The 72,089-nt window shown below is 42.1% G+C and overlaps 1 protein-coding gene across 1 annotated transcript; it reads right to left on the bottom strand.

Moving 5' to 3' along the window:
• Window positions 1-36,429: 36,429 nt before the first annotated feature.
• Window positions 36,430-61,680, bottom strand: LOC117508802 (zinc finger protein 37 homolog). The gene is made up of 5 exons (XM_034168633.1): window positions 61,540-61,680; window positions 57,781-57,976; window positions 37,776-38,023; window positions 37,001-37,589; window positions 36,430-36,748 (listed from the first exon to the last, which is right to left on the bottom strand). The coding sequence occupies exons 1-5, from the start codon at window positions 61,657-61,659 to the stop codon at window positions 36,555-36,557; spliced, it is 1,347 nt and encodes a 448-aa protein (XP_034024524.1). The 5' UTR covers window positions 61,660-61,680; the 3' UTR covers window positions 36,430-36,554.
• Between the last annotated feature and the right edge of the window lie 10,409 nt (window positions 61,681-72,089).

Below are 72,089 nucleotides of genomic sequence, written 5' to 3'. Positions count from 1 at the left end.
GAAAGCTCTGATACCCGTAGACTTTTTATTCACCCTAGGGACACAAAGTAGTCCTGCACCCTGAGAATGCAAAACCTGGGCCAGTAGGTAGGGTTTAATTAGGTCAGCTAGGTAGGGGGGTGCCAGTCCGTGAACAATTTTATAGGCTTGTGCAAAACCTTAAATGGTAAATGGACTGCATTTATATAGCGCTTTTCTATCTGAATCAGACGCTCAAAGCGCTTTACAATTATGCCTCAAATTCACCCCGATGTCAGGGTGCTGCCATACAAGGCGCTCACTACACACCGGGAGCAATAGGGGATTAAAGGCCTTGCCCAAGGGCCCTTAGTGATTTTCCAGTCAGGTGGAGATTTGAACCCATGATCTTCTGGACTGAAGCCCAACACCTTAGCCACTAGACCATCACCTCCCCTTAAAATCTGATCTTATAGGGACAGGATGCCAAAATGGGTGTAATGTTGTCAGACTTTCTGCTTCGTGTCAAAAGTCTGGCAGCAACATTTTGAACCAGTTGGAGACCCCTAATGGGCCTTTTCACGTCGGAAGCTTCACGCAACGCATACCAATGCTTTAACGCGTCCAACGCATGACGTCAGACGCTTTGCTTTGGAAACGGCAAGGGGGCGGCGATTGCTCCGTCACACTCTGGCTGTTTCCACAACCTGAAAAAAGTTCAGCGATCGCCATCTTGAATTTGCGTCGCCTGAACCACAAGAAAGCTTTAAAAAACAGCAGTAGAGCGATTCTCCCATCACCCTGCTGGGAGAAGCTTTTTTCAGATACTTTTCGGAGTGACGCCGACTGAGGGAGGACTGACGACTTGGTGGGATATCGATCGAACCGCGACACCGGGCCGACCCGCACGGAGAAGTCGGCCTTCGGGCATCATTCCTGGACAGACCGAGGCAGGCAGCTCGGGGGATGGAGCAAACCCACTCAGTCTGAAATCTCCCACTTTTTGGATATATGCAAAGTCCCAGTTTGCCCAACGGAGTTTAGTTCTGCAGCTTTATCGAGGTGAGAATAATATTAAAATAAAACGTGACGTTTGCACTGCTGTGAATGTTTAATGATCGGCTAACGTTAGCTTAGCCTTTTAGCACAGCCTTTTAGCACATCTGAGTGAACACTTTAATTTGTAAATGAATCACTTTTTTATTTTTACCGAATAAAGCTACAGCTTTTTTTCAGAGACCACAAAGCTCAACTTTAAATAACTTTTTTTTTCCTGGCATTTTTTTTCCTTCATTTTTTCCCCCATTCCCCCCCCCCCCCCCTTTTTTATATATATATATATATATATATATATATATATATATATATATATAAGCTGTTTAGTGTTTCTTTATATCTAAAGAAATATTTTTATTTGTTTGGTTGCAGACAACCAAACTTGATGAGCTGAACACTATGAAGTCCAGTCGAAAGTAAACATCTCTGCTCTTCAGCAACACCACCAGAGTTCAAAGCTGCAGAAGAGACCTTCATCTGGTCCCGAGAATCCAGCATAACATCACCTGCTTCTAAATAAAAGGCTCTTTCAACAGCAACTATGTTATTATTTTTTAAAAATCTGTTTCATTTTATATTTTAACAATAAATGAACTGATCATTAAAAATCTCCATGAATCAAAGTCAAGACATTTGCACAAGTAGCTCTCCACTTATTGTGCTCAAATTCATATTTTAGAAATGACTGTCCTGATAACAACATTAAAGGCAATTACATATTGTGATGAAATTACAAGTTGAAATGACTATATAAAAAAAATTCATCGTGAGGTTTATGTCACAGAAATCCTACTTTACAGTCACACTGCAGTCATTGTTAAATTATTTCCTGTTGCATTTATAATAAACATTTGTATTTATTTAGTGTCTGTTTTTCTGGTTGAAATGCGATATAAATAATCTACCAGACTTAAAAAATGTACAAATTTCCATGTTATTTTATTTGTCTAAAAATAAATGTCTGATATTCCTTATGGTAAACAAGAAGTTATCTAATCTGAAATAACAGGTGGTTTTAATTTACAGATGATAGGTTTCCAAAGAACCATTTATTGATTTATTTAGCTATTTTAATTACAAGTGTTGTAAACTTTTTTTTTTTAACAGTAATCAGAAATTTTGAGGTAACAACAAAAAAACATTTCCAAGGATTTTTCTTCAGAAAGCTGCTCTATAAATGAGCAGTCCTGTCACGTTTCTGTTTTGTAGAGATCAATGGTTTCTGCGCCAATCTGTTTTGTAAAGATCAGTGGTTTCTGCGAAGATCTATTTTGTAGAGATCAGTGGTTTCTGCGCCGATCTGTTTTGTAGAGATCAATGGTTTCTGGACCGATCCATTTTGTACAGCTCAGTGGTTTCTGTCACTAGTCTTCCGTGTTTTAGCCCAACGCGTCGTTCCTGTTGGACAGCACGAAGGTAGGTCACAGCTCAGAGCGTCAAAAGTTCGATTGGGTTGAACTTTGACCGCGTCAGCCTGCCAACAAGCGGCAATGTGCGCTCCTGTCAGAAGTGTTGGTTTAGCTCGGCTTTTGACGCAACGCTTCTGATGCCTCTAAAAAGCAACGCGTCTCATTGAAAATAATGTTTTTTTTTTACCGATTTTTGATGCTTCTGATGCTTTTAATGTGAAAGGCCCTTAATGGTGGACTGTGGTAAATCAGAAAGTAGAACATTGCAGTAGTCCAATCTAGAAGAGACAAATGCATGAATCAGGGTCTCAGCATCAGCCATAGACAGGATGGGACAATCTTCGCCACATTTCACAGGTGGAAGAAAGCAGTACTCCTAATATCTCTAATGTGCAGGTCAAAGGACAACATAGGATCAAAAATTACCCCAAAGTTCCTCACTTTGTCAGTGTGATGTATGACACGCGTTCCTAGGGTAAACATTAGTTAGTCAAATTGATGTCCATGTCTTAGTGGAACAAGAACCATCATTTCAGTCTTATCACAGTTTAAAAGTAGGACGTTTCCGGCTTCTCACTGATGCAAGGCATTCTTCTAAGGATTTTATGTGGATGAGATTACCAGCAGTTATTGGCATGTACAATTGAGTATCATCAGCATAGCAGTGAAAGGTAATCCCAAAATGCCGCGATATGTGCCCAAGGAGTGCTATATAAAGGCAGAAAAGCAGGGGGGCTAAGACAGACCCCTGTGGAACCCCAAATTTCATGTAACTAAGGTTAGATGTAGTGTTGTACAAAATGACTGGTCAGGTATGACTTCAACCATGCAAGGGCACTCCCAGTAATCCCAAAATGATTCTCCAGCCTATTGAGTAGACTGTGATGATCCATGGTATCAAATGGAGCACTGAGATCTAACAGCACCAAAACTGTAGTGGTGTCTGAATCCATTGCGAGCAGAAGGTCATTTATCACTTTCGTGAGAGCCGTCTCTGAGGAATGATATTTTCTAAAAGCAGACTGCAGTAGCTCAAAAAGATTATTCTCAGTAAGGTGGTCCACGAGCTGCTGTGAAACCACTTTTTCCAGAATTTTTGAGCAAAATGATAGATTTGATATCAGCCTATAGTTTTTCAATACGCTTGGGTCAAGATTAGATTTCTTAAGCAGTGGTTTAATCACTGCAGATTTGAAGCATTTAGGAACACATCCAGAAGTTAATGAGAGATTAATAATTTCCAGCACAATCGGACCAAGAGTGGGCCTCAGATCCTTAAACAGTTTTGTTGGTATAGGATCAAATAAGGAGGTTGTGCTTTTTGTAGACATTACGAGTTTCGTTAGCATGTGTAGTGAGATACTATCAAATTCTGTAAATCTAGGTAACTCCTCAATGATGGCACCCACCTCAATAACCAACCCACCCACCCAACTGTAGTGGCTGGGTTAAGGTATGCTGGGATATGTTTAACCAGGTCATTCATCAGGTCCTCCTGTGTAGGTCTGGGCTTTCTCAGAATCGTCCTTTCCTCATGAGGCGAGATCTTGCATGGAGCCCCAGACTGAAGAAGATTGACAGTCATCTTGTGTTTCTTCCATTTTCTAATAATTACACCAACAGTTGTCTTCTCACAAAACTGCTTGCCTGTTGTCCTGTAGCCTATCCCAGCCTTGTACAGGTTCACAATTTTGTCCCTGGTGTCCTTAGACAACTCTTTGTTCTTGGATATGGTGGATAGGTTGGAGTGTGATTGATTGAGTGTGTGTACATGTGTCTTTTACACAGGTAACGGGTTCAAACAGGTGCAATTAATAAAACTAACAGGTCTGTGAGAGCCAGAATTCTTGCTGGCTGGTAGGTGATCAAATACTTATTTCATGCAATAAAATGCAAATTAATTATTTAAAAATCATACAATGTGATTTTCTGTTTTCATGATTTTCCTTTATAAATCATTGGGTGTCTGGATCAGAAATTTAAATATATCATAGATCAGATGAACACACTGATATTTGAGAAGTGAAGTGAATGTTCTCGTATTTACAGAAAGTGTGCAATTATTTAAACAAACTTAGGCAGGTGCATAAACCTGTCATTGTATTGATTTGAATATATTTAGCACTAATTATTGGAACACAAAATTGGTTTAGTAAGCTCATTGACCCATGACCTGCTTACACAGGTGAATCCAATCCTGAGAAAGGGTATTTAAGCTGACCATTTGCAAATGTTTCTCCTCTTTGCATCTCTTCTAATGAGTGGCAACATGGGAGCCTCTAAACAACTCTCAAATGACCTGAAAACAAAGACTGTTTAACATCATGGTTTAGGGGAAGGATACAATTTCATTTAATTAGCTTATAATGCGCCAAATCACAGCAAAAGCCGTCTCAAGGCGCACACATAAAACAAGTCAACATAAAATTGAATAATTAAAAATGAATAAAAAATTCAAATACATGAATAAAAACAGAAGTAAAAGAATAAAACAAATAAAAAAAAACTATCCATAAGAAAGAGAGTAAAAATAGGTTTTGAATCTTGACTTAAAAATGTCCACAGACTCAGACTGCCTCACGGTCGCAGGACTGTTCCACAGGGTGGGTGCACGATACGAAAAGACTGTGATATGTTCAGACCTTCTGCTACGTGTCAGAAGTCTGGCGACAACGTTCTGAACCAGCTGAAGACCCCTAATGCTGGACTGTGGTAACCCTGAAAATATAACATTACAATAATCTAGTCTAGAAGAAACAAAAGCATGAATCAGGGTCTCAGCATCAGCCATGGACAGGATGGGGCGGATCCTCGATATATTTCTCAGAGGGAAAAAAGCAGTCCTAGTAACATCCCTGATGTGGAGGTCAAAAGGCAACGTGGGATCAAAAATTACCCCAAGGTTCCTCATTTTGTCCGTATGATGTATGACACAGGAACCCAGGCCAGCTGGTCAAACTGATGCCGATGTCTCGCTGGACCAAGAACCATCATTTCAGTCTTATCAAAGTTTAAAAGTAGGAAGTTACTAGACATCCAACTTCTCATTGATAGAAGACAGTCCTCAAGGGATTTTATGGGAGTGAGATTTCCCGCAGTTATCGGCATGTGCAAAAGAGTATCATCAGCATAACAATGAAAGGCAATCCCAAAACTCCGCAGTATACGCACAAGGGGTGCCACATACAGGGAGAAAAGCAAGGGGCCTAAAACAGATCCCTGTGGAACCCCAAATCTCATGTCAGCAAGGTCAGAGGTAGTGCCATTATACAAGACACATTGAGAACGACTGGACAGATATGACGTCAACCAGGCAAGGGCACTTCCAGTAATCCCCCAAAAATTCTCCAACCTATTGAGCAAAATATGATGATCCACGGTATCAAACGCAGCATTGAGATCTAACAACACCAAAACCGTAGTGGTGTCTGAGTCCATTCCTCGCAGAAGATCATTCACAACTTTAGTGAGCGCTGTCTCTGTGGAGTGATATTTCCTAAAAGCAGACTGCAGCAAAACCACCTTTTCTAAAATTTTGGAACAGAATGATAGATTTGGTATCGGCCTGTAATTTTTCAATACACTAGGGTCAAGATTAGATTTCTTAAGCAATGGCTTAATCACGGCTGATTTGAAACATTTCGGAACAGATCCAGAGGTTAATGACAGATTAATAATTTCCAGCACAGTCAGCCCAAGAGTGGGCCACAGGTCCTTAAACAATTTTGTTGGTATGGGATCAAATAAACAGGTTGTGCTTTTTGTAGATGCCACAAGTTTCGTCAGCACGCCCAATGAAATACTATTAAATTCTGTCAATCTAGGTAACACCTCAATGGTAGCGCCCACCTCCATAGCAGGTTTTAATGGCTGGGCCGAGGCTTGCTAAGATATGCTCAGCCTAATATCTTCTATTTTTTTCTCAAAATAATCCAAGAAATCCTGTGCTGAAAAGGGAGAACAACTAACAGGTGGCTGCCCGTGAATAAGAAATGCGACCATGTCAAACAAAAACTTTGAGTTATGTTTGTTTTACTGATCAAATCAGAGTAATAGGTCCGCTTCGTGGCCAGTAGTGCATGCTTATAATCTAAAATAGCATCCTGCCACACAAAGCGGAACACCTCTAATTTGGAATAACGCCATTTCCGTTCCAAACCTCTATTATGATGAGATGAGAGAGGCAAAATGTCAATATTTGTGACAGCAAACCCACGTGCAAGAACCAGATCCAGAGTATTTCCACTAATCTGTGTCAGGTCCTGAATGCATTGCTGGAATCCTAAAGCATCCACAATTTGCATAAATGATTTGCTAGGGGAACAGAGGACTTATTTATGTGAATGTTAAAGTCACCAATAATCAAAATGTTATCTGCAGTAGTTGACAAACTAGAGATGAATGCACCAAATTCATCTAAGAAGTCAGAATATGGGCCAGGGGGCCTATAAACAATGCCAAAATAACATAGCTGAGCTCCAGTTTTATGACCCTGACAGTACTTAGCATCATGGGCATAACGGAGCGTCAGATGCTCAAACGAATTATATTTGTGACCCCCAACAGCTAATAAAGAAAACCTAGATTTGTAAATAAAAGCCACACCCCCGCCTTGCTTCACACCACGAGACACGTGACTAAATGTGTATGCTGGTGGGCAGGCCTCATTCAAAGGAAGGAGAGTTGTGGGTTTGAGCCAGGTTTCACACAAGCCAATCATATCTAAATGATGATCCATGATTAAATCATTAATCAACAATGATTTCGAGGACAGTGATCCGATGTTCAGGAGACCCAGGGTAAGGACCTCAGTGGGGATGACAGTCTCACCGTTCGGAACCCGGCGAAGCAAGCCCAAGTTCCGAGAGCGCCACTGGCGCACATCAATCCGGCCAAGACATGGACGGCCGGGCCGACAGTCCTCAGAGCCGGCCAGCGGCACCACATAGGCTCTAACTGGATCCACAAGGTGCCAGGGCAGCACAGATCCTGCCAGAATTCTGTGCACAGCTCGTCCGGAAGCCAAACAGCAGACCAAACAGAGCTTCAGCTTCAACAGACGTCCACTTCGTCTCCCGCGGCGACGACTGTGCTTTCGGCCGAAAGGCAGCACAGGAGCACAGCACAGAAAAGCCGGCACCTCTGATAAAGATGGGGGCGGAAAGTTCTGTCCACTCGCCGATAACCACACCGCACCACAAACCGGGGGCTGGAGATCCAGCAGAGTTTGGCGATCATACACCCGCACTGCTTCTCCAAGTCTGCAGTCATCACCCAGTCTTGGGCTGTGTAGAGCAAACCAGCAGAGCAGCACTTTGCTATTTTGTTTGGTGTCTTCCCCTCTTTCACAGAGTGGATGGCCTTGTCTGTAGCACGAAGGTGTTTACTATCTTTGTTCCCCTTGCTGATTACCTCAGCAATGGACTTGAGGACCTGGCCATTTCTCCAATGACATCACCCATCAGCTAGTGCCTGACAACAGCTGCTCAGGATGTGTTCCAGTGTCCCTGCCTTAGAACACAGGGGGCATGCTGGTATTTCCAGTTTACCCCATGTGAACAGGATGGATTGTAAGAACATCATTTTGTTTTCCTGGCATGAGTCAGATTTAGTCTCTGGGCTGATGTGATATTGTTTGTATTTGTAAAATCATTTTTAAATGTTTCTAATGAGACGCCACAGTGGATATTAAGACTCACATTTTCAAGTCCTGATCAGAGACTGAAGGATAAATGTTAACACTGCTACACATTTTGGTAAGAGAAATGGATGCAGGGCTAGAAATTGACCACAGTTTTGAGAAGTTACTGGCCTGATGAAAACTCTTCTGGCCTAGATGTACATGCGCGAAGCCAACTACAGCTGCCGAAATTTTAAAGTTTTTGGTGCAATTTTGTGCATTGAGGCTGAAATTAACGACGAACACTAAGACTGCATAAAATTGCCTTCAGTTTACAACTTTTTAAACATTTTAGTTTTTGTTAGAACATGTTTATGTTTGAACTTACTTTGTACATAACATTTTCTTACTTATTTACATGTTATTCATTGTTGAACATGTCAATAACACTTGTGCAGAATAACATTAAAAGTATTAAATTACTATTTAACCAGTTATTTTTGTTTAACATTTTCCATTTTTTTTAAAGTTGGAACTGACCTTGCATGCACTTACCAATTTTATTTTATGTTTTGCTTGCCATTTAAGTGTTCTTTGTAATTAATATTTAGTATTATAGACTTAAGCTTTGCCTGTAACTTACCATCTTGGTTTTTGGCTAAAATCTATAGTAAAAATTCACATTTCATTTGTCAAAAATGTATGGATTAAGTAGTGCACTGTCACATAGATAACTTGCTCAAAACTAGCTTTGAACACACACAGGCCAGTCCCAAGTCTGGATGAAAATGTGATGATGGTAACTGATATTAATATCACTATATTTAAGTTTTAGTACTTTATTTCCCATATGTTGGATTGAAGACAGAGATCACAGATCATATATTCATTTATTATGAATATAATATTGGCCTCTCTTCATTGGCTTCCTGTTAATTCTAGAATAGAATTTAAAATTCTTCTTCTTACTTATAAGGTTTTGAATAATCAGGTCCCATCTTATCTTAGGGACCTCGTAGTACCATATCACCCCAATAGAGCGCTTCGCTCTCAGACTGCAGGCTTACTTGTAGTTCCTAGGGTTTGTAAGAGTAGAATGGGAGGCAGAGCCTTCAGCTTTCAGGCTCCTCTCCTGTGGAACCAGCTCCCAATTCAGATCAGGGAGACAGACACCCTCTCTACTTTTAAGATTAGGCTTAAAACTTTCCTTTTTGCTAAAGCTTATAGTTAGGGCTGGATCAGGTGACCCTGAACCATCCCTTAGTTATGCTGCTATAGACGTAGACTGCTGGGGGGTTCCCATGATGCACTGTTTCTTTCTCTTTTTGCTCTGTATGCACCACTCTGCATTTAATCATTAGTGATTGATCTCTGCTCCCCTCCACAGCATGTCTTTTTCCTGGTTCTCTCCCTCAGCCCCAACCAGTCCCAGCAGAAGACTGCCCCTCCCTGAGCCTGGTTCTGCTGGAGGTTTCTTCTTGTTAAAAGGGAGTTTTTCCTTCCCACTGTAGCCAAGTGCTTGCTCACAGGGGGTCGTTTTGACCATTGGGGTTTTACATAATTATTGTATGGCCTTGCCTTACAATATAAAGCGCCTTGGGGCAACTGTTTGTTGTGATTTGGCGCTATATAAAAAAAATTGATTGATTGATTGATTTAGTCGTATATATAAAATATTACAAATTATATTTCAAACTGAACTGACGTCACTTTTTTTTACCTGTGAGTAAAAACATGTAATGTGTTTCTTATTACCAGCATTACCGCCACCTACTGTTGGGTATCACGCATTAATCAATTCTCACTCACTAATCTTCAATCGCTTATCCGGGACCAGGTCATGGTATTAATGGGTTCTGACGTATGCTGTATTAATAAGGAATTGTGGAGATGACGGAGGGAAGAAAAAAGTGGGGGGAAATGGCGGCCTCGCTGAAGTTTGATGACACAGAGATGTGAAGAAATTCGACTTTTCCGTTGGAAAAAATGGTAAAATAAATAGAATTTTGCGAAAATTTGTAGTGGCCCGAGCAGGCCATCATTTTATAAATAGTACTGGCCCATAGTGGCCTGACTGTGGGCCAAATCGCCAGCAGGCAAATGGCAATGTCAAGCCCTGGGATAGATGTTCTCCAGGGAGATGATTTAAAGTTCATCAGGAATAAATTTAAAAGGACCAAAATGCCGACCAACTTTTTTTAATCATTGTTTATACAGAAAAGTTCACCTTTCCGGTAAGTCTTTGATCTTATTATATCGTGTTGTGTGTTGGGGGTTTGGCTGGATGTTTTTGTGTTGTTTTCTTTTCTTTGCTCTCCAGGTGGTATGCAAACTGGTTTTTGTCTGTGGAGAAGGTGCTGGCACAAGAAACCTTCACCCTCATCAACATTATTGGCTGCACTTGTGAAGGATGTTCACGTGCAGGCCTAATGACTCGCAGCACCTGTGGATGATGCTCACGTGCAGACTTAAAGACTTTCAGCTGAAGCAGATAATGAGATGGCGTTCTGCATTTAAGCCATGAGTGATTCAAGCAGAATTGCCGGGAACTCGACCTTGTGACGTTCGTTTGTGAGACGCTGAGGACCGTGCCTGGGTTTGACACATCGTGCCTGTGAAGGAGGACGGGTGAGGGACACATGCTGTCAGCACACATCAGAGGTGATTGATTGTCTGAATAAGTGTTAATAGTAATTTGGTATTTTGTTACGCAGTATAGTTGAACATTGATGAGAATTGTGCAGCTCGCTTCTCACGGCCGTGGCGTGCGGAATGATGATCCTCCACCTGTTGTGAGAAGCTGCTCATTTACATAAAGCTTAAATTCAGACCTGAATGTGTTGCTGATAGTGTGTGCCTTTGAAGGATATTAGTTGTAGCTGTTGACTTACCTCTTCTATCCTTCACAGAGTCAGTTTGTCGTGTCCACCTGGGGGGTGTTTGGCGGTGAATGTGAGTCCAGAAGCGCCGGGCTTCGATCCCTTTGGGCGCTGGAGAGCGCGCCGTCCTTCACTCCGCCAGACAAACGCACTTTTTGTTGTACACCAAGTATTGCACAAGAGGGGAAATAAAATTGTTTTGTTTTTGGAACCACTTTCTGGTTATTTAGCGCTGGGTTCAGTCAGACGCAGGTCCGCTCCTCAACCCACGTCGGCACATAACATCATGTTTTTGATGGAATTCATGGTCAGTTGACATTCTTAAAATTATTTCAGACAAATCAAATTCTATCTTCTGGGATGAATTTACTTCAAACTGTCTCCATGCAAACTGGATATATTTATTTGTTGAGCTTGCCTGCTAAATCTGCATTTTATGGTTTCTTCTGTTACATAGATGTGAAATATTCATGTGAAGGAAAATATGATAAATATTTAACACACTCATAAGTCAAATATTGATATGAAAAACATTTGTGTCATTTTGCCCGACATGCAAATAGTCAGTATCCCAGAAATGCTGACGTCAGAACCAGACAGAAGAAATCGCTGTTGCATTTCAGAATAACAATAAGATGAACTTTATTATCCCAAAGGAAATTATTTTTGCCAAAGTACCAAACAGTAAACGGTGAACTTGCAATTGAACATTGAGAAACATTGCTCTTAAACTATTGGACTATTTTTTCATGCAGTTCTTCACAAAGTGGTGATCCTCGCCCCATCTTTGCTTGTGAACAGCTGAGCCTTTTGGGGATGCTCCTTTTACATCCAATCATGACACTCACAATTAGTGTCCTCAGTTCCCAAACGCTTGAGTGTTGTTCGAAGGAAAGGTGATGTAACACTGTAATGTACAATGTAATGTAACAGTGTAACACTGTCCCAGATTTTTGAAACGTGTTGCAGGCATCCATTTTAAAATGAGCAAATATTTGCACAAAACAATAAAGTATATCAGTTTGAACATTAAATATCTTGTCTTTGTGGTGTATTCAATTGAATATAGGTTCAAGAGGATTTAAAAATCATCGTGTTTTTTATTTACACTTCACACAACATCACAACTTCATTGGAATTGGGGTTGTACTTTAAATCCCTAATTCCTCCCAAAATATTAGCCCTATTAATTTTCTGTTTTCGCTGCGTTTATCCTTGACACAAAATGCATAGCTATACCAAAAGGCAAATGTTAGCTCTCTGCAGTGTCTCTGTGATTAAAGCCATACACACACACATATGCAGAGGCCACTTGGCTTTTAATATATAGATTACATACATTAAATGTCAAAGCCCAAACAGTCGGTTGAAATAAGTAATGGCACCATTTAGGCTGAGCTAATATCAATAATACATGGAATAGTTTTGAAAATGCTCAGTGTTTGGTCTCCAAACTGAAGGTTAAACAAAGTCAACATTCACTGGATTCTCTTACATATGTAATGTGATAGCTAAGAATGGGATGGTGGAAATTATTCTTTTTGTAAAACCCTATGACCTCAAAACAATATTTTCCTCACCTTTTACCAAAACTGGAGCAAGCTTAACTTTTGACCCTTTTACAAATTAAAACTGACCTTTGTCAGCATTATTGCCATTTTTAACTCATAACTCCATAACATTCAGTCATAGATGGCCTAAACTATACATTTTTGGAATTTTTTTTAAGACAAATAATGTGGTATGCTTTTCAAAATGATTGAAGCATTTTTCAGTTTTCACCCCGTGTAATTCTTTATTGACTCCTGCCGGGCTATTTTTGTTTAAGCTATGTTACACCGAGGCTGGATTGTACAGTGATGTGTAAAGATTTGTGCACCATTGAGCTTTTATGTTTGGGTTTTTTTTTATGACAACCAAGACAAAACAAAAAAATTCAGGCTTTTTATATTAAAATTTCTAAAATGATGCACTTTAAACTCACAGTGAAAAGTAATCTCTATATCATGAATAAAAGAAATAAAAATCTCAAAGCCAACATGATGGTATGAATAAGTAAGTGCACCCTTTATTATAGCACATATAAACCATCATTTTTACATTGTTTTCTTCAGACAAGTCAGGGATGCGTGAACATTTCCAAAAACACTGTCTATTGAACTTCATTTACCTCTGTTATTACAGAGGTAAATGAATAGTGGTAGAAGTTATTAAGAAATAAAACCAATATGATACTGTGTGGTAAATCTGTCTGGGGGTGGGAGTTCCCAAAACTGAGTGACTGTGGAAGAAGGTGACTCGTGAGGAAAGGCAACCCGGAAGATGTTATCTTCTGTGCCTGCGACTGAAGAAATTGCACATAGTGCAAGTTATGCATTTTATTTTGCTTTTCATAGTTGAGCAGAGGAGGTTCATGCAACACAACAGATCAAATTCAGGCGTGCATCTGTCATGTGCCTTCTGACAAACTAGCTGAATTTTCAATTCTTTCAAAGAAAATTTTTGAAACCATTTCATGATGAGTTTGAACAACCGTTGATCAGAGGGATCATGAGGTGCATCAGAGTTGAGATCCCAAGTCGACTTTATGATTCTTTTTTCAGAAATTCACTGGGGGGCATTATTTTAAGAGTTTCTCCCAACTGCTTTTTCATGCCAAGATTGCACCAGATAAAATTAAAAATTTTCCCACTGGAGTATACACCTGGACCCCTTGAGCAGGCGCACATGAATCAGCTGCAAACCGTTAACTGCAAAATGTGAAAACTGTAAAATATCTCCCAAATGTGAACGCAGGTCTCACAAAACACAAGTTGCAAAACATCAATATCTTTTATGATACACACACACACACACACACATATATATATATTTCTTTCAGTTTAAGTAGTTTACAGATTTCAGTTTACGGATGAATTACTTCAGGAAATCTTGATCACAAACCCTATCTCTGCAAAAACTGTTTTTTTTTTTTGGTTTTTTTTTGGCCTTTGCACTATAGCCGGTCTATTCCAGAGAACTGGAGAGGAGAATTTGACCGATAGTCGAACCTCGGACTCAGGAAAGCAGTGTGGTTTTCGTCCTGGTCGTGGTACACTGGACCAGCTCTACACCCTCCATCGGGTGCTCGAGGGTTCATGGGAGTTCGCCCAACCAGTCCACATGTGTTTTGTGGATATGGAGAAGGCGTCTGACCGTGTCCCTCGAGGCCCCCTGTGGGGGGTGCTCCGGGAGTACGGAGTCTGGGATCCTTTGCTAAGGGCTATCCGGTCCCTGTACGACCACAGCAGGAGCTTGGTTCGCATTGCCGGTAGTAAGTCAAGCCTGTTTCCAGTGCACGTTGGCCTCTGCCAGGACTGCCCTTTGTCACCGGTTCTGTTCATTACCTTTATGGACAGAATTTATAGGCGCAGTCAGGGTGTAGAGGGGGTTCAGTTTGGGAACCACAGAATCTCGTCTCTGCTGTTTGCGGACAATGTGGTTTGGTTGGTTTCGTCAAACCAGGACCTTCAGCGTGAACTGGAGCGGTTTGCAGCCGAGTGTGAAGCATCCGGGATGAACATTAGCACCTCCAAATCCGAGGCCATGGTTCTCGACCGGAAAAAGGTGCTTTGCCCTCTTCAGGTCGTTGGAGTGTCCTTGTCTTAAGTAGAGGAGTTTAAGTATCTTGGGGTCTTGTTCACGAAAGAGGGACGGATGGAGCGTGGGATCGACAGACGGATTGGTGCAGCATCTGCAGTGATGCGGTCGCTGTATTGGACCATTGTGGTGAAGAGAGCTGAGCAGGGGGCAAAGCTCTTGATTTACCGATCGATCTACGTTCCGACCCTCACCTATGGTCATGAGATTTGGCTCATGACCGAAAGAACAAGATCGTGAGTACAAGCGGCCGAGATGAGTTTCTTCCGCAGGGTGGCTGGGCACTCCCTTAGACATAGGGTGAGGAGCTCAGTCACTCGGGAGGAGCTCGGAGTCGAGCCGCTGCTCCTCCACGTTGAAAGGAGCCAGCGGAGGTGTCTCGGGCATCTTTTTCGGATGCCCCCTGGACACCTCGCTGTAGAGGTGTTCCGGGCACGTTTCATCGGGAGGAGGCCCCGGGGAAGACCCAGTACACGCTGGAGAGACTACGTCTCGCAGCTGGCTTGGGAATGCCTCGGGGTTCCCCCAGAGGAGTTGGAGGAGGTGTGTGTGGATCGAGAGGTTCGGGCGGCTTTGCTTGAGCTGCTGCACCGCTACCTGAGCTCGGATGAAGCGGAAGAAAATGAATGGATGGATGGATGGACTACAGCCACTGAGGTGGGGAGGTGGGCCCTGAGCGGCCCGGGGCTTCTCCAAACTGAGTGCTATAGTACAAGTATAACCAGCAGGACTCCACTGATGTGTTCAGTGAATTTGGTGACACCACACCTTATACTGATGAATTTATTCAATATTTTTCTGGACTCTTTTCGTTTTGCACTTTATCGACAGTCCCTACGCTTCTGTTTTTCAACCGGCTGCTCATTCAGATCAGCGTTATTTTTTTCAGCTCAGAGGTCGACTCATATGGGTAAAAATAAAGTTGTAGCTCGTTGTCTACCTTCCTGAGGTGAGAAACTAGTGATTGTTTTTCTACAAATGTGTCACTTAAGATTTATTTAGCCATGAACTTTGAATCTGTGAATAGCTTTCTAACTTTACCAGAGTCTCCAGGGGATGTTTCTATCTCCCATGAGTTTGACACCTGCGTTACCTTTTGACAGGCGTACCACCCCAGTCAAACTCCACCTGCCACTCTCCCTGGAGAAGGTCACATCCAGCGGGGCCAGGCACTTGACACCAGACAAACAAACATCCCCCAACAAAAACAAAAAACATTTTTGCGGGCCTGTATCATACATGAAAATTCAGTAAGGTATATCTTATATATTATATTCCAATTCTAAGGTGGAACTATGCCAGTATACAAAGGTATATCTAAATATCTAAAAAGGAAGAGTAAAATTGTTGGGAAGGTGTCGTAGCACGGACCCACAACAGGGGGCGCAAAGGAACGGACAATGAATAAGCCAATAAGTAACAATTTAATGTTGTGATATGAATATGTGAATATGTATAGTCAATTAACACCAGGTGACGTGTGGGCAGGCTCGAAGATAGAAGACCCCCGACGAGAGATGAGCCGCGTCCCACACGGCTTCCACCACCAACGGCCTGAAGAACACCGGAGACGCCAAGTCCCGAGTCCCCAGGTGGCCTCTGTCTTCGGCTGTCGACCCTGGTACTGCTGGCAGAAAACAAAGACAGGATGGATGAGTGTGAATTTGCACACTCAGTAATCCACAGTCTGCACTCAGTTAGGGGGGAGCACCTCCACCTCCAATCACACACTCGTGCAGCTCCTGTTCAACCACTTATCTGGTTTGGGGTGTGAGGCGAAGCTGTCGCTGATCACACCAAACGCCAATCCCACAGATAAGAACACGCCACAGGAAAACGGCTGCGAAGAAGTTCAGATTATTACTTTGTAAGTCAGCAGAGAAGTTACCTCTTCGGTAGTTTCTCGGCGGGGAGGTGGAGTTGCAGTCCGGCTTATGTAGTGGTGTTAAAGAGTGACAGCTGGTGCGATGAGTGACAGCTGTCACTTCTTCTGGGTCTGGCGCCCTCTCGTGCTTGGAGCCCGCACTCCAAGCAGGGCGCCCTCTGGTGGTGGTGGGCCAGCAGTACCTCCTCTTCAGCGGCCCACATAACAGGACCCCCCCTCAACAGGCGCCTCCTGGCGCCCGACCAGGCTTGTCCGGGTGTCTCTTGTAAAAATCGGCCAGGAGGGCCGGGTCCAGGATGAAGCTCCTCTTCACCCAGGAGCGTTCTTCAGGTCCATACCCCTCCCAGTCCACCAGATATTGGAACCCCCGGCCCTTACGACGGACGTCCAGGAGCCTGCGGACTGTCCAAGCAGGCTCCCCGTCAATGAGCCGGGCAGGAGGCGGCGTAGGTCCAGGAGCACAGAGGGGCGAGGTGTGGTGTGGCTTGAGGCGGGACACATGGAACACAGGATGGATCCGCAGTGAAGCTGGGAGTTGGAGCTTCACTGCGGCCGGGTTGATGATCTTGAGGATTTTGAAGGGTCCTATAAATCTGTCCTTCAACTTCGGGGAGTCCACACAGAGAGGGATGTCCTTTGTCGAAAGCCATACCTCCTGCCCGGGTTGGTATGTGGGGGCCGGGGAACGCCGGCGGTCCGCATGGGTCTTGGCCCTCGTCCGGGCTTTTAACAGGGAAAAGCGGGCGGTCCGCCACACCCGGTGGCACCTCCTGAGGTGGGCCTGGACCGAGGGCACACCGACCTCTCCCTCCACCAGCGGGAACAATGGGGGCTGGTACCCCAAACATGCCTCAAAAGAGGGAGAGGCCGGTAGCAGACGAGACTTGGCTGTTATAGGCATACTCGATCCAGGCCAGATGGTGACTCCAGGCCGCCGGGTGCGCGGAGGTGACACAGCGAAGGGCCTGCTCCAACTCCTGGTTAGCCCGCTCTGCCTGGCCGTTTGTCTGGGGGTGGTACCCGGATGAGAGACTCACGGTGGCCCCCAGCTCCTTACAGAAACTCCTCCAAACCTGCGAAGAGAACTGGGGACCACGATCTGATACGATGTCCGATGGTATCCCATGCAGCCGCATGACGTGGTGGACCAGGAGGTCTGCCGTCTCCTGGGCCATCGGGAGCTTCGGGAGGGCCACGAAGTGGGCCGCCTTGGAGAACCGGTCCACTATCGTGAGAATGATGGTGTTGCCCTGGGACGGCGGGAGGCCCGTGATGAAGTCCAGGCCGATGTGAGACCAGGGGCGGTGAGGCACCGGCAGGGGTTGGAGGAGTCCCGAGGTCTTCCGATGGTCTGCCTTGCCCCTGGCGCAGATGGTACAGGCCTGGACGTAGTCCCGAACGTCGGTTTCCAGTGACGCCCACCAGAAGCACTGCTGGACCACTGCCACGGTCCTACGCACTCCGGGATGACAGGAGAGCTTGGATCCGTGACAGAAGTCCAATACGGCAGCTCTGGCCTCTGGTGGGACGTACATTCTGTTCTTGGGGCCGGTCCCCGGGTCCGGGCTCCTTGCCAGGGCCTCCTGGACGGTCTTCTCCACCTCCCAGGTGAGGGAGGCCACGACAGTGGACTCGGGGATGATGGTCTCGGTGGGGTTCGACAGCCCCGCCTTGGCTTCTTCTTCATGCACCCGGGATCCGATTTTTGGTTTTTGGTCCCGGGGCAGTACGTGATCCGGAAGCCAAAGCGCCCGAAGAACAGAGACTTGCCTGGGGTTCAGCCGCTTGGCGGTCCGGATGTACTCCAGGTTCTGATGGTCCGTGAAAACCGTGAAAGGCAACGACGCCCCCTCCAGCAGGTGTCTCCACTCTTCAAGAGCCTCCTTCACCGTGAGGAGCTCCCGATTGCCGACGTCATAGTTCCGTTCAGCTGGGTCAACCTGCGGGAAAAATAGGCACAAGGATGGAGAACCTTATCAACCTCCACGCTCTGGGACAGCACGGCTCCTATCCCTGAGTCAGAGGCGTCCACGTCCACTATGTACTGGCGATCAGGATCAGGCTGCACCAGAACTGGTGCAGTCGAGAACCGCCGTTTCAACTCCTTGAACGCGGCTTCGCACCGATCCGACCAGGTGAAGGGGACCTTGGTGGAGGTCAGGGCAGTCAGGGGGCTAACTACCTGACTGTAGCCTTTAATGAACCTCCTGTAGAAATTTGCAAAGCCGAGGAACTGCTGCAGTTTCCTGCGGCTTGTTGGTTGGGGCCAATCTCTCACCGCCGCAACCTTGGCCGGATCAGGGGCGATGGAGTTGGAGGAGATGATGAACCCCAAGAAGGACAAAGAAGTGCGGTGGAACTCGCACTTTTCGCCCTTCACAAACAGCCGGTTCTCCAACAACCGCTGTAGGACCTGACGTACATGCTGGACATGGGTCTCAGGGTCCGGGAAAAAGATGAGTATATCGTCCAGATATACGAAGACGAACCGATGCAAGAAGTCCCGCAAGACGTCATTTACCAAAGCTTGGAACGTCGCAGGGGCGTTAGTGAGGCCGAACGGCATGACCAGGTACTCAAAGTGACCTAACGGGGTGTTAAATGCCGTCTTCCATTCGTCTCCCTTCCGGATCCGAACCAGGTGGTACGCGTTTCTAAGATCCAATTTTGTGAAAATTTGGGCTCCATGCAGGGGCGTGAACACTGAATCCAACAGAGGTAACGGGTATCGGTTGCGAACCGTGATCTCATTCAGCCCTCTGTAATCAATGCATGGACGGAGTCCGCCGTCCTTTTTGCCCACAAAAAAGAAACCAGCACCCGTCGGGGAGGTGGAGTTCCGGATCAGCCCGGCAGCTAATGAGTCCCGGATGTAGGTCTCCTTGATTCGCGTTCGACGTGAGAGGTGTACAACCTACTGGGACGGGTACTCAGCGCCCGGGACCAAATCGATGGCACAATCGTACGGTCGGTGCGGGGGAAGAGTGAGCGCCAGATCTTTGCTGAAGACGTCAGCGAGATCGTGGTACTCCTTTGGCACCGCCGATAGATTGGGGGGGACTTTAACCTCCTCATTAGCCGTCTTGCTGGGAGGAACCGAGGATCCTAAACATTCCCGGTGGCAGGTTTTGCTCCACTGCGTCACAACCCCGGACGGCCAATCTATCCGGGGATTGTGCTTCACCATCCACGGAAATCCCAAATCACTCGGGAGGTAGAAGGTGTTACATGGAACACGATCTCCTCCCTGTGATTTCCAGACACAACCAAGGTCACAGGCTGTGTCTGATGTGTGATTAACGGAAGCAGGGTGCCATCTAGTGCTCGCACCTGCAATGGTTGACGGCAGAGCCACCAGGGGGGAGCCCTACTTCCTTTGCCCATCTGCTATCCAGCAGATTCCCTTTCGACCCCGTGTCTACCAGTGCTGGGCGTGAAGGGTTAAATCCCCCCAAAGGATCGTACTGGGATTCGTGCAGATTTTGCGGGGTTTCCCGCGTGCGTGTTATGGGCCCACCCTTAGCCCAGTTTCTAAGGACGGGCGTTGTAGTTGTTTGACCGTTGGGGCAGTCCTTCTGCATATGCTCACAAGAGCCGCAGACAAAACACTCCACGCGGGCCAGCCTCCTTTGTCTGACGTTTGTCTTTACTTTGCCCTGCTCGGGTCATAGCCTCCTCAGCAGGGGGAGCTGTAGCCACACGGAGCTCTCTGGCAGTGAAGCGTGGGGACGTCACCCTTTCGGAAACCGGAAGGGGGAGGGACGGCTCGTGCCCGGTCACGTCCCCCCGGCTGCTCCCGACGATGCTCATTTCAACGGTTGTATAAGCGTATAACCAAATCGACAAGCCCGTCAAAATCCCGCGGTTCCTCCTTAGCAGCAGGTGCTCCTTCAGGACCGAGACAGTCCATTTACGAAGGCGGCGCGGAGCGCAACGTTATTCAGCCGGACCTCGCTGCCGCGATGCGGAAGTCGACTGCATACTCGGCTGCGCTGCGACGACCCCTGTCTCATTGACAGCAGCACGCTCGAAGCGGTCTCGCCTCTGTTAGGATGGTCAAAAACTTGTTTGAACTCCCGTACAAACCCAGCATAAGACGTTAGGAGCCGTGAATTCTGCTCCCAAAGCACCGTAGCCCAGGCGCGTGCCTCTCCTCGAAGCAGATTAATAACATAAGCCACCCGGCTGGCGTCTGACTCGTACATGACAGGACGCTGCGAAAAGACGAGCGAACACTACATGAGGAAGTCTGCGCACGTCTCAACACAGCCTCCGTACGGTTCCGGAGGGCTTATATATGCTTCAGGGGACAGTGGGGGGGGGGTCATTGAACGACCAGTGGAACGTCTGTTACGGGCCCAGGACCAGCAAGAGGAGTGGCTGCAGCAGTGCCCTGATCGCGCGCTTCCACCCTGGCGGTGAGAGCCTCCACCCTCCGGTTAAGGAGAACATTCTGCTCGGTCACCAAATCCAGCCGAGCCGTGAAGGTGGTTAAAATCTGCTGCAGCTCACTCAACACGCCTCCCGCTGACGCCTGCGCTCCTGGCTCTTCCATTGGCCGTTCAAGCTCGGGTCGACGCCCCTCGGAATCCATGATGAATGGCCGAGAAATCCTGTTGGGAAGGTGTCGTAGCACGGAGCCACAACAGGGGGCGCAAAGGAATGGATAATGAATAAGCTAATAAGTAACATTTTAATGTTGTGACAACACACAACTAAACACACAAGATATGTATAGTCAATTAACACCAGGTGACGTGTGGGCAGGCTCGAAGATAGAAGACCCCCGACGAGAGATGAGCCGCGTCCACACGGCTTCCACCACCAACGGTCTGAAGAACACGGAGCCGCCAAGTCCCGAGTCCCCAGGTGGCCTCTGTCTTCGCTTGTCGACCCTGGTACTGCTGGCAGAAAACAAAGACAGGATGGATGAGTGTGAATTCGCACACTCAGTAATCCACAGTCTGCACTCAGTTAGGGGGGAGCACCTCCACCTCCAATCACACACTCGTGCAGCTCCTGTTCAATCACTTATCTGGTTTGGGGTGTGAGGCGAAGCCGTCGCTGATCACACCAAACGCCAATCCCACAGATAAGAACACGCCACAGGAAAACGGCTGCAAAGAAGTTCAGATTATTACTTTGTAAGTCAGCAGAGAAGTTACCTCTTCGGTAGTTGATTTCTCGGCGGGGAGGTGGAGTTGCAGTCCGGCTTATGTAGTGGTGTTAAAGAGTGACAGCTGGTGCGATGAGTGACAGCTGTCACTTCTTCTGGGTCTGGCGCCCTCTCATGCTTGGAGCCCGCACTCCAAGCAGGGCGCCCTCTGGTGGTGGTGGGCCAGCAGTACCTCCTCTTCAGCGGCCCACATAACAAAAATAGGAGAGTAGAAAAGAGTAGAGTCAATCAATCAATCAATTTTATTTATATAGCGCCAAATCACAACAAACAGTTGCCCCAAGGCGCTTTATATTGTAAGGCAAGGCCATACATAATTACGTAAAAAACCCCACGGTCCAAAACGACCCCCTGTGAGCAAGCACTTGGCTACAGTGGGAAGGAAAAACTCCCTTTTAACAGGAAGAAACCTCCAGCAGAACCAGGCTCAGGGAGGGGCAGTCTTCTGCTGGGACTGGTTGGGGCTGAGGGAGAGAACCAGGGAAAAAGACATGCTGTGGAGGGGAGCAGAGATCGATCACTAATGATTAAATGCAGAGTGGTGCATACAGAGCAAAAGAGAAAGAAACAGTGCATCATGGGAACCCACCAGCAGTCTACGTCTATAGCAGCATAACTAAGGGATGGTTCAGGGTCACCTGATCCAGCCCTAACTATAAGCTTTAGCAAAAAGGAAAGTTTTAAGCCTAATCTTTAAAAGTAGAGAGGGTGTCTGTCTCCCTGATACTGAATTGGGAGCTGGTTCCACAGGAGAGGAGCCTGAAAGCTGAAGGCTCTGCCTCCCATTCTACTCTTACAAACCCTAGGAACTACAGTAAGCCTGCAGTCTGAGAGCGAAGCGCTCTATTGGGGTGATATGGTACTACGAGGTCCTAAGATAAGATGGGACCTGATTATTCAAAACCTTATAAGTAAGAAGAAGAATTTTAAATTCTATTCTAGAATTAACAGGAAGCCAATGAAGAGAGGCCATATGGGTGAGATATGCTCTCTCCTTCTAGTCCCCGTCAGTACTCTAGCTGCAGCATTTTGAATTAACTGAAGGCTTTTTAGGGAACTTTTAGGACAACCTGATAATAATGAATTACAATAGTCCAGCCTAGAGGAAATAAATGCATGAATTAGTTTTTCAGCATCACTCTGAGACAAGACCTTTCTGATTTTAGCGATATTGCGTAATGCAAAAAAGCAGTCCTACATATTTGTTTAATATGCGCTTTGAATGACATATCCTGATCAAAAATGACTCCAAGATTTCTCACAGTAAGTACTAGAGGTTCAGGTAATCCATCACAGTAAGGATCTGGTTAGACACCATGTTTCTAAGATTTGTGGGCCAAGTACAATAACTTCAGTGTTATCTGAGTTTAAAGCAGAAATAGAGGTCATCCATGTCTTTATGTCCTGTCAGACAATCCTTGCAGTTTAGCTAATTGGTGTGGGTCCTCTGGCTTCATGGATAGATAAAGCTGGGTATCATCTGCGTAACAATGAAAATTTAGCAATACCGTCTAATAATACTGCCTAAGGGAAGCATGTATAAAGTGAATAAAAATTGGTCCTAGCCACCGAACCTTGTGGAACTCCATAATAACTTTAGTCTGTGAAGAAGATTCCCCATTTACATGAACAAATTGTAATCTATTAGACAAATATGATTCAAACCACCGCAGCGCAGTGCCTTTAATACCTATGGCATGCTCTAATCTCTGTAATAAACTTTTATGGTCAACAGTATCAAAAGCAGCACTGAGGTCTAACAGAACAAGCACAGAGATGAGTCCACTGTCCGAGGCCATAAGAAGATCATTTGTAACCTTCACTAATGCTGTTTCTGTACTATGATGAATTCTAAAACCTGACTGAAACTCTTCAAATAGACCATTCCTCTGCAGATGATCAGTTAGCTGTTTTACAACTACCCTTTCAAGAATTTTTGAGAGAAAAGGAAGGTTGGAGATTGGCCTATAATTAGCTAAGATAGCTGGGTCAAGTGATGGCTTTTTAAGTAATGGTTTAATTACTGCCACCTTAAAAGCCACCTTTTTTCCTGTTTTTTTCCCTCAGCCCCAACCAGTCTCAGCAGAAGACTGCCCCTCCCTGAGCCTGGTTCTGCTGGAGGTTTCTTCCTGTTAAAAGGGAGTTTTTCCTTCCCACTGTTGCCAAGTGCTTGCTCATAGGGGGTCGTTTTGACCGTTGGGGTTTTCATAATTATTGTATGGCCTTGCCTTACAATATGGAGCGCCTTGGGGCAACTGTTTGTTGTGATTTGGCGCTATATAAGAAAAAAGTTGATTGATTGATTGATTAAAAGCCTGTGGTACATAGCCAACTAACAAAGACAGATTGATCATATTTAAGATCGAAGCATTAAATAATGGTAGGGCTTCCTTGAGCAGCCTGGTAGGAATGGGGTCTAATAAACATGTTGATGGTTTGGATGAAGTAACTAATGGAGTTGGAGGAGATGATAAACCCCAGGAAGGACAAAGAAGTGCGGTGAAACTCACACTTCTCGCCCTTCACAAACAACCGGTTCGCCAACAACCGCTGCAGGACCTGACGTACATGCCGCACATGGGTCTCAGGGTCCGGAGAAAAGATGAGTATATCATCCAGATATACGAAGACGAATCGTGCAGGAAGTCCCGCAAGACGTCATTAACCAAAGCTTGGAACGTCGCGGGGGCATTAGTGAGGCCGAACGGCATGACAGGTACTCAAAATGACCTACGGGGTTGTTAAATGCCATCTTCCATTCGTCTCCCTTCCGGATCCGAACTAGGTGGTATGCGTTCCTAAGATCCAACTTTGTGAAGATTTTGGCTCCATGCAGGGGGGTGAACACTGAATCCAACAAAGGCAACGAGTATCGGTTGCGAACCGTGATCTCGTTCAGCCCCCGATAATCAATGCATGGACGAAGACCGCCATCTTTTTTTCCCACGAAAAAGAAACCCGCTCCCATCGGAGAGGTGGAGTTACGGATCAGCCCGGCAGCTAAGGAGTCCCGGATGTAGGTCTCCATCGATTCACGCTCAGGTCGGGAGAGGTTGTACAGCCTGCTGGACGGGAACTCCACGCCTGGCAACAAATCGATGGCACAATCGTACGGACGGTGCGGGGGAAGGGTGAGTGCCCGATCCTTGCTAAAAACGTCAGCAAGATCGTGGTACTCAACCGGCCACGCGACAGATTGGGGGTACTTGGACCTGCTCCTTCGCTGGGAACCAGGCGGAAACCGAGGATCCGAAACACCTCCGATGGCAGGTTTCGCTCCACTGTACACCACCCCGGACGGCCAATCATCCGGGGATTGTGTCTCAACATCCAGGGGAACCCCAGAATAACAACGGGAGGTAGAGGAGTCACAAAAAACTCAATCTCCTCCCTATGATTCCCTGACACTACCAGAGGTTACTGGTGGTGTCTTGTGTGTGAGTAAAGGGAGTAGGGTGCCATCTAGTGCTCGCACCTGCAATGGTGTAGGTAGCGCCACCAGAGGGAGCCCTACCTCCCTGGCCCATCTGCTGTCTAACAGATTCCCTTCTGACCTGTGTCTACCAGTGCTGGGGCCCTGAAGGGTTAAATCCCCACTAAGGACTGTAACGGGAGTGTGCGGCAATATGTGTGTGTCCCACGTGAAGTTTTTGGCCCACCCTAAGCCCAGGTCTCTAGGGGCGGGCGTTGGTGTTTAACCGTTCGGGGCAATCGCTCAATTGATGCTCCATTGAGCCACAAAACAAAACACGCCCCGCGTGGAAACCTCCCTCTGTCTATTAGGTGGTCTAAATGTGGCCCTGCTCGTGTCCATAGCTTCGTCAGCAGGGGGAGCTGTCGCCCCACGGGACGTAGAGGCCAGGGAGCGTGGGAAGGGCGGACCCTTCTCGGACCCGGAAGGAAGAGGGACGGCGCCCGCCCGGCCACGTCCTTCGTCTCGTTCCCGACGGCGTTCCTCCAACCGATTGTCTAACCGTATAACGAGATCAATAAGCCCATCTAATTCCCGCGGTCATCCTTGGCCACTAGGTGCTCCTTTAGGACTGACGACAGTCCGTTTACAAAGGCGGCGCGGAGCGCAGCGTTATTCCAGCCGGACTCTCGCAGCCGCGATGCGGAAGTCGACTGCATAAGCGGCTGCGCTCCGGCGTCCCTGTCTCATCGACAGCAAGCACAGTTGAAGCGGTCTCTCCCCTGTTAGGGTGATTCAAACACAGTTCTGAACTCCTCACAAACCCAGTGTACGTGTGAAGGAGCCGTTGAATTTTGCTCCCAAAGCGCTGTAGCCCAAGCGCGTGCCTCTCCCCGAAGCAGAGTGATCACATAAGCCCATTTTTCTTGCGTCTGACCGCGTACATGACGGGACGTTGTGCGAAGACGAGGCGAACACTGCATAAGAAAGTCCGCGCACGTCTCCACACAACCTCCGTACGGCTCAGGAGGGCTTATGTATGCTTCAGGGGATGGTGGGAGGGGTTGTTGGACCACCACTGGAACATTAATATGTAGCACAGGATCGACAGGAGGAGGAGCTGCAGCAGCGCCCTGAGGCGCTCGCCGCCACTTGCGCGGAGGAGAGAGCCTCCACCCTGCGGTTCAGGAGGATGTTTTGCTCGGCTATTGATCCATTCGAGCCGTTAAAGGGCGGTGAGAATATGCTGTAGCTCACCAATCACGCCTCCTGCAGATGCCTGCGCTCCCTGCTCTCCCATTGGTTGTTCAACAACCTGGTGACGCCCCTCGGAGTCCATGACGCTGGCCGAGATATCCTGTTGGGAAAGTGTAGTGACACGGACCCACAACAGGGGGCGTAAATGAACGGACAATGGAAGGAGTCAAATTATAACACTTTACTGGTGCGAATGTCACAACCAAACACAGCAGAATCAGAATGTGCAACAGTCAATTAATAAAAGGTGTCGTGTGGGCAGGCTCGACGATAGGAGACGCCCGTCTGGAAACGAACCGGAACCACACGATTTCCACCGCCACCTGAACCCGAGGAATACTGGAGCCGCCAAGTTCCGGAGTCCCCAGGTGGCCACTTTCCCGGAGTGTCGGATCTGGTACTGCTGGCAGAAAGCAAAAGACAGTCAAAGGGTGGGTGTGTGAACACCCAGTAACAATGGTGGGAATGCCACCTCCACCTCTCACTCAGCTGAAAAGGAGCGCCGTCTTGCACAGCCTTCTCAAAAACGACCGGTTCTCCTGCAAACACTCACAATAATAGATTTATCGATCTCACAAAAAGGGCTGAGAGTATTACCTCCAGATGAAGATGATATCTCGGCAGTTTGGTGGTGTCTTCCTGCTTTTATACCAGATGTGTTGATTAGTGACAGCTGTCACGGATGATGGGTGACAGCTGTCACCACGGCTTGTTCCTGAGGCGGCAGCGCCCTCTCGTGCCTGAAGCCCGCACTTCAGGCAGGGCGCCTTCTGGTGGTGGGCCAGCAGTACCTCCTCTTCTGGCAGCCCACACAACAGGTTATCTGCTTTAAGCTGCGAGTTTGTGGGTTATACCACGGAGTCAGGCACTTCTGATTTAAGGCTCTCTTTTTCAGAGGAGCTACAGCATCCAAAGTTGTCTTCAATGAGGATGTAAAACTACTGACGAGATACTCTATCTCACTTACAGAGTTTAGGTAGCTACTCTGCACTGTGTTGGTATATGGCATTAGAGAACATAAAGAAGGAATCATATCCTTAAACCTAGTTACAGCGCTTTCTGAAAGACTTCTAGTGTAATGAAACTTATTCCCCACTGCTGGGTAGTCCATCAGAGTAAATGTAAATGTTATTAAGAAATGATCAGACAGAAGAGAGTTTTCAGGGAATACTGTTAAGTCTTCAATTTCCATACCATAAGTCAGAACAAGATCTAAGATATGATTAAAGTGGTGGGTGGACTAATTTACATTTTGAGCAAAGCCAATTGAGTCTAATAATAGATTAAATGCAGTGTTGAGGCTGTCATTCTCAGCATCTGTGTGGATGTTAAAATCGCCCACTATAATTATCTTATCTGAGCTAAGCACTAAGTCAGACAAAAGGTCTGAAAATTCACAGAGAAACTCACAGTAACGACCTGGTGGACGATAGATAATAACAAATAAAACTGGTTTTTGGGACTTCCAATTTGGATGGACAAGACTAAGAGTCAAGCTTTTAAATGAATTAAAGCTCTGTCTGGGTTTTTGATTAATTAATAAGCTGGAGTGGAAGATTGCTGCTAATCCTCCGCCTCAGCCCGTGCTACGAGCATTCTGGCAGTTAGTGTGACTCGGGGGTGTTGACTCATTTAAACTAACATATTCATCCTGCTGTAACCAGGTCCAATGAAAGACTCATTACGAGTCTTTCATTGGATTCAGGTGTGTTGGAGCAGGGAGACAACTAAGAGTGTCAGGAAGGTGGCTCTCGAGGACCGAACGTGGCCACCCCTGATCTATAAGATACAGACAGATATCAGGGGTGGTGGCCAAGTGTTTAGTGCACTTGGTTTCAGTAACAAAGGTTCCTTGTTTGAACCCCACCCCTGCCACATTTCACTGTGTAATGTGATGTTGCAGCAGGAAGGGCATCTGGTGTACAGCTTGTGCCAAATCAATATGCAGACCCTCCTTGCATCTGCTGTGGTGACCCTGAGTAAAATCAAGGGAGCAGCCAAAGCAACTTGATATATTTGTAAATTTTACACACACACACACACACAAAAAAAGGTTTATTATCAGCATGGCCATGCCAAATTCATTATAAAAAAGACCATCAAAATTAAAGATTACTATTTTTTAATTACAGGTTTAAACTGTAAAATTTACACAAATATGTATGTGCAAACCATTTACATATTTATTGTAATTTTGACAGAATTCCCCTGGCAACCACAGCGGACAGACTTTTTCTGTAAAAACAACTGGATTTTTTTAATGTAAAAGCTGAATTTTATTTCTTGTAAACCAAAACAACCCATTACCCACATCACGTTTGTCTGCTTATCTTTTATTTAAAACAGAAAAAGTCACAGACACAGTGTACAGTTTATAACTGTTCATATTTTAATCTCGAATGAACGAACTGAACTGAAGAAAGAGTGAAAATCATTGAATTATCTTGACAGTGGTGTGATCATAAACGTCTTAAAGCGTGTTTTTTATGTTGGACACTTTCTGTGCTGTGCGTGTAATCAACGTGAAGGCACGCATGCATTAAACGTTGTCAAAAGATTATGAAAGTTATTCTTTAATGTCATGTATTGAACAACCAACATGCTGTTATATTTGTCTGGGATCAGCTGCAGAACATCTGTAAGCGCTGCACTGAGTGAGTGCGTGCTCCCGCGCCAGGAGATACAACAGGGATAATTACTTTGGCACAACACCGGCAGACAAGTCTAGAAATTACGGTAATGCGCGAGACTCGGAAAACAAGCATCCAGTTTCACAATCCTTTGTTTAGAACAATGTGATTGTGTCTTTTTGTGACGATCATTTGACGATGTTTAAGAAAAACAACAGTAAATAAATTTCCAACAGAAAACCCTGAATATCCGTAAGACTTTATTTGTACGTCCGTATGACTCTGAAAACTCGGAAAAATCAGTATAATTTATGGACAATCAGTATAGGTTGACATGTATGCTGTATCCGCAAAGCTACTTAAAGCCCTTTCAAAGAGCTCCTAACTTAGCCTAAAATTTCCTGCCAAGGAATACTAGCCTGAGAGATCCCAGAGGTGTCTGAGAGCAACTCTGAACAAGGAGGGGACAGAAACTTTTATCTTTGTGAGGAGGAGGGGTTGACCCTGTTGCTAGTTATGACACAGTCCTCAAAGCTATGATTGGGTGTCACCAAATACAACCCCTGGCAAAAATTATGGAATCACCGGCCTCGGAGGATGTTCATTCAGTTGTTTAATTTTGTAGAAAAAAAGCAGATCACAGACATGACACAAAACTAAAGTCATTTCAAATGGCAACTTTCTGGCTTTAAGAAACACTATAAGAAGTCAAGAAAAAAAAATTGTGGCAGTCAGTAACGGTTACTTTTTTAGACCAAGCAAAGGGAAAAAAAATATGGAATCACTCAATTCTGAGGAATAAATTATGGAATCACCCTGTAAATTTTCATCCCTAAAACTAACACCTGCATCAAATCAGATCTGCTCGTTAGTCTGCATCTAAAAAGGAGTGATCACACCTTGGAGAGCTGTTGCACCAAGTGGACTGACATGAATCATGGCTCCAAGACGAGAGATGTCAATTGAAACAAAGGAGAGGATTATCAAACTCTTAAAAGCTGATGGTGAACAACCAACATCTTTTGCAACATTGTGTGATGATTTACCCTCTATGTTTAAACTCTGGACCAAATACAAACAACATGGGAAGGTTGTTAAAGGCAAACATACTGGTAGACCAAGGAAGACATCAAAGCATCAAGACAGAAAACTTAAAGTAATATGTCTCAAAAATCGAAAACACACAACAAAACAAATGAGGAACGAATGGGAGGAAACTGGAGTCAACGTCTGTGACCGAACTGTAAGAAACCGCCTAAAGGAAATGGGATTTACATACAGAAAAGCTAAACAAAAGCCATCATTAACACCTAAACAGAAAAAAACAAGGTTACAATGGGCTAAGGAAAAGCAATCGTGGACTGTGGATGACTGGATGAAAGTCATATTCAGTGATGAATCTCGAATCTGCATTGGGCAAGGTGATGATGCTGGAACTTTTGTTTGGTGCCGTTCCAATGAGATTTATAAAGATGAATGCCTGAAGAGAACATGTAAATTTCCACAGTCATTGATGATATGGGGCTGCATGTCAGGTAAAGGCACTGGGGAGATGGCTGTCATTACATCATCAATAAATGCACAAGTTTACGTTGATATTTTGGACACTTTTCTTATCCCATCAATTGAAAGGATGTTTGGGGATGATGAAATCATTTTTCAAGATGATAATGCATCTTGCCATAGAGCAAAAACTGAAAACATTCCTTGCAAAAAGACACATAGGGTCAATGTCATGGCCTGCAAATAGTCCGGATCTTAATCCAATTGAAAATCTTTGGTGGAGGTTGAAGAAAATGGTCCATGACAAGGCTCCAACCTGCAAAGCTGATCTGGCAACAGCAATCAATCAATCAATCAATTTTTTTATATAGTGCCAAATCACAACAAACAGTTGCCCCAAGGCGCTTTATACTGTAAGGCAAGGCCATACAATAATTATGTAAAACCCCAACGGTCAAAACGACCCCCTGTGAGCAAGCACTTGGCTACAGTGGGAAGGAAAAACTCCCTTTTAACAGGAAGAAACCTCCAGCAGAACCAGGCTCAGGGAGGGGCAGTCTTCTGCTGGGACTGGTTGGGGCTGAGGGAGAGAACCAGGAAAAAGACATGCTGTGGAGGGGAGCAGAGATCGATCACTAATGATTAAATGCAGAGTGGTGCATACAGAGCAAAAAGAGAAAGAAACAGTGCATCAAGCTGGTAATGTGTTCCTGAATCACTGCCATTCTACAGAGTACATCTCTCCTTCCTGTCTTTTCCACCATCTTCTCTGCTTAAGACAATCTTAGGTTTCTTAAAAGTCCTCTTCCCTCCTCTTAACAGTTTGGCACCTTAGGAGTTCTCTTAAGGCCTAAGATGCTTTGACAGCAACATTAATCTTACCAAGGGAAAATTCTAAGAAATGTCTAACAATTCAAGGAATTCTAAGATTTTCTTAGAACAACATCACTGGGTGCTACTTTTAGCCTTAGGCTGCTTCGTGGATACAGGCCCTGGTGTTTAGTGTTTAGTGCTGCCCAGTGGTGGGCACACTTCCGATAATCCGATAACAGATAATTATCGAAGATAATGTTTTCATTATCAGATTATCTTTTTAGATAACTTTAAAAACGATTATCGGATCATCTCCCGATTAATTTTTGTCCGATAACTTTTAAACCAATAAACAAAGTAAACAAAGCTGAACAGCGACAAGCATTGTTAAAATTTAAAATCAGTTCAGCACCCACTTGTTAAAAGTTTTTTACAGATGCACAGTTATAACCTCTACAAACAGAAGAGAATTGCTTGTATGAAAAGCATTGCGATCCTTTGCAGACAAAGGAGAAACAGCCAAAAAAACATTTCCTTTGACACCATACCGATATGCTGGCAATATCACTTAAGTCATCCAGAGGCATACATTTTTAACTTGTGGTTCAAATTTTAACCAAACTAATTTTGGACAAGTTATTTAAAATTACTGTCATGTCTGAAGTTTTAGAAAGTGAAAATATCAGATATGTTTTAGTTTTAAAGTAATGTGCTAATTTTTAAGGTTTTGTGAGCACATGCTCTGCCCCGCAGTGCATTATGGGTACGATGATGTAATCTCAGTACGTCACGACAGGACAAATGCATTTCAGACACTCTGTTCAGGCTCCATGGACAACAGCATTAAACTCTAGTGCCTAAAACTCTCTTGAATATATTCTCTGCGTTTATAGACATTGTTTTTTTATTTGCGTTTGTTAAATTCCACGCATTTTAAATGTATTAAATGTATTCCTGATCGGCGATCAGGAGGTGGTCGTCAGATGTTGACCGCAGCTTGATACTCCATGTACACTACACGATGCAGGACGCACGATTAACCTGAAACTCGGTCCAAAAAATTCCTGCATGATAACTCATCTCGCACAGTGTAAAACACGTTTTACATCATAAAACGTGCGCACATTCTCTCCACATGCAAAACATTTTGCGATGACACTTGCAGGGCTCCGTAAAAATGCCTGTTTTTACAAATAAAAAAATGGAATATTTTACAAAAGCACATTTATCTTTAAACACCAACACACGACAGACGTCACATTAACGTGTTGGTTTACATAATGAATGACTGAACCAATCAGTGTTTAGCAGAGGCACTTTTACCCAGAATCCTTTGCGATCTGTTTGTTTGTTACAAAACCTCAGAATTAGTGCATTATTCAACATTAAAAGATATATGTTATATTTTAACTTTGTACAAATGACAGAATTGACATTAATGGAATTATTCTATCGGTATTAATGTTATTTATAAATCAAAACCATAACTCAGCATGACTTTATTTTTCATGACCTCCGCCTGACCAGAGCATTGTAATGGATAGAGAGCTGGTATTAGGGCTGCTCTTGGGGTGCCTCTGTGCTGGGAGCGCTGTAGTAAGCAAGAGCTTCCAACAGGGGCAGAATGTTGAAAGAAAAAAGTGTGGTCTCATTGTTTGTGTCTGTTGTTACTTTTAATATTACTAGAAGCTATTAAATTTGTTTTACTAGTAGTTGTAAATGTGCCAGAGATAATATTGGAATTTATCTGTTATTGGTTATCTGTAACTTCCGATACATTTTTGGGCGGTTTATTGTTTTATCTTTATCGAAGATAACTTTTCAGTTAATTGTTTGGTTATCTGTGCCCACCACTGGTGCTGCCAGTTTTTAAAATATGCACAAAGGGTTTTTGATGGATGGTGCATGTGATATACCCTTCTTACATGCTAATCAAGCTGTGATTTCCACAGAAAATTAGAGCTACCTAATTGATCATGTAAATATGTAAATTTATGTAGCATGCATCACCGCACTGCAAGGAGGGAGCAATATGGCAGCGATTAGTCAGAGCATCAAATCTACTTCAGAAAAACCTCACCTACAATCATCTGTGTGGGAGGGATGGGTAACAAAACCCGACATTTGGTAGTGCATTCAGTAATGGGAAATTAAGTAAGAAGTGGATGGATTTTCTCTATTCTGAGGAAAAACCACCCCCCTCCACCATCACGTCACATACATTAATTTTTCACAAATTTGTTTTTAAATTAATTGAATAAGAAGAATATTAAGTGAAAAAAATAATTCATAGATGAATTAATAAAGATAATTGTCAAGTGCAGCCCTACATAAAGTAACCAAACCTTTGGTTCTTGTCATTGTGGCCGTTCTCCTATTGCTTGGAGAGACAGTACAGGTGTACAACCACAGATGGGATTGGCTGAAAGGACCCCCCGTTAATTATTTTAAAGATTTTTTTTTTTTTTTACATACAATAATAATGATGCAAATTTCTAATTATAGTCATAGATACAAGTATTAACCATAAAAAAGTAAAATTAAATGTGCTCAACAAGCCTGCAAGCTTTGCCCCTTAGGCAAATAGTGTATCCAGGACGTATTCACAGTGATTCATTTATTACACATTTTATGTTACAGCCTTATTCCAAGATGAAGTAAATTAAATTTTCCCTCAAACGTTTATGCACAACACCCCAAAATGACAACATAAAGTTTTTTTTGTTTTTTTTTTTGCAAATTTATTAAAAATAAAAAACTAAGAAAGCACATGTACATAAGTATTCACACACTTTGTTCAATACTTTGTTGATGCACCTTTGGCGGTAATTACAGACTCGTCTTCTTGATTATAATGCCACAAGCTTGGTGCACCTGTCATTGGGCAGTTTTGTCCATTACTTTTTGCAGCACCTCTCCAGCTCTCTCCTGAGACGTTCAATCAGATTCAGGTCTGGGCTCTGGCTGGGCCACTCAAGGACATTCACAGAGTTGTTCTGAAGCCAATCCTTTGATATCTTGGCTGTGTGTTTAGGGTCATTGTCCTGCTGAAAGATGAACCGTCACCCCAGTCTGAGGTCAAGAGCGCTCTGGAGCAGGTTTTCATCCAGGATGTCTCTGTACATTGCTCCATTCATCTTTCCCTCAATCCTATCTCAGGGCTGTGAAACGAAAATTGTGAAATCCAAGGAAAATTAATTTTGTATCTAAATCAGGGTAATTTTGTATCCTCACAAAGATAAAAGTTTCTGTCCCCTCCCCTTTTCAGCATCTCCTGGAAGAAAAAAAATCTCAAAAGAAGTGCATATTTAAAAATCCTAGACTCAACCTTTCATCTGAACTGTCAATGATAATGTTGAAATAACAGAATATGACATGGAAGTAGGACCTGGAATGATTTTCCTTTTAAATGTAAACCAAATTAAATATTAACTCAGAACAACTAAACTACATGAAATTCATGAAGACTGAAAAGACTGTTAAAGCATTTCAAAAACCACAGCTAAAGCTTGTAGAATATTTTGAAAATCAGGGTAAAGTATCAATAAAATACCTTATTGTAAAAAAAAAAAGCCACATATTGTGTAAATTCCTGTAGATTACTCAAAGCCAGTGTTTTTAACTATGAAAAAAGTCTACATTAATAAACTCATTTACATTCTTGTGTAAATTCCTGTAAATCCATTTAAAGCTACAATGTCTTTTTCGAATGAAAGAAACTCAAGATTAATAATAAAAAAGTCACATAATCTTGTCTAAAATCCTGTTTGATCAGCACAATGTTGATTTTCCAGGGAGAGAAAACATTTTTAACGTGTTTCCTGATGGCACAGTTTGTGTTTCCTGTTTATCTTTCAGGTGTGTTCATTCTTGTCCTTATCAAACTTTTTCAAACCGGCTTTCTCGCCATCTTCGCTCTGTCCGACGTCGCTCCGTGACACAGACATGCTGCACAATTCTTCTTTTAAAAACTTGAGAGCTCTAAAAGTTTGCTATGTCCACATACTACGTTTCGCTTAAGTGTCTTGCAGGAGCCACACAGCATCGCCGCAGCAACCAACCAGTCCCACTTTACGACAACTGTCGCAACAGCTACGTTTTGAGTGGCATTTTTCCTCCGCGAAGTTCCGCGGATCCGAGGACACAGATTTGTACCTTTTAACACACAGATTAGTGTCCGCAGACTTCTAAAACTTGCACGATGTCATAAAAAAAGGAAACACCTTGCGACAGGCATTTAAAAAATTCAGTAACGATCACAATTACGGAGTACAATACTAATACCCCCTCCCTCCTCCCCATGATGAAATCCGCGGAATTCCTCTGATCCGCTGAGTTTTCACAGCCCTGCTATCTAGTATCTGGCATTCACACCAAAGAGTTCAATCGTTGTCTCATCAGACCAGAGAATTTTGTTTCTTATGGTCTGAGAATCCTTCAGGTGCCTTTTGGCAAACTCCAGGTGGGCTGCCATGTGCCTTTTACTAAGGAGTGGCTTCCGTCTGGCCACTCTACCCTACAGCCCTGAATAGTAGATTGCTGAAGAGATGGTTGTCCTTCTGGAAGGTTCTCCTTTCTCCACAGAGGAATGCTGGAGCTTTGACAGAGTGACCAATGGATTCTTGGTCACCTCCCTGACTCCCAATCGCTCAGTTTAGACGAGTGACCAGCTCAAAAAAAAAAGTCCTGGTAGATCTGAATTTCTTCCATTTACAGATGATGGAGGCCACTGTACTCATTGGGACCTTCAAAGCAGCAGGAATATTTCTGTACCCATCACCAGATTTGTGCCTTGAGACAATCCTGTCTCGGAGGTCTACAGATAATTCATTTGACTTCATGCTTGGTTTGTGGTCTCACATATTGTCAACTGTGGGACCTTATATGTAGACAGGTGTGTGCATTTCCAAATCATGTCCAATCAACTGCATTTGCCCCAGCTGGACTCCAATTTAGCTGTAGAAACATCTCAAGGATGATCAGTGGAAACAGGATGCACCTGAGCTCAATTCTGAGCTTTGTGGCAAATGCTGTGAATACTTACGTACACGTGATTTCTTAGTTTTTGCAATAAATGTGCAAAAATCACCAAAAAAAAAAAACAAAAAACAAACAAACAAACCTATTTTCACATTATCATTATGGGGTACTGTGTGGAGAATTTTGAGGGAAAAAATTAATTTCATTAATTTTGGAATAAGGCTGCAACATAAAAAAATGTGGAAAAACTGCAGCATTGTGAATATTTTCTGTATGCTCAGTATGCTTCATCCATTTTCAAAGAGGCATCATGTTTATGTTGCATTGAATTGTCATTTTACAGCATTTCAATGTAGTGGTCAAAGGGTGCAGACTGCTGCGCCCCCGCTGATAATAAAAGTTCTACAGGAAACACTGCACACTCGGCGCAGTCAAACGGTTTCTGTCTTGTATGAATTCTCATGTGTTTGGTCAGGCTGCCTTTTCTTCCAAATCCTTTACCACACTCCGAACAGACAAATGGCTTTTGTCCTGTATGAATTCTTACATGTTTGTTCAAATCGCCAATTTCTACAAATCTCTTACCACACTCAGAACATACAAATGGTTTCTGTCCTGTATGAATTCTCATATGTTTATTTAGATCACCCTTTTCTCCAAATCTTTTATCACACTCAGAACAGCCAAATGTTTTTTCTCCTGTATGAATTCTCATGTGTCTGGTCAGACTGGGCTTTTGTCCAAATCTTTTACCACACTCAGAACAGTCAAATGGTTTCTCGCCTGTATGAATTCTCATGTGTCTGGTCAGGCTGCCCTTTTGCCTAAATCTTTTACCACACTCGCAACAGTCAAATGTTTTCTCTCCTGTATGAATTATCATGTGTCTAGTCAGATTGCCCTTTCGTCCAAATCTTTTACTGCACTCTGGACAACCAAATGGTTTCTCTCCTGTATGAATTCTCATGTGTTTTATCAGATTGCCCTTTAGTCCAAATCTTTTACTACATTCTGGACAGCCAAATGGTTTCTCTCCTGTATGAATTCTCATATGTTTCATCAGACTGCCTTTCCTTCCAAATATTTTACTACACTCAGGACAGCCAAACTGTGTCTCTTCTGCATAAATTCCTATTTGTCTGTTTAGAGTGCTCTTTTGTCTCCACCTTTTACCCAGGATAGGGCGACCAAATGGTCTTTCATTTGCTTGCCTTCCCTTGCGGTGCTTTGAATATTTCTTCTGACTGCATACTTTTCTCCACTCAGAGAAATTAAGTTGTTTCTTAGCAATGTTGAAATTGCTCGAACTAACAGAAACATTGCTGTTTTTCAGGCAGTAAAATGCTGAACTGAAGTCTCTGGTCTGTTTCCAATGATAACTGTTGTCAGTGTCAGTTTCAGAATGGTTTGAAGTCCTACCATTTGTATCTGGTTGTAAATAACTACACGGACCCAGGTTGCTGGCTGGTTGTGGTTCTTCATCGTCCTCTCTGTCGACTGGTGCTGTCAGTGTTCTGTGTGCAGTTGAGCTGCTGGCTACAGGCTCAGCCTCTTTGCTCTCATCACTTTGGCTTTGATGACCTTGTGATGACTGTGGTTTTTCATCACCATTTTCATTCTTCACACGGACAGTAACATAAGGAAAATTAGTGATATGAGCCTCCTCCAGCGGGTGAAGCTGCTGTTTCTGCTGATTGATCCAGAGTTTATCTTGTTTCTCTTTAATGTCATCCTGCTCAACATTCATATTCTGCTCCTGCTGTTCAGGGAGAAGTTCTTCTTTAATAAGCAACAACTGCCTCATTTCTGGAAAAAAAAAAGTCAATGAAATTAATAACATTTAGAACAACATTCATGAAACTAAAAATAAGCTGTAGAGTTATGAGTGTGACCTGAACACAGGAAGTTATTGCACTGATGGAACAGATCGTATGAAATCTACATCAGCAGTACATGTTTAACATTTCACACACTCTTGAACTGCAAGAAAACATTGCAGATTCATAACTTTGGTGACCAACTGAATTACACTCAGGTGCAATTCTTCCTTTTTTTTTTTTTTTGGCTATTTTCATTTTATTTATTAATTTATTTGAATGGGACAATGCATATTAATGAACAGACAACAAGTGCTGTAAATATGTCGGATTTAGCTCAAGGCTCATTTCTATCCGCAGTGCCATGGGGTAAAAATACCACCAACACAGAACATACGTACATGAACAATACAAAAGAATACAATATAACACAACATAACACATTACAAGACAAACACTGCAGTAACCAATTAACATGACAGTGCAAATGAAATGACACACAGTCAACACTTAATATTAACAATAAAATGCTTATTAAAGTGCTGATCATGTACAAAAAAAAAAAAAAAAAAACATTTTACACACACCTCTATACCCTCACCATCATCTAAAATCACCACTAATGTTCACAATTTTGCTGACCAAGGAGCCACTCTTTTATTCCCCTCTTAAATAAAACATATATATTGCTTTCTCTAACTGTAATTGGTAGAGCGTTCCAACTGGAACAGCCCTTGATAGAAAGCACATTTTGTGCAAATGTGGACTTTCGGAACTGTACCATACAGTCCCCCGCCCCCCGCACTGTGGGCCGAGTACTAGTCTCACTATTCCTTAAAAAAAAAAAAAAAAAAATCATTAAGAGGTGGTGGGGAGAGCCCATTCAGTACCTGATACACCAGACAATTATTTTAAAAAGTTTTAAAATTTTCAAATTAAAAAAAATTACATTTCTCAAATAATGCACAAATGTGATAAGACTGAAGATTTCAATCAAATATCGTACAACTTAACTGAAACAATCACAGCTGAGCAAAGTTCCTTGGTTGCTTGTAATTTTTCTAAGGCACAACATCTGCATTTCCTCAGTCTACCCAGCTGTAAGTGGGTACTGGCCTTGGCTGGGGAAGTAACCTGAGTCGGACTGGTACCTCATTCAGCTGTAGTGAAACTCTCATCTGCCTTGTTGGGGATTTTCTGCCTGAGCATTAGCAAAAACCATAGTTTCAACATTGCTGGTAACCTCAGTTCTGAACAGAGTGCATTACTCATTTTCACACTGATCGCACTCGTAAGCAGTTTAGCAACTTTTCAAGGTCTCTTGCAGCAGTCTCTTATTAATGTGATGACGTCACATGCACCACTGCTAACAAGAGCCCCGACCTCTGGGCTCGCCTGCATTTTAAGCCTGCACTCGGCCAACCTCCAAGTGGGCGGGCCTCCCCTGCTGGGTGGATCAGTGGAGCTATGTGATTGGGTGAAAAAGTGTGACCTTATGTGCGGTTGCCATGTTTGCATTGCTCATTTGAACGGTATGTGTTCAAGACCTTGTGATGGATGTTTGTGTCAGCATTAGCACAGAACAGAATATTTCATGGCGCCTGTCTACCCCAGATGGAGACATGTAGACCTTCAGTTTTATCAGGTATGTATCTTCGAGTTGGTCCGAGGACAAGCATCATTAAATATTCTGCCCAACAGCCTCATGGTACAGAATCCAGATATAAACCACCGACACCAATGGTTCTCAGGCCTGATAAACCTCTACTTCTCATTCTGGTATTGCCAAAATCTTTAAAATAACACAAATACAACTCCAGTGGCAGCAAATAATCCTTACAAAGTGATATTACAAAGAAGAAAAAGCTTAGCCAACAAACTCAATTATTACAGAGTTAGATTATGTGATCACATTTCCACTGTCACACAAATACAGATGATGTAACAATGGTGTGTAAGGAAAAAGCTTCACCAGGGCAGCAACCCAGGTGCCACCTCACACAGATCTAAGCTGTCCCTACTACGATAGAACCACCTGGGTATGCATTAGCCACCTGCGGACATACACAACTTCTTGCCAGTGACATCTTGGTCCTCTTAGACCCACGAAAGACAGCAGTGATCTAAATCAAATCTCAGTCACATGGCAGCAAAGCTTGTGCTCTGTTTTTCCCACCACTTGACTTATCCATCCAAAATGCAATGAGTATCAGTCGTGTTCACTTTGAGGTGAGTTGATACAAAATCTGATATCTTATTTGTTTAAGACATTTTAAGTCATGACGTTATGCAAAATTAGGTGTGTGGTTGTTTTGAGTAAACAGTTACTCTGTGCTGCTGTGAGCAGAGCTCAGGGGTCTGGTAGCACAGAAGCCACTGACTGTGTCTGTCCTTTCTGAGCATTTTATTACAAATATCTATAATAATATGGCTTGTTTTGTTGTTAACTGTCCTCAAAGATCATCTACGACATCTGTGCTCCAGTCTTTCTGTCAAACTAATTTTGTGTAATTCAATTTTTATGCCAACGGCACTGGCACCTTCACCAATTATCAGTAGCTTGATGATGTTAAAGCCAGTTAACCCATGATTACTGAGGAATTAAGTGTGTCATCATTTTTAATGCCCACACCTAAAGGCACATGTTATGAAAACAACCACCCAGTCTTAAAAAATGAATGAATGAATGGTTTAAAGTTTAAAATAAATGAATACATAAAAACAAGGCCAGTTACAGAAGAAAAATCTTGTTTGGAGATGCCAGGGATTAAACTTGGGCCTCATACAGGCAAAGCATCGTCCCAGTCACAGGAATGTGTGTAGTCAGACACTTATGGCTGTGACCTTCAATATTTGGTCAAGGTCACTCATCACTGAAGGTGACCTAGACCCCTTCATGGGATGCATCCCTGTTGTAAATGCAGTAAACCTGCCTGAAATTTATGAAAGAGGTGCACTTTAATTACAATCCGAACAGGCCAGCATGTGCCGCGTGGGAGTTAAGGAGCGTGTTTTTTTTTCAATTAAAATGTACCTGCTGTGTACAGCATCCCAGAGCACTTAAGTGATATGACATGCTATCATCTTTTATCAACATTCACTTGAATCTCATGAATGTCACAAACTGCTCCATGAAAATTAATGATGACAACCTACACACAATGCAGTGCAACTAACTATACCTTAACTAAAGTGACATGAATTATACAATGACATGGCTAAAATTCCTCTCTATTACTCGTGCGTAGAACAGGTAACTCAGCTAGTACGATCTAAAAAGGTGAAAAAGTACATGGTCAATTATACTGATAAACACTGAAAAATGTAGAGATAACTGTAAGTACACTCAACAAAAATATAAACGCAACACTTTTGGTTTTGCTCCCATTTTGTATGAGATGAACTCAAAGATCTAAAACTTTTTCCACATACACAATATCACCATTTCCCTCAAATATTGTTCACAAACCAGTCTAAATCTGTGATAGTGAGCACTTCTCCTTTGCTGAGATAATCCATCCCACCTCACAGGTGTGCCATATCAAGATGCTGATTAGACACCATGATTAGTGCACAGGTGTGCCTTAGACTGTCCACAATAAAAGGCCACTCTAAGAGGTGCAGTTTTATCACACAGCACAATGCCACAGATGTCGCAAGATTTGAGGGAGCGTGCAATTGGCATGCTGACAGCAGGAATGTCAACCAGAGCTGTTGCTCGTGTACTGAATGTTCATTTCTCTACCATAAGCCATCTCCAAAGGTGTTTTAGAGAATTTGGCAGTACATCCAACCAGCCTCACAACCGCAGACCACGTGTAACCACACCAGCCCAGGACCTCCACATCCAGCATGTTCACCTCCAAGATCGTCTGAGACCAGCCACTCAGACAGCTGCTGAAACAACTGGTTTGCATAACCAAAGAATTTCTGCACAAACTGTCAGAAACCATCTCAGGGAAGCTCATCTGCATGCTCGTCTTCCTCATCGGGGTCTCGACCTGACTCCAGTTTAATCTCGAATGAACGAACTGAAGAAAGAGTGAAAATCATTGAATTATCTTGACAGTGGTGTGATCATAAACGTCTTAAAGCGTGTTTTTTTATGTTGGACACTTTCTGTGCTGTGCGTGTAATCAACGTGAAGACACGCATGCATTAAACGTTGTCAAAAGATTATGAAAGTTATTCTTTAATGTCATGTATTGAACATCGATGATGAGAGCATCAATAGTCTCTGGCCCTTCATGTTTTCCAGTTGAGAATTTCTCTTCTAGCAGATTTAATAGTTTGCTCTTGTCTGTCTTCACCATGGTTTCATCAGGATTTCCCATTGAAAGAGTGGCTGGCGTCAGTGGGTACTGGAAGACATAAGGTAAGTCAAGTTCTCTCTTTACAGCCAGAACTACAAGGCAACCCATGAGATCACGTGTACACACCAGTTTTGCTATCCTCTGATCAGGAGTTTTCCGATTCTTGGCTCCTCCATCACTGAATGCCATAAACTTCCACTTTGATATCCTACTTTCAAATTTGCCTGGATCACTTGTGCAAATGTCAATGAACTCCTTGTGCCTTGTTTTCCCAGTCTCTGGAACACTGAGTAGGATTTCCTTGATTTGCTGACTTACTGCCTTTCCAGTGCTGATGTTGACAAGGAGGTCTGTATTGTCTGTTTCTGACTGGAGAAATGGGTTCTGGGTGTCTTCAGTCTGATTTGTAATTTTCACAAGGTCCTTATTGTCGCGTGCTATTTGTTTTGGCATCAGCTCTGCAGTTGAATCATCACCATTGACCAAACCTACCATCTCTTCGAGAAGTGTCACAAATGATGCACGTGTTGACTTGGTCACCATCCATCAGTCTGGCACTGTAGCTATTATACCTGTGAGTCGAGAGGCAGTGTCAGCATTTATCGTCTGCTCAAGAGTTAAATCTACAGGATTTCTGCTGAATGAGTGATCTGTCCTGCAAACTGTGAAGGCTCCTTGATCAAGGATTTCTCTCAATCCAGGGTGTGTTTCCTCTATGTTCAACAGGTCATGTATTATAGCTAAGCAATGCAGGTCTTTGTTTCATTTGACCCCCTCAGAAATGTGTTTATCCCCAAAAGTGACAACTCAGAAGTCTACATATTGGTTAAGGACAGCCCAGAGAACAGTTTAGCACGTTTTGAGGATGTACATGGTGTGTGCTTTAAAATGAGATGTGGGCGTGGTCGCTCCACGATCACATTTGACCCCCTCAGAAATGGGTTAATCCTCAAAAGTGTCAACTCAGATGGATTGTTATGGATGCAGTTAGACTCAAGGAACATTTTAAAACAGGTTTTATGGATGTACTCAAGATGTGATTTAAATGTTGCAAGGGTGCCCTCTACGGGTCACTCAGAAATGGACTTGTCCCCATGGCGACCGCTAAAGAAGTATATCATGTTGTTCCTTCCCTATCAGGGAGTCATTTAAAACTGGATTGATGAATGTTCTCAGAGATGTGTTACAAACCAATTTCTGAAGGGTCTGTCAGCAGCTCCCCCTGGTGGTGTCCCCAAAAGCGTCACTTAATAGTTGCATTTTTTTTTGGTCCCCAGCCGTCATCCTAACAATTCCATACCACAAACCTTTTGTACTTGAGATGTGAATTAAATCTTAGCTAGCTCCCACATTATAAGGAAGCTGGCTGCCATTAAACACCACAGAAGAAGAAGGGTACACTTGAATTATTCCACAGGGTTACATTTTAAGAGGAGCACATTTAGTGTCAAAATAAAGCCATAATATATATACACACACACACATACTTTAAGTTAGCAGTTTTAAAAGACATATGAGTGGAACATGTAAACAAGTTTTGACAGAAATCCATAAACAAACGGAGCTTTTGCACCCATGGGTCAATTGAAAAATTACAACCCCTGGCAAAAATTATGGAATCACCGGCCTCGGTGGATGTTCATTCAGTTGTTTAATTTTGTAGGGAAAAAAAGAAGATCACAGACATGACACAAAACTAAAGTCATTTCAAATGGCAACTTTCTGGCTTTAAGAAACACTGTAAGAAATCAGGAAAAAAAAAATTGTGGCAGTCAGTAACGGTTACTTTTTTAGACCAAGCAGAGGGAAAAAAAAAAAAAATGGAATCACTCAATTCTGAAGAAAAAATTATTGAATCATGAAAAACAAAAGAACGCTCCAACACATCACTAGTATTTTGTTGCACCACCTCTGGCTTTTATAACAGCTTGCAGTCTCTGAGGCATGGACTTAATGAGTGAGGCGGTTTCTTACAGTTTGGTCACAGACGTTGACTCCAGTTTCCTCCCATTCGTTCCTCATTTGTTTTGTTGTGCATTTTCGATTTCTGAGACACATTGCTTTAAGTTTTCTGTCTTGATGCTTTGATGTCTTCCTTGGTCTACCAGGATGTTTGCCTTTAACAACCTTCCCATGTTGTTTGTATTTGGTCCAGAGTTTAGACACAGCTGACTGTGAACAACCAACATCTTTTGCAACATTGTGTGATGATTTACCCTCTTTTAAGAGTTTGATAATCCTCTCCTTTGTTTCAATTGACATCTCTCATGTTGGAGCCATGATTCATGTCAGTCCACTTGGTGCAACAGCTCTCCAAGGTGTGATCACTCCTTTTTAGATGCAGACTAACGAGCAGATCTGATCTGATGCAGGTGTTAGTTTTGGAGATGAAAATTTACAGGGTGATTCCATAATTTATTCCTCAGAATTGAGTGAGTCCATATTTTTTTTTCCCTCTGCTTGGTCTAAAAAAGTAGCCGTTACTGACTGCCACAATTTTTTTTCTTGATTTCTTATAGTGTTTCTTAAAGCCAGAAAGTTGCCATTTGAAATGACTTTAGTTTTGTGTCATGTCTGTGATCTGCTTTTTTTCTACAAAATTAAACAACTGAATGAACATCCTCCGAGGCCGGTGATTCCATAATTATTGCCAGGGGTTGTACACAGGGGTCAAAATTTAAAAATGGTCCAATCATATTGAAAGCTATACCACATTATTTGTCTGATCATAAAGACTCCAAAAAGGTACAGTTTAGACGATCTAAGACTGAATTCTATGAAGTTATGACAGCAAGAATCTGGGTTTTCAGTTTTTTTTTCCCTGGGACAATCCCAGTTCCTACCTGTATTCATCTTTCTTTTCTTTGGCTTTTGACAATTTATTTTTTAAAATACAAATATTGCTTATAATGAAAGGTACAAAATTCATTTATTCACTTTGTTTCATGTAAAAAATAGAGGTGAGGGCTCTAGGAAAATCATTGCTTATCTGGCTAGACCCTGACAACGAAAGTTCTAAAAAGTACATTAATGCCAACATTTGTTGTCTTATGCATAATGCAAGTGAAAATCAAATAAAAATATATTCTTACGTCCCTGGTTTGTCTTCCTGACATAGGAAGACAAAAAAAAAAAAAAAAAAAAACACCATTCTCTAACTGCTTCCATCTAAACTTGTTCTTCACGCCATCATCACAAGACAGGCCATCCATCCTTGTCAAAATTGTGAATTCTGCCATTATGTTTCTGATTTTTTTTTTTCACCCCAAAATTTCAGAAAGCCTGTGTCCAGAACCATAAAATGCAGATTTAGCAGGCTAGATTTTGCATTGAGACAATGCCGTACTAGGTCTCTTGCTCAACCCAGCGCTATTTTCTAGTGAGCTTTAAATTGTTTCACATAGCAGAACACTGCTTCATCATTTTGATTTGTAGTTTCAGCATGGCTTGCAGTTCATGGTAAAATCTGTAACGCCATCTCTCATTGGTTGCTGAGTGGACATGTGGCAGCACATAACACTAATCCTGAAGTCTTTGTTTCACCGCATAACAAGACAGATTACTCCAGGTGTTTGTCACCACGCTCGTACAGCACAAACGTCCTAACAGATCAGACGCCTCTGTTGCAGCAGACACGTTGAGTGAAACTCTCATCGGATTTAATGTTGCATGCCAATGGCGTTAACACTTTTAGCAGCTTTCAGTAGCTTTACTCGTTAGCTCCACTTAATGTATGATTACTGAAAAAGATACGCGGCTCATACCTTTTAATGTCCACAACAAAGGAAACTGTTAGAAAAACCATTAGGAGTCCCCAAAAATATGATTTGATAAACACCCGAACACAGGTTAGGTGGTTCAGACTTCATGGAAACGAGTGTTCCTGTGTCTTTTGTCGCACACAGAGCCACGCACACGCCACCCCTTTATGCATTAATGAGTTCTGACTGGCTGAGAAATGTACATGAATGCCAGACATAAACTATGAAAAAAAAATCTTGCAGGCAGCAGAACAAAAATAACCCTTCTTCTTTTGTACTTATTGGCAGCTTGCAGTGGTGGGCACTGCTAACCAAAAAGTTAGCTTCGATAGCTGCTAATCTGCTAACTGAAAAGTTAACTTTTATAACACTAAACCGATAAACTGCTCAAAAAATTTAGTGGAAATTACATATAACCGCTAACTTTTATACCCCCCCCTCACACATAGCCAGAATGAGGCCAAATGGCGTCAGAATGACGTTTCGGGCCACATCCGAAAAGTGTCTAGTTGCAGTTCAAAAACGTTCTGACAGCCATCTGCGAGAGTCCACCCTCCAGCCACTGTCGGGATGGGACACCTATCCGACGGCGGTCCATGTGCGGTCTGAGCACCATCTGACCGCAATTTACATATTGTGATGGCGACAAAACAGGATCCAAAATGATGTGAGCGCGTACAGGGAAACCTCGAGATGGATCTGGCACGGCAAAGCCTGCCAGTATGACCTGCACGTGCCACGTATAATAATGCCCACTCCCCGGAGCGCAAAGGAACTGTTGATATGTATGTGGCACCTTTCATCATGTACAGTGAATGTGAGCCGCTGCACATCTGAACAGGCTGTTATATACACAATAGACCTTACAGTATAGATATTTGTTCATTCCTTCCCATGAGCAATGTAAATAATGTGAACTATTGTCTCCATCATATCTGTTTGTAACACGGGCAGCTGCGCCTCTACGTGGTCTCATGCGCAGTAACGTGTCACTGCATCTGTCAGGCTTGAAGCTGAAAGGATTTCATCGCTGTATTATACAGGGCTGTGAAATGAAAACTGTGAAATCCGAGGAAAATTTGCAGGGGGTCTGGGGGTGCACGCCCTGAGGAGTAGGGGTCTAGGGCTTTGTGGGGCCCCAGAAACCAAATTAAATTTTCATCTACTGATACATATCCTGGAAAAACAAATCTCAAAAAAAAAAAAAAAAAAAAAATTGTGCATATTTAAATTATCCTAGATTCAACCTTTCATTTGAACCGTCAATGATCATGTTGAAATAACAGAATATGACATGGAAGTGGACCTGGTATGATTTTCCTTTTAATTGTAAACCAAATTATGCATTAACTCAGAACAATTAAAGTACATGAATTTCATGAAGACTGAAAAGACTGTTAAAGTATTTCAAAAACCACAGCTAAAGCTTGTAGAATATTTTAAAAATCAGGGTAAAATATCAATAAAATACCTTATAATAAAAAGTCACACATTCTTGTGTAAATTCCTGTAAATCCACTCAAAGCCACAGTGTTTTTTTCCCATGAAAAAAGTCTACATTAATAAAAACTAATTTACATTGTTGTGTAAATTCATGTAGCCTAAATTCATTCAAAGCCACAATGTGTTTTTTTTTCAATGAAAGAAAGTCTAGATTAATGCACATAATCTTTTCTGAAATACTGTTTGAACAGCACAATGTTTATTTTCCAGAGAGAGAAAAAATTCTTACCAGTTCGCTTTTCCCGTTTATCTTTCAGGCGTGTTGATGAAGCCAGCAACAATTCCACGGATTCTTCAGACTTTTTCAAACAGTCTTTCTCGCCATCTTCGCTCTGTCTGATGTCGCTCCGTGACACAGACATGCTGCCAAGTTCTTCTTTTAAAAACTTGAAAGTTCTAAAAGTTTGCTACCTTTAGCTAAGTGTGTCACACACAGTGTCACCGCTGCAACCAACAGCTTTACGACAACTGTCGTAACAGCCAGGCTTTGAGGGGCTTTTATTCTCCTCGAAACTGCACGGATCCGAGGAAACTGATTTGTATCTGCAACACACAGATCAGTGTCCGCAGACTTATAAAACTTGCATGATGTCGTAAAAAAAGAACGCTTTGCGATAAGCATTTTAAAAACTCAGTAACAATCACAACTAAAGAGTACAACACTAACACCCCCACACCCCTTCCCATGATGAAATCCGCAGAATCCCGCGGATCCGCGGAGTTTTCACAGCCCTGAATATATGATCACCTTCTAACTCTGTAGGAGATATGACATGGAACTGTTGTGCCAGGCCGTGACAACATTAATAACATTAATAAACACGAATCTCACCTCCAACAACAGCCCAGGAGTGTTTCACAGTGCAGGGTGGACATGGAGCTGGGACCACAGCCTGTGGTTAAAATCCTCTCATCCGCCTGTTGTGTGCTGTAATCAACCACGAAAAAATAAATCCCATGTGATAATTCAACCATCGCTTTGAACAAAGTTGGTTGTGCTGCTGAAGTGAGCCAAAACACAATAAAGAAATTAAACTTCCCTGGAAAGACTGCATCTGATGCATGGGACAGCATGGCTCACTGCCAGCAGTGTCCAGTAGCTGGCAACAGCGGCCACGTGCGCCTCCCCCGCGCACATGCGTGCACACATACAGTAGTGTTCAGAATAATAGTAGTGCTATGTGACTAAAAAGATTAATCCAGGTTTTGAGTATATTTCTTATTGTTACATGGGAAACAAGGTACCAGTAGATTCAGTACATTGTCACAAATCCAACAAGACCAAGCATTCATGATATGCACACTCTTAAGGCTATGAAATTGGGCTATTAGTAAAAGTAGAAAAGGGGGTGTTCACAATAATAGTAGCATCTGCTGTTGACGCTACAAACTCAAAACTATTATGTTCAAACTGCTTTTTAGCAATCCTGTGAATCATTAAACTACAACCCCTGGCAAAAATAATGGAATCACCGGCCTCAATCAATCAATCAACTTTTTTCTTATATAGCGCCAAATCACAACAAACAGTTGCCCCAAGGCGCTCCACATTGCAAGGCAAGGCCATACAATAATTATGAAAAACCCCAACGGTCAAAACGACCCCCTATGAGCAAGCACTTGGCCACAGTGGGAAGGAAAAACTCCCTCTTAACAGGAAGAAACCTCCAGCAGAACCAGGCTCAGGGAGGGGCAGTCTTCTGCTGAGACTGGTTGGGGCTGAGGGAAAAAAACAGGAAAAAGACATGCCGTGAAGGGGGGCAGAGATCGATCACAATGATTAAATGCAGAGTGATGCATACGGAGCAAAAAGAGAAAGAAACAGTGCATCATGGGAACCCCCCCACAATCTACGTCTAAAGCAGCATAACCAAGGGATGGTCCAGGGTCACCCGATCCAGCCCTAACTATAAGCCTTAGCGAAAAGGAAAGTTTTAAGCCTAATCTTAAAAGTAGAGAGGGTATCTGTCTCCCTGATCTGAATTGGGAGCTGGTTCCACAGGAGAGGAGCCTGAAAGCTGAAGGCTCTGCCTCCCATTCTACTCTTACAAACCCTAGGAACTACAAGTAAGCCCGCAGTCTGAGAGCGAAGCGCTCTAATGGGGTAATATGGTACTACGAGGTCCCTAAGATAAGATGGGACCTGATTATTCAAAACCTTATAAGTAAGAAGAAGAATTTTAAATTCTATTCTAGAATTAACAGGAAGCCAATGAAGAGAGGCCAACACGGGTGAGATATGCTCTCTCCTGCTAGTCCCCGTCAGTACTCTAGCTGCAGCATTCTGAACCAACTGAAGGCTTTTTAGGGAACTTTTAGGACAACCTGATAATAATGAATTACAATAGTCCAGCCTAGAGGAAATAAATGCATGAATTAGTTTTTCAGCATCACTCTGAGACAAGACCTTTCTGATTTTAGAGATATTGCGTAAATGCAAAAAGGCAGTCCTACATATTTGTTTAATATGCGCTTTGAATGACATATCCTGATCAAAAATGACTCCAAGATTTCTCACAGTATTACTAGAGATCAGGGAAATGCCATCCAGAGTAACGATCTGGTTAGACACCATGCTTCTAAGATTTGTGGGGCCAAGTACAATAACTTCAGTTTTATCTGAGTTTAAAAGCAGGAAATTAGAGGTCATCCATGTCTTTATGTCTGTAAGACAATCCTGCAGTTTAGCTAATTGGTGTGTATCCTCTGGCTTCATGGATAGATAAAGCTGGGTATCATCTGCGTAACAATGAAAATTTAAGCAATACCGTCTAATAATACTGCCTAAGGGAAGCATGTATAAAGTGAATAAAATTGGTCCTAGCACAGAACCTTGTGGAACTCCATAATTAACTTTAGTCTGTGAAGAAGATTCCCCATTTACATGAACAAACTGTAATCTATTAGACAAATATGATTCAAACCACCGCAGCGCAGTGCCTTTAATACCTATGACATGCTCTAATCTCTGTAATAAAATTTTATGGTCAACAGTATCAAAAGCAGCACTGAGGTCCAACAGAACAAGCACAGAGATAAGTCCACTGTCCGAAGCCATAAGAAGATCATTTGTAACCTTCACTAATGCTGTTTCTGTACTATGATGAATTCTAAAACCTGACTGAAACTCTTCAAATAGACCAATCCTCTGCAGGTGATCAGTTAGCTGTTTTACAACTACCCTCTCAAGAATCTTTGAGAGAAAAGGAAGGTTGGAGATTGGCCTATAATTAGCTAAGATAGCTGGGTCAAGTGATGGCTTTTTAAGTAATGGTTTAATTACTGCCACCTTAAAGGCCTGTGGTACATAACCAACTAACAAAGATAGATTGATCATATTTAAGATTGAAGCATTAAATAATGGTAGGACTTCCTTGAGCAGCCTGGCAGGAATGGGGTCTAATAAACATGTTGATGGTTTGGATGAAGTAACTAATGAAAATAACTCAGACAGAACAATCGGCATCACTGAAAGCAGCCAAAGATAACGATACATCTTTGGGATGGTTATGAGTAATTTTTTCTCTAATAGTCAAAATTTTGTTAGCAAAGAAAGTCATGAAGTCATTACTAGTTAAAGTTAATGGAATACTCAGCTCAATAGAGCTCTGACTCTTTGTCAGCCTGGCTACAGTGCTGAAAAGAAACCTGAGGTTATTCTTATTTTCTTCAATTAGTGATGAGTAGAAAGATGTCCTAGCTTTACGGAGGGCTTTTTTATAGAGCAACAAACTCTTTTTCCAGGCTAAGTGAAGATCTTCTAAATTAGTGAGACACCATTTCCTCTCCAACTTACGGGTTATCTGCTTTAAGCTACGAGTTTGTGAGTTATACCACAGAGTCAGACACTTCTGATTTAAAGCTCTCTTTTTCAGAGGAGCTACAGCATCCAAAGTTGTCTTCAAAGAGGATGTAAAACTATTGACGACACACTAACTCCCTTACAGAGTTTAGGTAGCTACTCTGCTCTGTGTTGGTATATGACATTAGAGAACATAAAGAAGGAATCATATCCTTAAACCTAGTTACAGCGCTTTCTGAAAGACTTCTAGTGTAATGAAACTTATTCCCCACCGCAGGGTAGTCCATCAGGGTAAATGTAAATGTTATTAAAAAATGATCAGACAGAAGGGAGTTTTCAGGGAATACTGTTAAGTCTTCTATTTCCATACCATAAGTCAGAACAAGATCTAAGATATGATTAAAGTGGTGGGTGGACTCATTTACTTTTTGAGCAAAGCCAATTGAGTCTAATAATAGATTAAATGCAGTGTTGAGGCTGTCATTCTCAGCATCTGTGTGGATGTTAAAATCGCCCACTATAATTATCTTATCTGAGCTAAGCACTAAGTCAGACAAAAGGTCTGAAAATTCACAGAGAAACTCACAGTAACGACCAGGTGGACGAAAGATAATAACAAATAAAACTGGTTTTTGGGACTTCCAATTTGGATGGACAAGACTAAGAGTCAAGCTTTCAAATGAATTAAAGCTCTGTCTGGGTTTTTGATTAATTAATAAGCTGGAATGGAAGATTGCTGCTAATCCTCCGCCCCGGCCCGTGCTACGAGCATTCTGACAGTTAGTGTGACTCGGGGGTGTTGACTCATTTAAACTAACATATTCATCCTGCTGTAACCAGGTTTCTGTAAGGCAGAATAAATCAATATGTTGATCAATTATTATATCATTTACTAACAGGGACTTAGAAGAGAGAGACCTAATGTTTAATAGACCACATTTAACTGTTTTAGTCTGCGGTGCAGTTGAAGGTGCTATATTATTTTTTCTTTTTGAATTTTTATGCTTAAATAGATTTTTGCTGGTTATTGGTGGTCTGGGAGCAGGCACCGTCTCTACGGGGATGGGGTAATGAGGGGATGGCAGGGGGAGAGAAGCTGCAGAGAGGTGTGTAAGACTACAACTCTGCTTCCTGAACATGCGGCTAAACATGTCACTCCCGGTCCAATTGGGGAGGGGCCCAGAGAAAACTACAGAGTCCGACATTGTTTTTGCAAAGTTACACACCGATTCAATGTTAATTTTAGTGACCTCCGATTGGCGTAACCGGGTGTCATTACTGCCGACGTGAATTACAATCTTACCAAATTTCCGCTTAGCCTTAGCCAGCAGTTTCAAATTTCCTTCAATGTCGCCTGCTCTGGCCCCCGGAAGACGACTATGGTTGCTGGTGTCGCTAACTTCACATTTCTCAAAACAGAGTCGCCAATAACCAGAGTTTGATCCTCAGCGGGTGTGTCGCCGAGTGGGGAAAAACGGTTAGAAATGTGAACGGGTTGGCGGTGTACACGAGGTTTCTGTTTAGGGCTATGCTTCCTCCTCACAGTCACCCAGTCAGCCTGCTTTCCCGGCTACTCGGGATCTGCCAGAGGGAAACTAACGGCGGCTAAGCTACCTTGGTCCGCACCGACTACAGGGGCCTGGCTAGCTGTAGAATTTTCCACGGTGCGGAGCCGAGTCTCCAATTCGCCCAGCCTGGCCTCCAAAGCTACGAATAAGCTACACTTATTACAAGTACCATTACTGCTTTAAGAAACACTATAAGAAATCAGGAAAAAAAATTGTGGCAGTCAGTAACGGTTACTTTTTTAGACCAAGCAGAGGGAAAAAAATATGGACTCACTCAATTCTGAGGAATAAATTATGGAATCACCCTGTAAATTTTCATCCCCAAAACTAACACCTGCATCAAATCAGATCTGCTCATTAGTCTGCATCTAAAAAGGAGTGATCACACCTTGGAGAGCTGTTACACCAAGTGGAGTGACATGAATCATGGCTCCAACATGAGAGATGTCAATTGAAACAAAGGAGAGGATTATCAAACTCTTAAAAGAGGGTAAATCATCACGCAATATTGCAAAAGATGTTGGTTGTTCACAGTCAGCTGTGTCTAAACTCTGGACCAAATACAAACAACATGGGAAGGTTGTTAAAGGCAAACATACTGGTAGACCAAGGAAGACATCAAAGCATCAAGACCGTTACTGACTGCCACAATTTTTTTTTCCTGATTTCTTATAGTGTTTCTTAAAGCCAGAAAGTTGCCATTTGAAATTACTTTAGTTTTGTGTCATGTCTGTGATCTGCTTTTTTTCTACAAAATTAAACAACTGAATGAACATCCTCCGAGGCCGGTGATTCCATAATTTTTGCCAGGGGTTGTAGTTTAGTGATTCACAGGATTGCTAAAAAAGCAGTTTGAACATAATAGTTTTGAGTTTGTAGCGTTTTTGCCAGGGGTCGTAGTATTTAGTTGTATAACCACAGTTTTTCATGATTTCTTCACATCTGCGAGGCATTAATTTTGTTGGTTTGGAACCAAGATTTTGCTCATTTACAAGTACTAGTGTGCTTGGGGTCATTGTCTTGTTGAAACACCCATTTCAAGGGCATGTGCTCTTCAGCATAAGGCAACATGACCTCTTCAAGTATTTTGACATATCCAGACTGATCCATGATACCTGGTATGCGATATATAGGCCCAACACCATAGTAGGAGAAACATGCCCATATCATGATGCTTGCACCACCATGCTTCACTGTCTTCACTGTGACTTGAATTCAGAGTTTGGGGGTCAAAAAGAACAATTTTACTCTCATCAGAACACAAAATATTCCTCCATCTCCCTTTAGGCCAGTTGATGTGTTCTTTGGCAAATTGTAACCTCTTCTGAACATGTCTTTTATTTAACAGAGGGACTTTGCGGGGATTCTTGCAAATAAATTAGCTTCACACAGGCGTCTTCTAACTGTCACAGCACTTACAGGTAACTCCAGACTGTCTTTGATCATCCTGGAGCTGATCAATGGGTGAGCCTTTGCCATTCTGGTTATTCTTCTATTCATTTTGATGGTTGTTTTCCGTTGTCTTCCATGCATCTCTGTTTTTTTTGTCCATTTTAAAGCATTGGAGATCATTGTCGATGAACAGCCTATAATTTTTTGCACCTGTGTATAAGTTTTCCCATCTCCAATCAACTTTTTAATCAAACTACGCTGTTCTTCTAAACAATGTCTTGAACGTCCCATTTTCCTCAGGCTTTCAAAGAGAAAAGCATGTTCAACAGGTGCTGGCTTTATCCTTAAATAGGGGACACCTGATTCACACCTTTTTGTTCCACAAAACTGACGAACTCACTGACTGAATGCAGCACTACTATTATTGTGAACACCCCTTTTCTTTTTTTTTTACTAATAGCCCAATTTCATAGCCTTAAGAGTGTGCATATCATGAATGCTTGGTCTTGTTGGATTTGTGAGAATCTACTGAATCTACTGGTACCTTGTTTCCCATGTAACAATAAAAAATTTACTCAAAACCTGGATTAACCTTTTTAGTCACATAGCACTACTATTACTCTGAACACTAGCTGCTCAGTCAGCAGTTGTATACATATACACACACACACAGCAACCTTGTCATCAGTCCAGCACCTCCGCTCTATGCACACACACACACGAGCTCAGTAGCACTGGAAAGTGGAGGATGAGAGCAGATGTGATTGCATGACCTCACCATGCCAGCTTTGACACATATGGTGTGAGTCTGGTTTATACGTTGGTTGTACTGTGATGTACCAGCAGGTGCTACCTCCCATTCTGGTCCCATGTTTGCCATCCAGATGTTTGGACGTTGGGCAGTCTTCAGTGCCTTTTATAGCCGGTTGACAGCAGTCTGTGTCATCAACCTGTTGTCTACATACACTTTGGTTCCCATCGTGCAAGTGTGGACGAGGCAGTCTGGATGCATTCTGACACTGCTGACCACACCTCTTTCCCTCCCGACTGCATCAGATTAAGGCAATATTTGCCATGTCGGGCTGGTTCGTGCACATTCTTGCTATGTGTGACGGGGCTTTCGTATTGACTCAGTACACTGTCAGCAGTTTCGAGTTTAAGCACCGCAGAGGCTTCTGAGTAAATTCAAAGGTGGTCACAAACCCAAAACAAACAACAAGCCAGAGCTCTTGCCTTTATGCACCCTACTGGCTGCTGCAAAGAAGTGTCATTTACTTTTCACACACAACACAGATGGAGGCAGAAGACATCAAATGCATGGCACTTTTCACCGAACTAACTACATTACTTGAACTGCAAAAACACAATAAATCTATAACACAAACAACACTGCAAAACCAACATTTACTACAATAACAATAATTTTAAAAAGAAAACCCAAACCCCAAACTCCCATAATGCATTGCGGCAGCAATCGACAGTGTGTCATTCACCACATTAAACTCAGACTGGGACTTTCCGGAAAACTTTCATCACTGTTTTTGGAATCTTTGTGATGAGACCAATAATGTGGTACACTTTCAATATGATTGGAGCATTTTTAAATTTTGACCTCTGTGCAATTCTTCATTGATCCCTACCTGGCTATAGCTGTAGGCCATGGTACACTCAGGCTGGATTGTAAGTGTCACTTAATCCCCTTAAGTGACACTGATTAGGTCAAAATTGACTAATGACTCATGGACTCTTCATGACATGGTGTAGTCACTTTGGATGTTAAAACAGGCCAAAATGGCTCATAATAGCATGGTTCACTGCTCCTCACTTGTATCTATTAGTTGCTCTGGGGGTTAGTAAGGTTAGACCTTACTTGTGTGAAGTGCCTTGAGGCAACTCTGTTGTGATTTGGCGCTATATAAATGAAAATAAATTGAACTAGAAGCACTCGGAGAGCGCAAACCTCTGCCAAGGCCATAGGGTCACTGACGTCACATGGAATACCCTTTGGCAAAGAGACTTATTCCACGTCGTTTCATGCATCTACCATCATGTTTCCGATTCAGTGGTTAACCCTTTGGGGTCCAAGGGCATTTTTTGGCCAGTTCACTCGCCTGGCATAAATGTATTATTATTGCTGTTAACAGCTCTCCCTGCATCCCACAATCACGTTTTATATCTCTTTTTTTCAGGACAACCTGTACTTTTAAAATAAAAAGTAAAGCGGAAATTATTTTCCACACATTTATTCAAAACACACAGCAAACTATAATAAACAACTGTTTTGACACTTTATAAAGGTAATTTGGGCTCTTGTGTGAAAGGCTGTACAACAAAAAGGTTCAAACAAACACAAATGCACATTTTGAACAATATATACTAAATGGTCTATGCGTTTTGTTTGTCTTCATCTCAAAGCATTTTCTGTCTGCTTTTACACAAAGGTCACATCACAAACTTCTACTATGAAGTTGACTGTGTATGTGTTCTCTCCTGCTCTGAAAGCAACATTCACACTTCGAGGCTCATTCAGTTTGACAAGCGGCCTCTCCCCCCTCGCTCCACTGATATGGTAAACAGTGCTTTATGCCAGAGCAAGAGATCTTGGCACAGGCTTATCCAGCAACATTCACAGGAAAACTAGTCAAGCAATCCTGATACTCACACACTGTTTGAGCACTTGAGATTGTATGAGAGGCTCTCCGTCTGCTCACTTTCACTTTCGCTGTGCGTAATGGCGCAGGGCGCATTGGAGCAGCCAGGGGGCTATTCAAACAGGCCAACTAGTAACACATCACTCTTAAAAACAATCTTTGGTGTGTCACGTGAGGTGAATCTGCCCTACGATTGGATTTTGGAAAATCATGTGATGGTGAACCAATTCCGATTGGACACTCACATTGCTCACGTCATCACGCAGCTTCTATGAGGAGTACAAAGATGGTGGACGGTGGCTTGAAAGTCCGCGGCATTAACTTTTCAGCAAAAAAAAAAAAAAACGTTTCTATCTCATATCATTAAAAAGTTATTTATAATTTAGTAAAGCTTGGTCTCAGCTGTCATATACGTCGGCATCAGCCCTAGAGGATTAAACCCTTAGATCTTCAGCAAATGTATTTGTAAAGAGAAACTGCATGAACTACACAAGTTTTTTTTTCTTTTTTCTAATAACAAGTTTATTCAATGGGCATGCATGTGATTTGCATGTGATTACAAAAAGGTATTCCATGCCCTGCAAGGAATACCTAAAAAAAAAATAAAACAAATAATAATAATAAAAAAACACAACTCACTTAAATTCAACCCTAAATTTATCATTTTACCATATGTACACAGTCACTGATGGAAAACAAATGTTATTTAAACATGGATAATGTAAATTACATGTCAGTTCCAAATTTCAATCTTACCATCAGTCGGTGGTTGTAAATGACTGCATGGACCCAAATTCTTGGCTGGTTGTGATCCTCCACAGTTCTCTCCAGTAACTTTCATTTTCAGTATGCTGTGTTGAGTTGAGTTGCTGGCAAGAAGCTCCACTTCTGTGCTCTCATGTCTTTGGCTTTGATGAAGCTGCGATGACTGTATTTTTCCTTCATCTTCACTCTTCACAGAGACAACAGTGAAAGGGAACTGGGTCAGGAATGTTCCAATGGACCAAAGGCCCAGTCATCATAAAACTAGGGGTCAATGTATACTGTACTGATATTCAACATTTTTAATGGTTGTCTTATCGGTTATTGAAAGCCAATTTGCCAATAAGACAAAATGACTTTGTCTCTGATACAGCTGAAGTCACTACTTTGAAAGTAGTGGCTGCATCCTTTTTCTTCCAAGATATCAAATCAAATCAATTTTATTTATATAGTGCCAAATCACAACAAACAGTTGCCCCAAGGCGCTTTATATTGTAAGGCAAAAGCCATACAATAATTACAGAAAAACCCCAACGGTCAAAACGACCCCCTATGAGCAAGCACTTGGCGACAGTGGGAAGGAAAAACTCCCTTTTAACAGGAAGAAACCTCAAGCAGAACCAGGCTCAGGGAGGGGCAGTCTTCTGCTGGGACTGGTTGGGGCTGAGGGGAGAGAATCAGGAAAAAGACATGCTGTGGAAGACAGCAGACATCAATCACCAATGATTAAAAGCAGAGTGGTGCATACAGAGCAAAAAGAGGTGAATAAAAAGAAACACTGGGTGCATCATGGGAAACCCCCCAGCAGTCTAAGTCTATAGCAGTATAACTAAGGGATGGTTCAAGGACACCTGATCCAGCCCTAACTATAAGCTTTAGCAAAAAGGAACGTTTTAAGCTTAATCTTAAAAGTAGAGAGGGTGTCTGTCTCCCTAATCCGAACTGGGAGCTGGTTCCACAGGAGAGGAGCCTGAAAGCTGAAGGCTCTGCCTCCCATTCTACTCTTAAAAAACATAGGAACTACAAGTAAGCCTGCAGTGTGAGAGCGAAGCGCTCTATTGGGGTGATATGGTACTATGAGGTCCCTAAGATAAGATGGGACCTGATTATTCAAAACCTTATAAGTAAGAAAAGAATTTTAAATTCTATTCTGGAATTAACAGGGAGCCAATGAAGAGAGGCCAATATGGGTGAAATATGCTCTCTCCTTCTAGTCCCTGCCAGTACTCTAGCTGCAGCATTTTGAATTAACTGAAGGCTTTTCAGGGAACTTTTAGGACAACCTGATAATAATGAATTACAGTAGTCCAGCCTAGAAGAAATAAATACATGAATTAGCTTTTCAGCATCACTCTGAGACAAGATCTTTTTAATTTTAGAGATATTGCGCAAATGCAAAAAAGCCGTCCTACATATTTGCTTAATATGCGCATTGAAGGACATATCCTGATCAAAAATGACTCCAAGATTTCTCACAGTATTACAGAAGGTCAGGGTAATGCCATCCAGAGTAAGGATCTGGTTAGACACCATGTTTCTAAGATTTGTGGGGCCAAGTACAATAACTTCAGTTTTATCTGAATTTAAAAGCAGGAAATTAGAGGTCATCCATGTCTATGTCTGAAAGACATTCCTGCAGTTTAACTAATTGGTGTGTGTCCTCTGGCTTCATGGACAGATAAAGCTGGGTATCATCTGCATAAAAATGAAAATTTAAGCAATGCTTTCTAATGACACTGCCTAAGGGAAGCATGTATAAAGTGAATAAAATTGGTCCTAGCACAGAACCTTGTGGAACTCCATAATTAACCTTAGTCTGTGAAGAAGATTCCCCATTTACATGAACAAACTGTAATCTATTAGATAAATATGATTCAAACCACTGCAGCTCAGTGCCTTTAATACCTATGGCATGCTCTAATCTCTGTAATAAAACTTTATGGTCAACAGTACCAAAAGCTGCACTGAGGTATAACAGGACAAGCACAGAGATGAGTCCACTGTCTGAGGCCATAAGAAGATCATTTGTAACCTTCACTAATGCTGTTTCTGTACTATGATGAATTCTGAAACCTGACTGAAACTCTTCAAATAGACCATTCCTCTGCAGATGATCAGTTAGCTGTTTTACAACTACCCTTTCAAGAATTTCTGAGAGAAAAGGAAGGTTGGAGATTGGCCTATAATTAGCTAAGATAGCTGGGTCAAGTGATGGCTTTTTAAGTAATGGTTTAACTACTGCCACCTTAAAAGCCTGTGGTACATAGCCAACTAATAAAGATAGATTGATCATATTTAAGATCGAAGCATTAACTAATGGTAGGGCTTCCTTGAGCAGCCTGGTAGGAATGGGGTCTAATAGACATGTTGATGGTTTGGAGGAAGTAACTAATGAAAATGACTCAGACAGAACAATCGGAGAGAAAGAGTCTCGCCAAATACCAGCATTACTGAAGGCAGCCGAACATAAAGATATGTCTTTGGGATGGTTATGAATAATTTTTTCTCTAATAGTTAAAATTTTATTAGCAAAGAAAGTCATGAAGTCATTACTAGTTAAAGTTAAAGGAATACTCGGCTCAATAGAGCTCTGACTCTTTGTCAGCCTGGCTACAGTGCTGAAAAGAAACCTGGGGTTGTTCTTATTTTCTTCAATTAGTGATGAATAGTAAGATGTCCTAGCTTTATGGAGGGCTTTTTTTTATAGAGCAACAGACTTTTTCCAGGCTAAATGAAGATCTTCTAAATTAGTGAGACGCCATTTCCTCTCCAGCTTAAGGGTTATCTGCTTTAAGCTGCGAGTTTGTGGGTTATACCACGGAGTCAAGCATTTCTGATTTAAGGCTCTCTTTTTCAGAGAAGCTACAGCATCCAAAGTTGTGTTCAATGAGGATGTAAAGCTATTGACGAGATAATCTATCTCACTCACAGAGTTTAGGTAGCTACTCTGCACTGTGTTGGTATATGGCATTGAAGAACATAAAGAAGGAATCATATCCTTAAACCTAGTTACAGCGCTTTCAGAAAGACTTCTACTGTAATGAAACTTATTCCCCACTGCTGGGTAGTCCATTAAAGTAAATGTAAATGTTATTAAGAAATGATCAGACAACAAGGGGTTTTCAAGGAATACTGTTAAGTGTTCAATTTCTATGCCGTATGTCAGAACAAGATCTAAAGTGCGGTTAAAATGGTGGGTGGGCTCATTTACATTTTGATCGAAGCCAACTGAGTCTAATAATAGATTAAATGCAGTGTTGAGGCTGTCATTCTCAGCATCTATGTGGATGTTAAAATCACCCACTATAATTATCTTATCTGAGGTAAGCACTAAGTCAGACAAATGGTCTGAAAATTCACAGAGAAACTCACAGTAATGACCAGGTGTACGATATATAATAACAAATATGATATGAAACTAAGTGTACCAATTAACACTGTGAACTGCTGTCCCTGTATTCAGTCCACCTACATGGTCAGTGTATGAGTTTACAGCCACAACACAGCCAAGCTAACTGTAAAAGATGACATTTTATATGGTATGATGGAATGTTCACTGAACAGTGATGCTGTCCATGATTATTTTAAATCTGTACAGTGACGTTTTATGAGATGTTGTCATCGGGGTAAAAATCAAACAAACAGCGTTGACCAAATATTGACACGTTCAGTTACTCCAGAAACATCAAGTTAGTTATATCAGCCTCCCCGAGTAGAGTAGAGCCCATGAGGCTGTTTTCCCTCCTGACTTACCCAGAGTTCCTCCTGCTCTTCTTTAATGTTTGAAGGCTCTGAGTCATTTTGGTCCAGAGTCTGATTCCATTCCTGCTGCTCAGGTACAATGTGTTCTTTACTCACTAGCAACAGCTGCATGTCTGCAAGGAAGAATTTAAAGGGTTAAAATTAAGAAAAACATTCCTTGTAAAAGATAAAGCAGTGGAGTGGTGTTTGTGTGCGAGACTACAGCATGTTACTGTATTGAGGAATTCAACTCAGGTCTGTCAGCATGTGCTGACGTTGCATTTATCACACTTTCCTAAAACATTGGTGGCTGACTTTAATTTCTGACATATGATGTTCAGTCTATAACAGCCTTTGTCAAAGAGCTACTGCAAAGAGCCACTGTCAACAACTCCTAGTGGTCTTTGAGTATCTTGGTAAAATGTCACATTTCAAATTATATTCTAAATATAAAGTGTTTTTCAAAGTCTTTAAAAACAACTCCAAAGTCTAATAAATAGTGACATGTATGTACTGTTTTCATTATTAACGCACATCTTATGTATATTATGTATAGTATTGTGTTTGGACATTTTGGAACTTAGGTGGACCATAAAGTTTTCTGTTGTTTTTTTATTGTTAAAGTGGTCTTTGGTCTGAAAGGACCATGGTTGATTTCTGGTGCCATCACTATGTGGAAGTAGAACAAGCCAATCAAGAGGCCAGTCAGGCCACCAACTGACTTCCCCGGTATCCAGATCTCAAGTCTCGATATCATATGTATTTTCCTTTTACAGCCATAATCAAATCAAACTAATTCTTTGGATGATAAGATAATTTAGCTAATAAGTGAGACTTAAATTCACATTCCTTTTTATTTTATAAATACCTAGCCTGGACCACTTTTGCTTGTCAATATCAAATTTTGGGACTCAAGATCTGTGTGTGATTACAGTATGAATAACAATTTTGTTATGTTAAAGTACAACTCAATAAAGGTATATACAGTGGCTTGCAAAAGTATTCAGCCCCTTGGTATTTCATGCATTTTAATTTGTTTTATGGCGTTTCAAATACAAAAAATAAATCAGGCTTCTCAATATAAAAATTTCTAAAATTATCTTCCTTAGACTCAAACTGAAAACAAATCTCTACAACTTGATATAAATTAATTAAAAATATAAAAGCCAAGATGATGGGTTGCATAAGTAATCAGCCCCTTTGGTGTAATACCTGTAAATAATCAGTTTAATTGCCAGTTTTCTTCAGACAAGTCAGGAGATGGATACATGAACATTTCCAAGTCACTGAATATGTCTTGGACTTCATTTACAGCAGTTATGAAGAAATACAAACAGTATGGCACTCTGTGGTAAATCTGTACGGAGTAGACAGTTCTCAAAAACTGAGTGACTGTGCAAGAAGAAGAGTGAGAAAAGACACCAAGACACCCAGACAACCCAGAAAAAGTTGTAGGCTTCTGTGGCTGTGACTGAAGAAATTGTGCATAGTGCAAATTTTGTGTTTTGTATCCCCAGTTATACAGTTTCATGATGAAGTGGTACAGAGGAGGGTCTTCTTTCACTAAAACATCAAATCTAGGCTTGCATCTCAGATGTACCTTCTGGCAAACTTTCAGGTCTTCTTTTTAAAAGAAAATCCTCCTCTGCTCCACTTCATCATGAAGCTGTATAACTGGGGATATAAAATCCAAAACTTGCACTGTAAAGCTCCAGAAATTTGCGGACGATGCAGCCCCATCGGACTCATCTCTGATGGGGACGAGTCTGCCTACAGATGGGAAATCGATCACCTGGTGTAAACAGAACAATCTGGAGCTCAATCCCCTCAAGACAGTGGAGATGGTTGTTGACTTCAGGAAGAACCCAGTACTGGCCACCCCATCACTCTGTGTGACTCCCCAGTCACCATTGTAGAGTCCTTCCGCTACCTGGGGATCACCATCACCCAGGACCTCAACTGGGAGCTGAACATCACCTCTCACTAAGACAGCACAACAGAGGATGCACTTTCTGCAGCAGCTAAGGAAGTTCAACCTGCTCCACTTCTTTATACAAGCATCAACCTCCAAACCAATGGTACGGTACGTGTTATTTCCCTTCAATGAATTTGAGCATCTTTCTGACTTTGTGTTGTAAACTTGGTCATATTTGTGGACTTTTCTGCCAATCCTATTTGATCCATTATTGAAATGTAATCAGCATGTACGTACAATGCAAAAACTTTTAAAATATGACGGGAGAGGAAGGAGTGAAACCGGAAAAGTGACAAATCACAGCCTTTTGCGGCGTCTGTCATTTAGCAGGTGCACAGATTTGTAGCCACGCAGAGGGCTCTGATCTAAAGTGGTTTGGTTTGTTTCACCCAGAAATATGTGTGAAACTTAACACCATATGATGTTAAGCATTTTGTTAACCCTCTGAGGCTCAAATTACTTTTTAGTAACAAGAAAAAAAATCAGATATTTAGCTGTTGCAAATCTGCAGCGCCTGCCTTGAGAGGGTTCACCGACCTTGACTTACGGCCTGCCTAGTTTAGGTGCTGGGACTGAGCATGGTTTGGAAGAAAAACACACACACACAAAAAAAAACAAACAAACAAAAAAAACACCCAGCCTTTTAATCAAGGAAATGTGGTAAACACTCCTCTCGAAACAGCGAGTGTCTGTGCTGAACTTCATTTCGTACCTCTATTACTGGGCACGTACAGACCACTTTATTCAGTACACAGAGTGCCTTAATTGAGAAAGTGGTGGCATGATGAGTCAAAAAAACAAACAAACAAAAAAAAAAGAGTTACAGAGCTGCAGAAGCATAAATCAGGCTTTAAATTCATTAAATAAATCATCCATCATAAATTGTAAATTTATGGAAATTTGATTGCATAACTATTTGTATATTTATTTTGATAGCACCTGTACCTGGATGTGTTATTGTATGTGGTTAAATGATTAAAAAAAAAAATCAATTGAAATTGAAATGGACAGACGCAAAGTGGAAAAGTGTGCTGTGGTCTGATGAGTCCACATTTCAAACTGTTTTTGGAAATCATGGAAGTTGTGTCCTCTGGACAAAAGAGGAAAAAGACCAGATTGTTAGCAGCGCAAAGTTCAAAAGCCAGCATCTGTGATGGTATGGGGGTGTGTTAGTGCCCGTGGCATTGGCAACTTGCACATCTGTGATGGCACCATCATTGCTGAAAGGTACATCCAGGTTATGGAGCAACACATGCTGCCATCCAAGCTTATTTCAGCAACACAATGCCAAGCCACATTCTGCACGTGTTACAACAGCGTGGCTTCAAAGTAAAAGAGTGCGGGTACTAGATTGGCCTGCCTGTGGTGTGAGGCACATTATGAAGTGCAAAATATGACAAAGGAGACCACGAACTGCTGAACAGCTGAAGTCGTACATCAAGCAAGAATGGAAAAGAATTCCACCTACAAAGCTTCAACAATTAGTGTCCTCAGTTCCCAATGCTTATTAAGTGTTGTCAGAAGAAAAGGTGATGTAACACAGTGGCAGACATACCACTGTCCCAGCTTTTTTGAAATGTGTTGCAGACATCCATTTGAAAATGAACAGAAATTTGCAAAAAAAAAAACTAATAAAGTTTATCAGTTTGAACATTAAATATCTTGTCTTTGTGGTGTATTCAATTGAATATATGTTGAAGAGGATTTGCAAATCATTGTATTCTGTTTTTATTTACATTTTACACAACATCTCAACTTCATTGGAATTAGGATTGTAAAAGAATTATCAATATTAAACACGAAGTGTTGTCAACTCACCAAAATCTGCTATGTACTAAAGACATAGCTCATGCACTGACGATATTTTGACATCATGACAAAAAATGAACCTTTTTTTAAGTAATAAGAAAAACGTGCTACGCCTGGGTAAAGAAAATAAAATTCACAACATTGTTGTCAGAGTTATGAACCACAGAGCTTTCCACTCTCCTCTGCCTTTCAGTTACATCAACTCAGACAAAAAAAAGTTTTCTTAACTCACTGTTTGCCTTTTGGCTGCTCCCTGAGCAGGGTCACCACAGCAGATCCAACAATGGGATTTGGCACAAGTTTTTCCTGAAGAGAAACACACAGCCCTTGGTCTTCTGAAAAGGTCTCCCTTCAAAGTACTAACCAGGACCCACTCGGCTTCTGAGGTCCAACAAAACCAGGCTTTCACAGAGTGGACTGAATGCTTATTTTGACAGATGTAACAAACAGCAGTAAAATAAACAAATTAAACTAAAAATGTTTTCTCAGCTAATTAAATGCAAAATCTTTAGTACGTTTTCACTTGCTCCTACCGGTGGTTACTGAGGGTAGATGTTTCATTGTCAGATTTTCTTTCATTGTTTAACTGGTTACAAGGTGTTTTAACTTGAAAAACGTAAGGATATCTGAAAACTGACTGCAGTGTTTATTTTTTCTTATTTATTTAAAAGGGACAGTACATATTAATGAGGCGGTGGATATTTTGCCGGATAGGGCAAACACGCACCTAGCGATATTTGACTGATCTCCTCGCTGATTGGCTAGTTCAAATGACATCACCGTAGCGTTTATTTCAACATGGCAGAGTTGGTGCTAATTTTTCATCTTTAAATGCTGTTTTGGGTGCCATAAAGTCCTTTGAATCGGAACAGAAAATCACCTACTGGCAGAGAGATTCTCAGACACTAAAAGCTCAAAAACGTGGCATAGCCGTGCCTGAAATTATTTCCACCGCGTGGCGAAAAGTGCCAGTGGAAATAATTTTGTGTGGGGCGGTGGAAATAATTTCGGGCACGTTGGAAATAATTTTTGCAGTCTTTTTTGCAAAACCTTCGATCAGTCCACCCCTGAAAATAGTGAATGGTAAAATATGCCATTTTTCAATAATGGAAATCACCAATATCGAGCTACTATCATGAATGTAAGGAGATCTTAAACTCCGATTGCCTTTAAGTTCCCGCCCGTGCACGGCCATTCTGTTCCGTCGTGAATAAATTTAGACGGCCGGCAAAACAGTGCAACCTGCCATTTTGCCAGTGCCGCGTACGGCTAAATATCATCCAGTTCAACTTTGCCAAGGGCGCCACCATGTTGAAATAAACTCTGCAATGATGTCATCTGAACTAGTCAATCAGCAAGGAGATCCAGTCAAATATCCCAAGGTGCGTGTTTGCAGTATCCGGCAAACTATAACCTGCCTATACAATATGTAAATATGTCAGATTTCAGCCATAGACTAATTTCAATCTGTAGTCCCTGACAAGCTGATGTAAAAATTAACAAACAAAACAGCAACAAGACTGCACAAGACAGGAGACAAGAGGACAAAAAAGAACTGAGAACTAGAAAGTACAAGCAGTTCTTTGACACAAACTCAAAAATCGCAAAATTGATACAATTACAATATGAATAATTTAATTAACATTTACAGATCTAATGCCATGCATTTGTTGTAATGTGTTGATGTAATATAAAAGTTAATGAACAAACCTGTTTTGTATCAGCGAGCTTCAGGTGCAAAAACGGCATCCGGCACTTTTATTCGTTTCTTTTCTTCTTTTAAACCACTAATTTCTTCTTAATAGCAGAACATCTCATTAGCAGCACTTAGCCGCTGTTTGAACGACCTTCTCAGCTGTTGGGACTTTTCTGCGCTTAGTCGTTTCTTCTGCTTCTGGTTTATTGATAGTTTTCGTGGCTCTGGACGGCTTTCGGAAAACATATCAAAGACTTACAGAGTGAAACTTAATCGTTTCCGAGGACAGTATTTTAGTGTGCTCAGCTAGCTGTAGCCTGAGAAGCTAACAGAAAACCGCGGCTCTTCCTCTTCTTTACATTTTCGGGTGGCAACTAAAGTGAAAGTGGATTTCCGCCACCTAGTGTGTTGGAGTGTTGAGAGTCCTGTACCCCAATTGTCAAAATATAGATATTAAAAAAACAAAACATATAGGACAGATGGCAAGATAAAAAAAAAAAAAATAGAAAAGACAAGGAAGGAAGAAAACAAGAAGAAAAACGTATTTCCAACTGTACCTTAGAAATTGTATTGAATACTTTGTCTTTCAAATAGTGAACCAAACTCCCTGTAACAAATGAAAATAAATGTTCCAATTCTATTCACCACCCCCATATTTCTAATGTCCCTCATGAATTCCCCTCATTCTTGAGAGTATAATTGGGAGTGGACCAGGATATGTTCCACTGATTCTACAGTATGACAGCACTCACATGCTTGCTTATCAAATGTAACATCACTTTCAAGGTATCATTTGGAGATTTTAATCCATGCTTTTGTCATGACTCGACTGGACTATTGTAATGCACTGTACGCTGGTATTAGCCAGGCCTCACTTGCACGGCTGCAGCTGATTCAGAACGCTGCAGCCCGTCTTTTGACTGGATCCTTGAAGTGTGACCACATTTCACCTGTTCTTTCTTCCCTTCACTGGCTGCCAGTCTCATGGACAATATCCTGCTGCTTGATATAAATGACTCAGAGGACAGGACCACAGAACTTGAATCCGTACACAGGATTCTCTTTTGGATTTGTCTCTACCCACCGTAATGCTGTTGGAAGTTCCATCATCTCTACAGTGTATAGACGGGCTGAAGATCTTCTCTCAACAGACACGTGCTTGGATCCATTTATATACACCAGAACATACACTTACTACACAGTATGTAATCTCTCCTCAACTAGTACAGCGATGTTTACCAAACTTTTAACTACTTGTAAATCACCACCATAGTGCACCGGGGACAGCAAAAACTCTCCACATTCTCTTTCAGTGCTCAGTTTTTGACTCTCATAATACACTTCTTAATCATGTCCACGTATATTAACGTTAAAAGAAACTACAAACCAGTATTTTGTGTCTGTGTGCACTAGAATCTCGAAGAATCCTTTTGTCAGGTCAACCACCTGAAAACACTGAAACCAGTGGTGTAAAGAGCTAACACTGGGCCCTAATGTGGGACTGTCAAGGTGGGCACCCGAACCAGAGCACATGGTAACATAATGTCAACAGCAAACAAAAAGCAATGTCAAACACAGTCTTCCTGCGACCGTGAGGCAGTCTGAGTCTGTGCACATTTTTAAGTCAAGACACAAAACCTATTTTTATTCTCTTTCTTGTGGATAGTTTTTATTTTTATTTGTTTTATTATTTTACTTCTGTTTTTATTTATGTATTTGAAATTTTTTTATTCATTTCTAATTATTTATTCAATTTTATGTTGACTTGTTTTATGTAAGGCGCCTTGAGATGGCTTTTGCTGTGATTTGGCGTATTATAAGCTAATTAAATTAAATTAATTAAAATAGACATTTTCTAGAAAAGTAAAAATCATGTGTGAGCAGAAATCTGACCACTTACGTTTTAAAATGTGACATAATATTTTTGATCTTGTGTTGCTTGGCAAAATAATCAGTAGCTATTTGGTACAAATGAGATGATCAGTATGTAGTGTTAATATGAAGTCCATTAATTGCCTTTAAAATTTCCATTGATGTGTTGTATCAGAGGGCAGCACAGTGGCTGAGTGGTTAGCACTGATGCTAATTGTGCATTTTATTGGATTGTTAACATTCAGGGAAAAACTGGATGTCATGTTATTTTTTACTCCTTTATCTTATATTTAAATTAAACCACAGAATCAGAATGTTATATCTCATTAGATTACTATTCCACAGAAGGTGTGCAATAAGCAAAACGCTCTGTGAGCTTCTGACTTTAAATATGAACACACAGGAATCCTGCATCATGAGGACATAGAACAGGTGGCCCATAAGGTTTAATAAGATGTAGCAGACAATGATGTTGCCACCACCATGCTTCACTGTAGGGATAGTATTGGCTAGGCAAAGCTTCTGCGGAAAACCTGGTCTTGTTAGGAGAGACGGCATCCATCCCACTTTGGATGGAGCAGCTCTCATTTCTAGAAATCTGGCCAATTTTTTTAAATCCTCCAAACCGTGACTATCCAGGGTTGGGACCAGGAAGCAGAGTTGTAGTCTTACACACCTCTCTGCAGCTTCTCTCCCTCTGCCATCCCCTCATTACCCCATCCCCGTAGAGACGGTGCCTTCTCCCAGACCACCAACAACCAGTAAAAATCTATTTAAGCATAAAAATTCAAAAAGAAAAAATAATATAGCACCTTCAACTGCACCACAGACTAAAACAGTTAAATGTGGTCTATTAAACATTAGATCTCTCTCTTCTAAGTCCCTGTTAGTAAATGATATAATAATGGATCAACATATTGATTTATTCTGCCTTACAGAAACCTGGTTACAGCAGGATGAATATGTTAGTTTAAATGAGTCAACACCCCCGAGTCACACTAACTGTCAGAATGCTCGTAGCACGGGCCGAGGCGGAGGATTGGCAGCAATCTTCCACTCCACCTTATTAATTAATCAAAAACCCAGACAGAGCTTTAATTCATTTGAAAGCTTGTCTCTTAGTCTTGTCCATCCAAATTGGAAGTCAAAAACCAGTTTTATTTGTTGTTATCTATCGTCGTCCTGGTCGTTACTGTGAGTTTCTCTGTGAATTTTCGGACCTTTTGTCTGACTTAGTGCTTAGCTCAGATAAGATAATTATAGTGGGCGATTTTAACATCCACACAGATGCTGAGAATGACAGCCTCAACACTGCATTTAATCTATTGTTAGACTTGACTGGCTTTGCTCAAAATGTAAATGAGTCCACCCACCACTTTAATCATACCTTAGATCTTGTTCTGATGTATGGTATGGAAATTGAAGACTTAAGTACTCCCTGAAAACCCCCTTCTGTCTGATCATTTCTTAATAACATTTACATTTACTCTGATGGACTACCCAGTAGTGGGGAATAAGTTTCATTACACTAGAAGTCTTTCAGAAAGCGCTGTAACTAGGTTTAAGGATATGATTCCTTCTTTATGTTCTCCAATGCCATATACCAACACAGGGCAGAGTAGCTACCTAAACTCTGTGAGTGAGATAGATTATCAATCAATCAATCAATCAATCAATCAATCAATCAATCAATCAATCAGTCAATCAATTTTTTTATATAGCGCCAAATCACAACAAACAGTTGCCCCAAGGTGCTTTATATTGTAAGGCAAGGCCATACAATAATTATGTAAAACCCCAACGGTCAAAACGACCCCCTGTGAGCAAGCACTTGGCGACAGTGGGAAGGAAAAACTCCCTTTTAACAGGAAGAAACCTCCAGCAGAACCAGGCTCAGGGAGGGGCAGTCTTCTGCTGGGACTGGTTGGGGCTGAGGGAGAGAACCAGGAAAAAGACATGCTGTGGAGGGGAGCAGAGATCGATCACTAATGATTAAATGCAGAGTGGTGCATACAGAGCAAAAAGAGAAAGAAACAGTGCATCATGGGAACCCCCCAGCAGTCTACGTCTATAGCAGCATAACTAAGGGATGGTTCAGGGTCACCTGATCCAGCCCTAACTATAAGCTTTAGCAAAAAGGAAAGTTTTAAGCCTAATCTTAAAAGTAGAGAGGGTGTCTGTCTCCCTGATCTGAATTGGGAGCTGGTTCCACAGGAGAGGAGCCTGAAAGCTGAAGGCTCTGCCTCCCATTCTACTCTTACAAACCCTAGGAACTACAAGTAAGCCTGCAGTCTGAGAGCGAAGCACTCTATTGGGGTGATATGGTACTACGAGGTCCCTAAGATAAGATGGGACCTGATTATTCAAAACCTTATAAGTAAGAAGAAGAATTTTAAATTCTATTCTAGAATTAACAGGAAGCCAATGAAGAGAGGCCAATATGGGTGAGATATGCTCTCTCCTTCTAGTCCCCGTCAGTACTCTAGCTGCAGCATTTTGAATTAACTGAAGGCTTTTTAGGGAACTTTTAGGACAACCTGATAATAATGAATTACAATAGTCCAGCCTAGAGGAAATAAATGCATGAATTAGTTTTTCAGCATCACTCTGAGACAAGACCTTTCTGATTTTAGAGATATTGCGTAAATGCAAAAAAACAGTCCTACATATTTGTTTAATATGCGCTTTGAATGACATATCCTGATCAAAAATGACTCCAAGATTTCTCACAGTATTACTAGAGGTCAGGATAATGCCATCCGGAGTAAGGATCTGGTTAGACACCATGTTTCTAAGATTTGTGGGGCCAAGTACAATAACTTCAGTTTTATCTGAGTTTAAAAGCAGGAAATTAGAGGTCATCCATGTCTTTATGTCTGTAAGACAATCCTGCAGTTTAGCTAATTGGTGTGTGTCCTCTGGCTTCATGGATAGATAAAGCTGGGTATCATCTGCGTAACAATGAAAATTTAAGCAATACCATCTAATAATACTGCCTAAGGGAAGCATGTATAAAGTGAATAAAATTGGTCCTAGCACAGAACCTTGTGGAACTCCATAATTAACTTTAGTCTGTGAAGAAGATTCCCCATTTACATGAACAAATTGTAATCTATTAGACAAATATGATTCAAACCACCGCAGCACAGTGCCTTTAATACCTATGGCATGCTCTAATCTCTGTAATAAAATTTTATGGTCAACAGTATC

Source organism: Thalassophryne amazonica, chromosome 4 (assembly GCF_902500255.1).
Source record: "Thalassophryne amazonica chromosome 4, fThaAma1.1, whole genome shotgun sequence".
Taxonomy (NCBI): Eukaryota; Metazoa; Chordata; class Actinopteri; order Batrachoidiformes; family Batrachoididae; genus Thalassophryne; species Thalassophryne amazonica.
Note: the sequence above shows the minus strand (reverse complement) of the source record. Positions and strands in the feature narration are given on the sequence as shown.

What these genes read in the sequence shown, in the direction of transcription:
- LOC117508802 (XM_034168633.1), bottom strand. Translation starts at nt 61,659, where the DNA reads ATGCAGCTGTTGCTAGTGAGTAAAGAACACATTGTACCTGAGCAGCAG. An exon ending in TTTACAACCACCGACTGATG is followed by an intron (nt 38,024 to 57,780) that starts GTAAGATTGAAA and finishes TTTTTTTTCCAG; the next exon opens with AAATGAGGCAGTTGTTGCTT. An exon ending in ACACATGAGAATTCATACAG is followed by an intron (nt 36,749 to 37,000) that starts GCGAGAAACCAT and finishes GAATTCATACAG; the next exon opens with GACAAAAGCCATTTGTCTGT.